Raw genomic sequence first — 72,089 nt, forward strand, 5'->3', positions numbered from 1 at the left:
ATGTATGTATTTATGTTAGGAGACTGTGTGGTCCATTGGTTAAAGAAAAGGAGCTTGTAACCAGGAGGTCCCCTGTTCAAATCCCACCTCAGCCACTGACTCATTGTGTGACCCTGAGCAAGTCACTTAACCTCCTTGTGCTCTTTCTTTCGGGAGAGACGTAATTGTAAGTGACTCTGCAGCTGTTGCATAGTTCACACACCCTAGTCTCTGTAAATCGCATTGGATAAATGCGTCTGCTAAATAAACAAATAATAATAATAATGTTTATATTTATTTATACTGTTACCTGTCCTGGCTTGACTTGCAGAGGCTCAGCCCACAGGGCGGGCGATAGGCGGACCTTAGTGAAGATTGGCTTCTTTAACACAGCTAAGACGTTCTCAAATACACACAGACGTCGACAGCTTTCAAAGCAGAACATAAGTGATGTAACTTAGTAGGCTATATACTGTACAATAAATCTTTACATTTTTTTTCTTAAGGCTCTTCTGTTGCAGCTCTTAACCACCCGAAACTGGTTTCGATCAACCTGACGGAATTTTAATTTTATCTTGTGTTGGCATTTCAGTTCTGAGCAGAAAAATAATCTCAAAGCATAATATAGCCTACTCTCTAACACCTACACTTCCTTGCTTGGCAACCGGTGAGTTTCATAATCATATCACAGCAAGTTTGTCCGCACAAGTTTTTTTTTTCTTACAACAGATGTCTTTGTGATGTACAGACACGACTGTGGATATGTGAAGTGCTAACCCAGGTACTAGACAGTTTAAAACAAAACAAAAAAACAAGCTTGACGGTTTTGACTTGTGTTTTGTTTTGCCGCGTCGTAATAACGCGAGTCGAGTTAAATCACCGATGCAGACCGCCTTTTGATTTGGATTTATTTGGAAGACGGATTTATAGAAACGGAGTTCAGCAGACTAGTATTAATGTATTACTTTTATGATTGTAGTTATTTACAAAGTGTTCTGCTCTTTGGTCGTCTATACAGGTAAGTGCACTTTGCCAGTATGCTGCAAACATTAGGCTATATATATATATATATATATATATATATATATATATATATATATATATATATATATATATATATATATATATATAATTTACGTTCTAGCGGTAATAAATATTACCGCTAGAACGTAAATTATTTAGGAAATATTTTTGAATTGTACCTTTTATATATTTGGTGATTACACCGTAGCCTAAATTCAATGTCATTTGGAAACATGAATGAAGAGTCCAGGCTGCACATATAAAAATGCAATCATTTTATTAAAAAAAAAAAAAACACTGTGATTTGCAAATTTGTATTCAGTTACTTTGTCTTAATATCAAGTAAGTCACCGTTTAACATGCAGCAGCAACAAATGCCGAACTCACATGTTCAGCGTAGTTTAGTTCAGTCACTGCGGTGTCGGCGTCACACGTACGCGGAGTGTAAGAAGTTGTTAAATATAGTACAAAAGAGAGGTTGAGGTTTGATGGAATTTGGTAGCCTATCCACTTGGAAATCTTACATTTTTTAAAAGTATTTCCTTTTTTATTTTTATTTATTTATGTTTTTACTTTAGTGGGACACACCAGTTGGGTCATGCAGTCTGAAAAAGTGTAACACTATGCAGTAATTTAAGTGCTAAATTAATGTGTTGTTATGACAGACCACAAAATCCTCATATGATTTCTATCTGACTGTTGAATTAGCTGATTATACTTAGTTTCATAATAGCAATTCCTTTTTGTAAAACACGAGTTTAACCTCTGGGTGGCAGTGGTGGGCTTTTGGTTTAGCAACTGTGGTTTACCCTATTGGTTCCCTTTGTGTCAATCACATGCTTAGTTTAATCCAATAATGTAGCGTCTTACATTTTCACGGCATGCCTCTCTTGAGCGCTGTAAATTTATTTGACTCAAAATAAGCTTGTCATAACAGAAACAAGACGGCAAATAGGTACTATGACTGAGGTTAATTTTATTTTAAGGTATTTTGTACAGTTACCGGTGTTCTGTTTTTGGTTAGCATTTAGACATGCCAATGAGGAACTGTTATTATACATTGCTTTTTTTGTGAAATGTAAGTATACATTAATTTGGAACAGGTTTAAGGAAGTAGACTTAGTTGTCAATAAACTTGTGTTTGAAGAATACAAATGGCAGTCCAGAATGTTGCTTGAATACCTTCTGAAAAAAAACAAAACATTGATGATCATTATATTTTGTGACTCCTAGCTGTATGATTGGGAATTTGAAGAACTGTGTGTAGCGATTGTGTATATGCGGGGAGATGCCTGAACGTAGAATACAAAACTATTGCACAAATTGTAAGTTATTGTTGACTTTATAAAACGACTTCGTAATCTATTGTTTGACGTATTTTGGTTTAACTCGCGGTTGTTGCATTTCTTCAGTTGAAATCGGCAACTAAAACAGTACACTAAAGTATGAATAACAAATGTGTGGCTTTGTTGGTACCATATTATGTGATGTTACAATTTTTTATAATACGTTAAAATGCATGTAGCTTTTTTCTTTATTATTTAGCGAACACGTAATTGGGAAGTTGTCTCAAACTAGAGTTTATTGTGACGCAGTTACTACAACTCGCTGCTGCCAGGAGTTTTTCCCCTTCTTTGTTGAACGCTGTGATAAGCACTTCTTAGTCGAACAATGGGACTGTAATAAGGAACTTTGGCCAGAAGTAACTTAAATAAATAAATAAATAAATAATAGTAGTAATAATAATAATAATAATGATAATAATAATAATAATAATATTGATGAAATCACTTACTAGGCCTAGTCATGACCCGTACATTTAATCATATCTTACTCCTTGCTTTAATGGCTTGTTGTATTGGAATTTTTTTTTTTTTTGCAGACGCATTTTATTTCTTATATATTTAAATGGGAGTAGTTTGAGTCTTTTCAAATTACGTTTAAACACTTAATGTGCCAAAACATGATATTCATCCTCAGTTACAGGCTGCAGAGAAATTGAAAGATTAAATGCTAATCCCAGGTTTATTTGTTCTGCAGAGGAAAAAGACAGAGTGAATGACACCACCCTCAGATGTAAATTCTGAACGTGGCAGAAGGGAAGGTGGACAGTTGCAGCCCACCCAGGGAGCAGGTCATCCTCAGAACAGAGCAGGGTCTTCAGCCTCCTTACCAACCCAGTCTGAAGGTGCTCACACTGGTGACGGGGACCAGCCTGTGCCCACCAGCCTGCAGGGAGGATTTCCAATGTCCCGTAGTCCCAATCATTATGCTTCACGGTGCCCATTGTTTAGATCCTTGTCCAGATCGTCCAGTGGATATTTTTCCTTTGACTCTGAGTCCATTTCAAGTCCGCCACCTATGAGCCATAACAAGTCCACACAGACTCCGAGCCCAGCTAGTCAAATTATTTCACACGCCCAGCATTGCTTAGCCCAACAACATGAAAACGCGCAAGGCCATGGTAAGAACTCCTTGCCATACATTTGTGCATGTATTTCTTTAAGTATCAATTTCTCTACTGATTAGCATACCCTGCCTGGAGTGAATAAATTGTGGTTTTCTGAAAAAAAATGTTTTATAACATCTACTACGTATAAAACATTTATTAAAAAAAAAAAAAACACTAACTCTTTATAATTTCGTGTTCCTCTTGTGTTGCTGTAAAATTATTTTTCTTTATTAAATCAGTTACTGGTAGTAGAGTACAGTTTTAAATGTTGTATGATGGAAATGCTTCTACTTTCATTACATTTGAAAGATTTGAAGTGTTATAACTAGTTCATTATCTTTGTATTGGAGTGTTTTAATGTAACTGCAACTCCTTAAGTCTATTGTTAAGCTTACAGTTCTTGACCTTTGGTTTTTAGTTAAAAAATTCCACTATGAGTGACTTCAACAGAATCAAGTTGTTTGACAACAAGTTTCCGTGCTATACTGTTCGTGGATGTCTTTGTGACATACCATTGTATAAAAAGTAAACAGTGTTCTGTATATGGCATATACTGATTTCAAATCCCAATGAAAGTCAATGGCAAAGAGATTCCATTTGCCATATAGTAAAAGATATTTGAAAAAAAATCATGCGGCTCAAGCTCACAATGCGAAAGTTGTCTGAGAAATTAAAAACATGTATTGGTGGTTGCAAAGTCTGCTATGTATTTGACTCATGAATCGGTTTTATAATAAACTGTATTTATGTGTGTTATTTGCAAATACCTTTTAATTTTAGGAAATCAGGTAGCAACCCATGGTTGCGCAACTGCACTTGGAACATTTGTAGGTAAGAGAAGTCTTGTTCCATGAGGAGTTGTTGGCCTTAAATGAAAATGCTTAATATTACAAATTGATTACTCACAAATTATGGGGGACATGTATCAAGATCCACTGATGCGGAGCTAAATTTGTGGAGTTTAAGCAGCGCTCTGCCGCGGCACACATTGTACCCCATCCCGAATGTATTAACTGTCCGAAAATGAATGAAGCACGGCGTAAACTGGCACATTTAAATGCAAAACTTCCACTGCGCCGGTGTTCTTAAACCCTAAAAATGGGCTACGGTAGCACAGACTTACCTAAAAAGTAGCACCGAGACGATAGTCTTTTAATTTCTCTTCTTTTTTTGAATAGTATCTTGTTGCCATCAAATAAATGTTTGTTTACATCCAAACATATTTTCAAATGCATCGCTGAAATCATCCATCACTCTCTTCTACAAAAAGCATTGAGGTGAATAGCCTGGAAATATTGATATTAATTCTAACATAACTGACATGGTTGATTCGCATGGGACTAAAAAAACACATGACGACTGAGTTTGAAATTTGAAAAGCTGATTGCCCTGTAAAACACGCAGAGGACCACTGGTAAAATTATCTGTGGAAAAATGAAATGGACGCTTTGCACAGGACTAAATTTCACTGATGTCAGTGAAAATTCCGAAGTCAACTGAAAATCTGGTGATTTTTAGTCCTGTGCGAATAGTAGTTAAGTGTCTTGACTTTATATTACATTATATTATATTATTATTATACGACGGATAAAACCAAGTATACATAACGAAAAGGATATAATGAACCAAGTTTAAAATACAACCAATACAAACAATTGTACATAATGAAGTAGCCGGTATTGAACTATAATTTCATCCTCAGGGAGATCAGAAAGGGTAATGCAGACCCTAAATACTCTCCCTTAAATACTCTCCCTTCTCAGTACTCTCCCTCTGTTACTGGGTTGTTCAGGAAGGTTAGGAGCCTGAACTCTCCATTATAAGAAGTGCCCCTGAACATTCACAGTATCACTAATTTCATGGAAATCGTGTATTAGACTGCCTACCATGAAAAATATGCATTTTATTTTCTTCTTTACAGTATTTTCCATTACTCTTCACCTCCTCTGTTCATGTCATGCTTTCATCAAGTAGAAGCAGCGCTACAGTAGCTGTACATGATCCGGTGTCAATGCTGTGCATTTGGTTACTACGGCAACGGGGTCAAACAAACACCGGCTTCATGATTGGTGAATTCCTCATACTGTATAATGGCATTTCTACATACAGTACTATTAATGTACAGTGTATGTTATTTCAGATTTGCAGTTAACATTTCTCCTGTGTTTAATATTTTGGGATTTGAGGCAGCAATAATAGGCTATGGGAATTACACCATTTTAATTGATGTGCCAACATAAGTTTTAAAGGTTTACATTCACGGTTGTTTTTAATCAAAATCGGTCTTATTTGTGGACCCTTTTAGAGCCGGCGCTTCTGTTCTGCCGCTTCCTATCTCATTTTAATATCGCAGACTTAATTTACAAACGAGCCCCACCTACAATTTGCACATGCATATAATTAAGACTTGACACACCTTAAAATGCATTTGCATGGCGCATTTTGGTGATGCTAACACGGCCTTGCCAAAAGTATCATGATAAATGCGTGGCAATTTTAAGGCCGGCGTAAACTCGGCGTTATGGCCTTAATCCCGTCAAACGCTTGATACATGTCCCCCTTGAGAGTTGTTACTAACCCCCATAACATCTTTTTATAACATAAGTAAAGTACATTCAGAATGCAATGTGTCCCATAAAGTTTCTTCTAGCCTAACCCCATAAATACTTTTGTCTAAACATGATAGTCAGATTTACAAATACTAGTATCCAGACTTCTTAACAGTGCTGAAATTGATTTCTTTATGTCTTGACTTTTATTCAGCTGTAAATGGAATTCCTTTTTGCTGCTTCTGGTTGCTTGAGAAAGAAGTTTTATTTTACAATGTATTTCTGTAGCTTATACTAATTCAGTTCTTAGTACAGCTGATTGTTTTTATTATTTATTTCCCTTTCACTGAAGAAGATACAGACCCCTTCTTTGAGGAAATAGACCCCACCTTGTCACGCATTACATAGATTTTGTAATATGCTCCAGTGAGTGCATACAAAGTGGGTCCAAACTAAATTATTTACCTTATTTAAGTTTCTGAATGCTGCCACAGGATTAAAAAAGTGTCTGTGCACAACAGTGAATTAATGTCTGTACAGGAGCTGCTCTTCCTTGATATGTAAATAAAGCTTAAATGTAAGGGTGTTCAGGAGCCTATGGTTTGGTTACAGTTCAGCCAACAAAAGTATTATCCCTGAAGCAAACCACACACTTGACAGATCTAATAAACCATGAAGCACAGGGGAAAGCATTATTTCTTCTATCAAGCTTGTGATTTATTTTCAAAGTACCACACATTTGCAAGCTGTGTATTTGTATGCGAACTGTATATACCACATGTTGTGTGGGAAATGTTCAGTTTCTATGGTTAAATTAACAATAACAAGATTTTTCTTAAGTGTTTACAGCAAACTGTTGCATGACAAAGGTTTTATATTAAAGCTATCAAATTCCTGATATTGCATAATGGCACAACGTTTTTTTTCTTTATAAAAGAGTACTTGTGTAAGCTTCACAGACAGTGGTCTCTCTCTGACTCATACACACTGTATTTACCACCTATTTACCAAAAGGGTTGTTGTGGTGAATACGGTTTCTTCTACAGTGGTCAGGGTACTGTATAGTAAACTCGCATTCCCCTGGAAAGCACCATGTTGTATGTGTATACCATTTGTACTTCTATCCTTTGGCACCAAGTACCACCGAATGATTGGCAGATCTAGCTATATTAAAATTAAAATAACACAATTTTGTTTTTCTCTTTTGAGGCAGAGCAGAAACAATTCATGACAGGGGTGCTAAGGTAAATTAGCTCCAAATTAACAAAAATAAGTTTAGCAAAACAGCAATTCTACTACAGACAAGTGCACGTGGTATGAAAGTACCTGCATGGAAGAAAATAATGCCGGATGTTTACTCTTAGGCCTCTTAATAGACCTGATGATGTAGACTGATTTATTTCCTTTTATATGCAGCAAACACTGCAAAGGTCAAGAGGAAAGCCTATGCTGAAGTCAAAATACAGACAAGCCTTTTGTGAACTGTAGACAGGAACACAATGCTCTAGAACAGAACCGTCTTCACTGTGGTTTGTTTTTCTTCTTTCCTTTTGGACCATCAGATTTAGAGAGCTGATAAAATTGTTTTCCAGGTATTACCTGGAGACGCATAATAAATAATGATCAGATTTGAGTTTGAGGCAATGATAACAGTTCCACACAAGCCTATGTGTAATTAAAGGTGCTTTTATACTGTTGTAAACAAAGCATTGGTTTGAAGTTTTGCTAAGTCTGGTAAATGCTATCCTGATTGGCGATGAATGTATCTGTATTTTATGCTCTGGTGGTTGCACAGTTTTTGCAGTTCTACAATGGATTTAATCAGAATGGGTTGTAAGTGATCCATACTAGTTTCATGTGATTAATGTAGAATTGGGGTAAGTGACTTTACAAAGCAGCTACATGTGTGTGATATCAGATCCTATCGTACTGCAAGGAGCATAAAACACAATACTTGAACCTCTATCACTTTGACAGAAACATACAATTTTATCTTTCACAGACTTGAGTTTTTGATCAAGACAGAAGCCTGCCAAAGGATCACTTCCTACAGTCTCGAGTAGCAAATCTTACAGCTGTATAGATATTATTACAACAATGGCAAAACGGCTGTGAATGGTGTTAATCCATAAATCAGAACAAAATATTTCATACTGGGCAGCAGCAATCATTTCTTTTATGAATTGCCTCAGTAATAACAAAGCATGCTGCATTTTTCTGTGCTACAGTTGTGCAAATCCAATTCTAAAATCAAGGATATATTTAAATTGTTAGGTTTTAGTGTGCGATATACAGCAATAACATACCACAAGCTGTGCAGTACGACAGATTGAGTTACATTACAGGTCTGTAGACCCAAACCATTTTATAAGTGTATATTTATAATTACTGTAATTTCTGATGGTTTGTATGTACTGTATCTGATGGGATTAAACACTGCTTGTTTTTCTTTCATATGTGTGTGTTTGTGTATACCGCATTATAGCGAGAGAAAGAGAAAAGTTGATAGATTTAAGCATCGTTATACTGATGTTGCAGCTGTGGTTGTAGTAAAATAAGCAGAATTGTAAGAAGCTACTGGCTGTGCATTGGTTTTGCTGCATGTGGTCAGATAAGGATTTGGACAGTTAATAATGGCAAAGTTTAAACATGTTGGCTGCACTTTGCAAGTTATTACTGTTGGTGCTCCAAGCCAACAGCTGTTTTCAGGCATTGTCCTTAATAATGAGATTGCCTAAGCTTGTCACGCACACGTGCAGAAAGCAGAAGGAACTCTACAGTCTTGACTGACCTACGAATACCAGAGAGAAAAAATAAACACACATTTCCATGATCCTCCCTCCAGCAGCTTGTGTACAAAATAGGAAGGATGGCATCGGTAATGTTGCCTAATGGAAATATTGGTTAGAGTAATTCAGAAGTATTTAAACATTTCATGTTGTCCTTTTGATCCAAGCAACTTATAATTCTTATATAAATATCTGTTCTGTTTTGATCTGACGGAGTAAACTTGTAACAATAATAGGCTGCACTGTAACCAGTGTCCCAATAATCTTTTTACTTCTGTCAGAAAACCTCTCTTGGTACTTCACCATTGTTTCTTAGCTTTAGCAAATGTCTGTTAGTTCTGTGGGTGCAGTAGTTTCAAGTAGGGGAGAATGGTTTCTGTAGATACCTGAAAATAATAATAAAGTGTTGAAAAAAACAATGTTGATTGCATTCTTTATTTTATTAAAAGCTGTGTAAGGCCAGGCTGTAATGGGATTAGAAAATAGTCAGTCAAAGTGTGTCTGGTTTTTTTAAGCCCACATTCTGATTGAGAGAAGTATATTTTTGTGAGTCAATGAGATGCCAAAGAGTATTTTAAAGATAATCTGTAATGCAGGGTGTACTGCTTTTCTCATTATGACCTGCAAGCCGTAAGCAATTTTATCTTTTCGTGTCTTTTGGCAGCCCCACAGAAACCCCTTTCTGAAAGCCTGGGCTGTATTTCACTATCAGCCACTTAACCACAGTATTAATTTCCTGAATTGCCGTATTATGTGATATGATGTCAGCATCGGGAGGGAAAGGGTTAGTGCTGCATTGCATGAACTGTATAACAATGTTACATGCTAAGCTGTAAGCTCTGTACTTTGGCACCTGGTGGAGCAAGAAAATTAATTTGTCTTCATTTTAGTTTATCATAACACCAAACCAATATTATTTTGTTACATTAAATACAATTAGTTATTTAATATTTTAGTAAGGCTTGCATAAGAATATCAAAGTATATTCTACAGCAACTGACTTCTATCCTGCCATCCAGTATATGACTGTACAGCTGTTGATGTGCAGTTACATGCAGTTTTTTGCTTTTTGCTTCCAGACCTATTTCTTAGACATAATGCAAATAAGAATTAACAAAAGACTTGTCTGTGAACCTCTACCACCACCTATGTTTCTTGCAAATGTCTTTTTAAACACAATTCCCGATTGACATTGATATCCACGACTTCTTGGTTATTAATGAGCTGAGAAATGCTACAAATGTCATTCACACCACTCACATATTTTAAAACTGAAACAGCTCTGTAAAAACATGTAAGAGTATGAAATATGGCATTCAGAGTATTTATGTGCATAAAACATATAGAAACAATTGCAATTGTGTTTTTTAAAAAAAAAAAAAATCTGGAAACAATAGGTGGAACACAGAACACAATAGTGAAAATGTTATAAAAATCCAGGAAAATGTTGTAAGCTGTTACCGCTGCCTATACCTTTACTGTCAATTCTGAGATATGTTTCGGTGCTTTCTCTGCAGACATACCACAAGCCCCTCCTGGGCCTTATAGACCACGGTCATTATCAATGCCTACAGATATGCGGCCAGAGGTTTGGGTTGCCCAGGAGCTGCGTCGCATTGGAGATGAGTTCAACTGTTTGTATCAGAGGGTAAGTGTCCATAAGCATACTTAAATTACTAATTTTTATGCCTTACTTTTATTTCATATGTTGCATTAGATTTTCAGTATCTATAGTATAGCATATATATCCTGTAGTGGGGTTGAAGGTGGTGAGAGGGTAAACCCTAATGCCAGCTACAGATATTTAACTAGCAGAGCCCCAGGTTGTTGTAATTGGCCTACTTCTTGCAAGTGAAGTGCCTGGGCCAGTTCAATTAGCAATTGTCTTATTGACTCGGAGATAACATTACTACCTCCCAAAAGCACAGATAATAAAAAATATCACCAGTTTATTATTATTATTTATTTAGTTTATTTAGCAGATGCCTTTATCCAAGGCGACTTACAGAGACTAGGGTATGTGAACTATGCATCAGCTGCAGAGTCACTTACAACTACATCTCACCCGAAAGACGGAGCACAAGGAGGTTAAGTGACTTGCTCAGGGTCACACAATGAATCAGTGGCAGGATTTGAACCTTTTCTTTAACCACTGGACCACACAGCAGTTTAATGTGATATTGGGGTATTTACAAAAGACTTTTTCTATTGGGATGTTGTAATTCATTTGCGTTATCTCTTTAAAATCAGAATCAAGACAATTTGTGCTATTTCGTCCTTTCAACCCAAACTTACCATTAAAAAGGTTGTAGGTACAAGTCATCATCACTTCTTTTCTTACATGCCGGTGGTAGCCTGAAGAATAAAAGCATGCTGGCATATAATGGAGATTTCAATTTAGACAACTTGGAGGTCTTCAAAGAAAAGTTAATTTAATCCAGTACATTATATCTTATGTCATTTCTAGGCAGCCAGAAAGCAAAAACATATACTGTACTTGTTACCCCATAAATCTATAGCAGCAACATCTAATCCATTCAAAAACACAGTTTTCAATAAATGTTAAGGTACAGTGTGTCTCCATTTCAAGGAGTGTCTCAGTAAAAAAAAAAAGATTCCAAATTAATCCCCCCCCCCCCCCCCCCCCAAAAAAAAAAGTAGCTGAAATAAATTGTGGGGGAAAAAGCCTGAGACATTTTTCTCTCTTATGTTTGGTTTAATAATAATAATGTATAGGTTGTGCAGTTTTATAGATGAATACAACAGCTCCTAAGCCCATTTCATAAACGTAGGGTGAACTATAGCCCCCTACACTTTACAACTTCAAGATAGAGTCTGCTGGTATTGTTTGTTTACAGTATGTGGCTTATTAGCAGTTAATCATTAACTGTTATATATGAAGTTTGCCAACAATACAGTATGGCTTAGTACTGTAATTGATGTCTTCTTAGACACCCACCCCTTTTTATAATTTTGTGTTTAAATTAGAGATTATATGAGGCCCTTTTTCTTTAAGAAAATAAAAAGACAAAAATGCCAGAAAATATTTTATTTACATCTGTTCAAAAGCTGTGATTTTTATTAGAGGACACATACGACATGTATCATTCACCCAGCTGTGAAGCTCCAAAATCGAAACCAGAAGTCATAAACTGTAATAATAATGTTGCTTTGATGACATTTTTTCTAAGGCACAGTGAAAAAGAGACACTTTAAGTTATTGTATGCAATAAACTCCTCTGTTGTTGAATTTCAGGGTAATTTGATATCCTGCATGTCACATCACCGCCTTTCTAATAATAACCGTGCTAGTTTGTTGACATATTGCCAGATAATAATGGGTGTAATCATTGTTAAGAAGCATGGCCTGATGGCTTCCCTGCTTTTTAAGATACAGGTTTTGTAATCCCTTTCTGAAACCTGTGGATTTACTTTCTATTTAAAGGGTGTACATATTGCTGAGAGCATACCAGATCATTCTGTGACCAAGTAAATGTATGTTGATTATGAAATCCAAAGTATGTTTAAGTAGTATTTAATTAAATCCTAGAAAAGTCAACTGCTTTAAAATCCATTGAAATACTTTACCAAATACTTTCACAGAGCTGTTTACCGTTGACTGTTGTGCCAATCACACAGTTGTAGAAATGTTAGCCTTTTAACTGGGAGTTTGAGATCAGACAATGTTTAGTAGGTCTATATGCAAGCTTAAAAGATGTAATTGGGATAGTCTGTTCAGTTAGTGAGGTAATGTGAATCAATTCTGTCCAGGAAGTATGGTTTGCTCCCATACATCCTGTTAGAAAATAGCAGTGTCATACAGCTACAGGAGTAGATATTAGATAATGGAGCTACTGTAATTACTGTAAAGCAGAGGTTTATGTTTGCTCCTGAGAAAAGGTTTGATTTGTATTTGTGGTTCAGTTCTAGGAAAAGGGATTCAAGCTACAGGATCATATGGAGAAGATCAAAATTATTTCAATCTTCTGATTCTGTTTTATATTCTAACCTGCCTTAGTATTTGATTTTTTGTACCCTTGTGTGTGTGTATAATTATATATAACTGAGAGGAACGGTAGTTCCTCGCCCCAAGTTACAGCGAAGCGCGAGAACTGCCAGTGACTATCTATATAGCACAGATAGTTTACATGTTTTCAGGGTATTGGCGCAGTGAAAGTAAATCGGCCAAAAGCGCCATTTCAAATGTCCATCTCCTCCTCCTTCCGTTTTTTGCAGACCAAGGCACTTTTATCCACGCATATGTATATTACAGGACATGCTAGTTTAATGACAATTAACATATTTTGTCAACAGGGAAATATACTAGGGAACGCGCTTATTGTGACAGCTATATCATTTATATTAAATTACTTATTTCTGTTTTAAAATGGAACATTTGCCTGCAAAAACCCCCCCAAAAATGTACTTTTATATAAATAAAAAAGGTCTGGTATATGTGGGATTTGAATCCGTACAACCTTCAGTTTGCAAGTGTCTTGTGTTAACTGTCAGTGCTACACGATTAGTTGAGACGAGCAGTATTTTGAAAGATGAAGTCAGCCAGCTGAGAATTCTCCGAACTTTGTTATATTTTTTAGATTTTTCTAGCCATAATCCGTCTTCGTCATTCTCATTCTGAGATTTTGATGAGATTTTGAGCTAGAGCGCTGGAAATGGTCCCTATTGGCACAAGGAGGTACGGTTTCCTGTCTGTATACTCGTCGATGAGAGTAACGGTATTTGTGTTCCCCGCTGGACAAAAAAGGAACATCATTTCTGAGAATTAACTATGCTGAAGGATAGCCTATATATTTGGTAAAAGTATAACATAAATAAATAAATACATTAATATAAATATTTAAATAAATGAGTATATAAATGAATACATAGACATTTATGTATTTATTTATTTATATTGATATTTATTTATTTTTCACTATCATATAAATAATGACATTTTTAATACTGTATGAAACGAAAATAAATATTCAACAGTTCTTGTTCAATTGTATATTAGTGAAGATTATTTACACAAAGGTCGTCATGCATTCATATATTTTTGCTTTCAAATTTAAAAATATATTGTAATGACCCAGACAATTGCTTTGTTGCAGGACTTGTGGTCTGTTCAGTTTGTCTCGTCTGTCAATGTTACATGTATTGTAAGGGGAACGGGATGGGTTCTCGCTGTTAGTGAATGGGGAGAATGTGTGTGTGTGTGTGTGTGTGTGTGTGTGTGTGTGTGTGTTTTTTTTTTTACAGGGGTTGCAAAGCATTTGAGAATTCAACACCGTCTCCATATCTTTGACATGCATTAGTTGCTTAAACGAGTTCCACTATCTTATTTAGAAAAATGTACTGTTTAGTACTGATCTGTACATTCTACTTTGTCCCCAGCATTTGAATAATGCTGAAGGGAACGAACATAACCACGTGATGTAAACAATCCAAGTTGCAGTCACGTGACCCAGGCAGGCTACATACTGTCAATATTTTGAGTATTTTTCTTTTACCTCCCGTCACAGGAATTAGAAAGATATCATTTATGATGTGCCAGATACTTGGGATCTGTGACCCCTATTGTGCACCACCGGTGAGCGCACACTTTGGCATGATTTGACCAAGATTATTTTTTCCTTTTAAGGAAACGTACTTACCGGTGCATGTTGTTAAGAAAAAATACATTTTTAACAGCTTGTTACAAAATACAGTACTAATATGAATTATATGCAGTATTTCAGTGTTGTTCGTATATAAACGTGTAACATCAATAGCTAGAATCTGTATATTTCCTGTAAAATCGGCTTCAGTGAGTGACAGCTAAACAGTTAAGCTAAGCCAAGGAGACTTCTGTTCAGTTTTCAAGTTGCCTAAAATTACAGGTAGATAGATGCTGTTTGCAATTATTGTACTTTTAAATATGTTATAAATTATGTTTCCGTGATTTCATATTAGTTCAGCAAAATAATACATATAATAAGTATAATGTATTCTGACTGAGTCTGGGTTTGTTCTGTGGAAAAAATGGCAGCCCTACCCTACTTCTTAAATATGAACATGTTACAATATACTAAAATAACAGATCAAGCTTATTATGATAGTTTGCAAAATTTAGATGAAAACGTTCAATACAATCGGGATAATACATAATCATTATTTACTAAATCGTGTTCATCTCGTTATTTGCACACACAACTTTAACATGCATATATATTGTTGATAGTTTCTATTGTATACTGTTGATGAAATAATATGAAACCATGATTGAATTTGGATATGTCAGTTGCATTATGCTGAATCAATCATTATATTTATTAAAAAAAAATTGATGTGGCAGATTGCTGCTGAACATATGTAGCACCTGGGAGGGGCACTCGTTATTTCTGATCAGGGTGGGATCAGCCAGGCAGAATACCAGAAAGATAATATAAGCTAGACAGCACTACTATGTCAGGCAATGAACATTGTTTTATTAAATACAGGTGGTAAACTATACTTAACAAACAGGGCAGATCTAGAATACACAGTCACAGCAAGCAGTTTGCACTGCCTGTTAATTAAAACAATAACTAAACACAGAATTACAGTTTAAAACTAAATGGCAGTGCGGCTCACTATCTGCACAGAGACAGGGCTTGCGAAAAAAAAAAAAAAAAAACAGCAATAAAACCAATATAGCCCGTCTCCAGCACTCCTGTAAAACCCCAATGCCTTTTAAAATAGTAGTTTAAAAACATATACATGACAAAATGGAGACCAAAAGCGCAGGCAGGGAGATATGCCTTTAAATTCGACGGCTCTTTCTTTCCTATTTGTCTTCCTGCCACCCGCCGAATCAGAGCCCTGCACTGGATGAGTAGGAGAGAGCACAGCTGGGGGAGTGGCATCAGGAGAAGCCGTGTCGCTCAGAGAGGGAGTGGGATGAGGTCATCCAGGTGGCTGTCGAGTCACTGCTGGAGAGAGTGCAGCTGCTGGTAGAGAGTCCCGCGGCGCCAGAGGGAGAGTACCCTGTGCCGCCAAGGAGGGAGTGTCCTATCCTGTCAGTGCCAGAGCCCCAGAGAGAGAGCTCTGCGCCACCAGAGCCCCAGAGAAAGAGAGCCCTGCACCGCCAGAGTCCCAGAGAGAGAGAGCCCCGCGCCGCCAGAGCCCCAGAGAGAGAACCCCGCGCCGCCAGAGCCCCAGAGAGAGAGAGCCCCACACAGCCATAGCCCCAGAGAGGGAGCCCAGCGTCGCCAGAGGCCCAGAGAGAGAGCCCAGCATCGCCGCCCTAGACCGAGTGCAGCCATGGCATGGGGCAGCGCCCAGCCCTCGCCAAGCTGGGTTCCGAGGTTGCTGTTGGGGCTGTGCTAACTAGCCTCTGCCCTGCTGTGTGGAGGTGGGCAGCAGTCCCGGGAAGCCCGGATCCAGGAGGGACTGCCGTCCTGGACTGGCACGGGGGTCTGGAATTGGTGGCTGCCCTAGAGCCCCGTGATGCGGCCCAGCCCTGAAGTGGTCGTCACGTTGCGTTGCTGTCCTCCTCTCTGGCATCCACACAGGCTGCCACACAGGGACCAGGTCAGTGCTTCCAGAAGCGTTTGTGTGGGGGCCAGTGTAGCGGCTGGTCAATTTGGGACTGCTTGGGACTGGACGCTGGGGGTGGGGTGCAGGAATGTTAGTGTCAGTGTGATGTTTTAAGTAGAAGCGCGTTTTGTGTTTAGGCAGTGTTGGCGCGCTGCCTGGGGGGGGTGGATCACTATTTTATGCGTGCAGCTCGGGGTCATGTTGTGATTTTCATGTGGCTGTGTGTCCTGGAGCTGTCTGTCTGAGCTAAACCATTTAATAAGAGAGCGTTCATTTGCCTGCTGTTGCAACGCTTCAATAAAAATAGCAGTTTTCACTGTATCCTGTGCCGTCTCCATTTCTTCCTGCTGTGGACCAGATACACCGCCGCTACAATATATAGCAGATTGTTAAGTATCCAGAATGTGAATTGAATGCATTGATTGCTAGATTACTTTTTCTAGTAATCGGATAAGGTATTAAATAACAATGAGTACCGGGTGCATTTAATAGATGTAACGAGTCCTACTTTCAATACGCTCTGATGAAGACAACATGTCGAAACATGTCAGCGTACCTGTTTTTACCTTGTTTTAATGAATACAGTTTGAATAATTGACACACTTTTGGGATGTAGACTTTTATTTAGCTGAAGTTGCTGTCTTTTCTCTTTGACGGTGGCAACATCTAAGAAGTGTTTCCTATTTAACATTTCCTGGGACAAAGCACCTTGTGTCTGATTAAATGGACTGAAACATCTCTGTAGTGCCAGTATCTATATCTATATATATTTTTTCATTTATATATATATATATATATATATATATATATATATATATATATATAAATTGATGCACAAAAGAAATGTAACTTAGGTCTGATGGATTTAGTCAAATATTTTAAACAGAGATATCAAATAAAATCACAGAAAATGTGAACAAAAATACAGATCAAAGAATCATGATAAGTTTTCAGTATGAAATGTGACACACTGTCAAAATGAAAACATTACAAAGTTAATATTGGGTATGACCTGCCTAAGCATTAACACAGTCCTGGCAGTATTGACACATAGACCTGATCAGCCTCTGGATAGACTGCTGTGGGATGTTCCGCCACTCTTCCTGTGCAGCTGCAGCCAGCTGGCGAAGGTTGGCTGGTCGCGGTTGCCCCACTGGTTGGCTTCAATAACGCAACAGTCAGCATAACGGTTCTGGGCTGTTGTGGTGACCCTCTGCCTTCCAGGACGTGGCCTGTCCCTCACAGAGCCAGTTTCCTGGTTTCTCGGGACTAGTCTGCTGATTTTTGAAGCAGAACATCTCATTCTCCAGGCAACTTCTCTCAGACAGGCTGCCTTCAGTCATGCCCATAGCAACCAGGCGATCTTCATTACTCAAGCGGGGTGCGGTCATAACTTTCACTGTTCTTGCGTCAATTAAAGTCATATCTTTTTGAATGGATATTTATACAGATTCTTAATCAACTCATTTTGGCAGTTTTATCTCAACTCAAATAACAAACACTTGAGCACCTTGCATTTCTATGAAATCACATGACTTGAGCTCAGTATTTGTTATCCCAAGGAACAATACTATTCAAACAATCAAAAAACCTATCTGCTCACTATTTAAAATGCAAATAACATTATGTATGTGTTCAATGAGCTATTGATGTAAAACTTAGACTGTTGCGTTTTCATTGTGCATCGGTATAGAGTATATAGGTTGAACAATTTTGCTATTCCCGTAGTGTGAGTGTGTGTGTTATAAAGTAAAAAAAGAAGTGATATCTGAAACAAAAACACATTGGAAATGTGAAAAAACGGCAAGTTATCAAAAGTGCCCAGCCATTTAAAGTGGAGATATCAAAAACACAAGCCAAGTTTCAAGAAACCATTGGGGCAACCTTGCCCAGCATAAAGCAAATAGGCACAACTAAAACCAATGGGGGCCAAGGTTGCCCCAACTGTTTCTTCTAACTTGCATCAAAAACACAAACTAAATTAGAAGAAACAATTGGGGCAACCTTGGCCAGCACCAAGCAAATAGGTACAACTGTCAAAGCCCAAGGTTGCCCCAATGGTTTCTTGAAACTTGGCTTTCCAATGTGTTTTTGTTTCAGAGATTATATATATATATATATATATATATATATATGTACAGTCACCTCCAAAATTATTGTTACCCTTGATAAAGATGAGCAAAAAAGGCTGTATAAAATAAATAATACCAGTACTGATATATATTGTAATTTTCCAACATGTGGAATATATTTGACTTTAATAATGATTCAATGGAATCAACCAAAATTACACATTTCTTAAATTATACATTTATTTCCAAAAAAATGAAGTGTCACAATTATTGGCACCCTTGTTTTCAGTACTTTGTGCACTCTCCCCTTGCAAGGATAATGGCACTGAGTATTTTTCTATAATGTTTAATGAGATTGGAGAACACATTGGGAGGGATCTTAGACCATTCCTCCATACAGAATCTTTCCAGATCCTTGATATCCTACAGGTTTTCAATGGGGTTCAAGTCCGGACACTGAGATGGCCATTGCAAAATGTTGATTTTCCATTTCTTTGTGGATTTTGATGTGTGCTTGGGGTCACTGTCTTGCTGGAAGATCCACTTGCGGCCAAGTTTCAGCCTCCTGGCAGAGGCAACCAGGTTTTTGGCTAAAATGTCCTGGTACTGGGTAGAGTTCATGATGCCGTTGACCTTAACAAGGGCCCCAGGACCAGTGGAAGCAAAACAGCCCCATAATATCAAAGATCCACCACCATATTTTACAGTAGGTATGAGGTTCTTTTCTGCACACGCATCCTTCTTTCGATGCCAAACCCACCGCTGGTGTGCGTGGCCAAAGAACTATTTTCGTCTCATCTGACCATAGCACCCGGTTCCAATCGAAGTGCCAATTTTTTTCTGGCAACCCTTCGAAATAGCCTATTGGCATGGAGGTGGCGTCTAATTGTAGATTTGGAGACTTGGTGACCCCAAGATGCAACCAAGTTATGAAATTCTCTAACTGTGGCCCTTGGATTTCCCTTTCCCTCCCGAAACATCTGCCTCACTGTGCGTGGGGGCAAAATACACTTGCGTCCTCTACCAGGCAAGTTTACCACTGTTCCAGTGGTTTTGAACTTCTTAATTATTGCCCTAATAGTGGTAAGTGGTATATTTAGTTTTTTAGCTGTTGTTTTGTACCCATTGCCTGATTTATGAAGGTCAACAACCATTTGTCTCTTTTCATTTGCGAGTTATTTGCCTTTCCCCATGGTGATGGATGACAAATGGATTTCATATGTGTGTTACCTAATTTTTATACCCCAGTGAAACAGGAAGTATTTATAAGAATCTTTAGGGGTGCCAATAATTCCTGACACCTATCATTTTGAGAAATTTTTTAATTACTTGTTAATAAAAAAAACTTTCTCTGAGCAATTGTATTAGAATAAAAGAATATGGTTTTCCCATATATTTGAGCATAAAATACAGCTCATTACCTGTGTTGTTTATTTTATACAGCCTTTTTTGCTCATCTTTGTAATATATATATATATATATATATATACACACACACACACACACACAGAGTCAAACCTGTATTATGAAACCACTCAAGGGTCAGTCTAATAGTGGCCTCTTAACACAGGTTGTCTCTTAAAAGAGGGCCCATAACTTGTGAATTTTCTATTTGTCTCTGACATGCTTTCCTGTAATTATGTATGTCTTACATACACTGTAAAAGCCAGCAGATGTAATATGAACAAAAGGAAGTATGTAATTTAATAACATTCATTTAGATAATGCATTTTCAAAACAAATTATTTTGTGAAAGTAACGAATGCTTGCCTGTCTCAGGTCACACAAAATGTTTTAAGTCCTTTGCAAATTTCAATGCCTGTGTCTGCCTTTCAGGTTCGTGTTGATTCATAGCATCCTGAAACCAACGCCAGCATAAGCATAAGATCTTTTTCGATTACCGCGCACATTGTTTTCATACTCTTTATAAGTATGGCTTGAATTTTTCTGTGTTTATTTTCATTTTAACGGTTTGCCTTTAAGGTTTACCGCTACATCCTAATTATGAGAACATTCTGTTAAATTAGCGGGAAAGAACAACACAACACGAAACGGACACATTGGAAGCTACCTAGTTCCCAGGCAAGTGCGAGAATGAAATGCAAGTTAAAGTAGCATCTGGGGAAGTGGTTAATGTCATTGCTTGCTCTTGTGTTCGAATAATGAAGACGGTGAAACAGAATCAGCAAGTCAATCAGGACATCAGGGTAAAAAGAAGCGACTTTGTTTAGTAATTAACAGTTTGATTTAAGATATTGAATCGGCTCAAAACATGGTCACGTGAACAAAAATAAAAACCTAAAACTTCAGGCCCTATTTCTTTCAGTTTCAAAATGCTGTATCTGCATCTTTCTAGTGCTGAATTTCAGCAGTTTTTCTGGCACTTACTGTCTTTACAAGTTTAATAACTTTAATTCTGTCATCTAAGAAGGACCTTTTGTTTCTCCACGTTTTAGCTCTTCCTTTACAAGAGAGCGCTGTTGTTTTATTGATTAAGGATAAAAGACCGCTAAAATGGTTACCGTATTCCTTTGAATTTAGGACGTACCACTTAAAAGACATTTTTCTTATAACAAAAGCCCTGTGTAAGGGTGCTTAATACAGGTTTGAGTCTGTTGTTGGGTAAGAGAATTGTGGTCGCTGATTGCGTTAGACAGGTGGTCGCTTAATCTTAATACAGTTTAATAAAAGCACAAATATCATTGGTAGGAATTTAAAGTGGTCACTTAGACCAGATGGTCGCAAAATAAAGGTGGTCGCATGAGCAGGTTTGAATCTGTGTGTGTGTGTGTGTGTGTATATATATATATATAAATTATGATTTCCATTACACGAGAGTAAATGTTAAAACTTCATGCTGATTTGAACTCGGCTCTCGCCAAGATAAGCACTAACTAAGACGTAGCTTTACAGTAAACTAATGTGATCCATCTGTGTCTCCATCCATTTGCGTTTCCTTCCATAAGATGATGTAGATATCCTTTTGCCTGGTGTTGATGGCTGAAGTGTAATGCTGGCTCCAGGGATCAGCCTCCCTAGTGCATCAGCACACACAACAGCTACGATGCTGGCTCCGGGGATCAACCACAGTGCTCAGCATGACAACCGTCTGGATTGTGCTAAGTAGGGTACATCTCTGGGGTCTTCAAGTTGGCACCTTCAATCCTCATTGTTTCATCGACTAGCCCACGACACCTCAAGAGGGCTTAACGGTGATTCTGGCGTCCCAGCATCATCTCCCTCCGTACCCCACTCAACTCAGCCCAGCTTACTTACCTGTACATCAGCGTTTCTTTCTTTCTATTGTGCTTGAGATCCCCAGCCAGAATCTTTCCATCTCAACCACAGCCAGTTGCTGCTCCTCTCTGCTGCTTCAGATAAGTTCTTCACTGTGCGACGCAACTCTTGACCACTGAATCCAACGTCTCTGAGAAACCGGCTTGTAGAGTGTGCCACACATCCTCGACAACCCACTTCCACTGGGTAAACCCGAACTCTCCATCCTCGCTGTTCCGCTTCAGTGGCTAGTTGAGCATACCGCAGTTTCTTCCTCTCATACGCCTCATCTACAGCATCCTCCCATGGCACTGTTAACTCTACCAGGTGAACAAGGCATGCTGATCCAGACCACAAGACAATATCTGGTCGAAGGTTAGTGGTGGCAATCTCAGGTGGAAAAATAAGCCGTTGACCAACATCTGCCAGCATTTTCCAGTCTCTAGCAGCTTCCAGTTGTCCTGGGCGAGGATTGGTTTTAACACCTTTTCTTGGTGGTTGCTCTCCTGGGCGGAGGAATGTTGTCTTTTGTGTGTAATGTTTTGGTGGAACAGGTGGCAACTTATTGGTCATGTTACACTTGTCTTCCAATGCTAAGGCCAAACACCTGGTCATGGCGCCAAGTAAACCGTCCTTGGCTAAGAGCCACCTCACATCCTGTCAAAATGTGCCTTAATGTTGCAGGTGATGAACACAAAGGACATGAGGGATCATCTCCTACCCAGAGGTTTAGGTTCTGTGGTGATGGGAGAACATCGTATGTTGACCTGATTAGGAAACTGATCCTGTTCTGTTCCATTGACCATAGGTCTTGCCAGCCAATCTTGCGTTGTTCCACACTCTCCCATCATCCATTCTCCCTGCTTGGCCTAGGAAATGGCCTTTATACACCTCATCCTCTCCTCCTGCTTTTGCACCTCGTTGACTACCATCTTCCTCCGTTGAGTTGGGGCTGCCTTGTGCAATGTAGGAGGAGCTGAATTGATCAAGACCCCCTCTTCCATGCTGAACTTGCCCCATGATATCACCAATTCGAAGGGCAGCCTTTGCATCTTACACAGCTTTCTTTGCCGCCCATTTTCTTCCAGTTTTCAACACAGGTGCTGCCTCCCTTACGCATTTGTCGCGTGGCTCTACTAATGTAATTTCCAGTCGGACCTTTGCGCATTTAAACTCCTCGGTTAGAGCGGAGACTGGTAGCTGCAGTATTCCTTTACCATAAAGTCCCACTCTGCTGAGGCAGCGTGGAACTCCCAACCATTTCCTGATGTATGAACTGATTAAAGCTTCCAGCTTCTCTACTGTTGTCAAAGAAACATTGTACACAGTTATATATACCCCAAGCTAAATTCAGGCTTATATAAATTGTATTGAACTACTGCATCTGAACCCAAGCCACTTACAATTGCCACTAATTTGCATCACGGGTCTATTATTATTATTATTATTATTGCATAGTAAAGAGGCTATGACCATATACCAATCTTTTGTTCCTAATCTGGCAGAATTTCAGAAAGCTTGATATACATCCAGTTAAATTAATCATTATGTAATTGTAAAGGTACAGTTCTTACAGTACCATTGGGAGTCTCCCTATTTTAATAAAAAATATAAAGTGAGAAGTCTGCAAAAAAAAAAGTTAACATATTTTTATTATCTTGTCCTTAAATGGTGTTTGCCCAGCTAAAGTAGAACAATAACTCTTTTCAAACTCAGTATGACTTGCAGATCGCGTTAAGCTTTGAAGTCTGAAGCAAGTACAGAAACACAGCTTTAGAAGCAGCTGGCTTTAGAATGATTGTTTCAGTTATTTGATGTGGTCAGTTTAGCTGTTTTTTTCCTTTTCTTCCATCCAAGTCTGAATTACAGTGAAAAAGATGACTAAAGTTGTTTCATGCTCTCTCCATTATAGGTTGTTTTTTTTTTTTTTTTTTTTTACTATCAATTGGGTTAGATGAACAGCGTTGCTATTTGCTACAAAGATACCCATTAATCCAGCAACACATTATTATTATTATTATTATTATTATTATTATTATTATTATTATTATTAATAATTTATTTCTTACAGTTGTTACAAAATATCACATTATAACATATCACATTATAACATATCACATTACAGAATATCACCTTACAGATAAGAGCAGTTATAAAGTACAGTAAAATCAGTAGAAAATAAGATCAAATTAAAATAATAACAAAATAAAGAATTAACTAAGAGCAGTTAAGTTATGGTAAAAATATTTGCTTGTACGAGTTAAGTCCATTAGCACATAGTAAGTACAATAAATGGATGAGAACGATTACAAAAAATGTGAGAGTAAAATCAAGTACTAGATACAGGAAGTCATTATACTTAAGAGCAGTGGCAGAATACGGCAGGGTATGGAGACAGTGAGTTTCGAACTGTCGGAATTAATTTTTGATATTCAAGGCCATTATTGCATGGTAATATATTCTGACCTATTATTCTCTATATATTTAATTATTAATGGTCACTTTTGCACTGTAGAAAAATATATATATCTTACAGCTGGCAACCGACAGAGAATATCACAAAACATAATCCATGTTTCAGCGTTTAGCATCTTATGAATCAGACACGTTTTAAATAGGCCTAAGTTACATATTTACGTATTGTCATTTTACTAACTGTTAAAAAACTGCGTCTCGAGTAATTAGAGTACCTTTGTGCCGTGTCTGCAAAATAACACATTACCATAGATAGTATGATAAGCATTACAGATTACAATATGCAAACCATTGTGTCGTCAGTGCATTTTATCTCACTTTCTCTGTGTGGGAAAAGCTAGCCTAGGGTTTAACCTGTTGTAGAAAGACAGGTCCCATTAACTGACATCAATATACAGAATAAAATATGTACTTTTTTTAATTGGTATCATTCAGAAGCCTAATGAAGAAATATTTTGCATTACATTTTATAGGGAACAGTATTTTAGCATTTTATCTGACAATTAGGGCTGTAACGAAGGGTACATTTTGACCTTCGAAGGTTTGGAACACATTAATACAATAATTTGCATAATTGGACCTTCACCATAGCTACTATATTTGATTGTCATATAGGTAATCCATAGAAATGGAATAAAACATCCCCATGTAGTTTAAAAATACGTTATATTTAAGCGGTAGTGGCTGTCGATGAAGGCTCTACCATGTGTTAGTTGACCACGACTGGAGTTATGCATCCTAACGAAAGTCAAGGCCAGCTAACACACGGTAGAGGCTTCATCGAGAGGTTGCAGGTACAGGATTGGTTGCTTTCGTCGGTGCAAAGTATTGATTGGCTGGTTTTGGTGGATAATAAAATTAATTTGGACCAGTTGTGTCTTTGTTTAGTATTTACTGTCCAATAGATGTGAACTACACTTAAATACAGCAAGTCAAAAAGAAAAAGACAGTACTTGCATGGATTGATTTTCAGTTTGATTCACAGGTGATGCAGTGATGTTCCAGCAGGCATTTACTGTGTATTAATGCCCGCTATAGCTGGAAGCTGATTGGATGTTGATACTGAATTGTTTTCTTAATAACAGTAATCATGTTTTTATAATTTAAATAAAAATACACGTTGTTTATGTACACATAATTGATACTGCTTGCAATACTCATACATACAGTGGCTCTCAAAAGTATTCACACCCCTTGGACTTTTCCACATTTTATTGTGTTACAACATGGAATCAAAATGGATTTAATTAGGAGTTTTTGCCACTGATCAACACAAAAAAAAGTCCATAATGTCAAAGTGAAAAATAAAATCTACAAATTGTTCTAAATTAATTACAAATACAAAACAGAAAATAATAAAATGGTTTCACATAGTGCTGGGACAAACACAGGATTTTCATGTTCAGATATTTGCTCATAATTTAAATATTTGTTGGGATATTCATTTGTTTTTCAAAAAGTAATACATTATATTGCTCTGAACGCAGGCAGAGACAACATAGCAGCAGCACTAAGTTGTGTAAGACTTGCTTTTCCCCAGTGAATTAACTACAAAACAAAGGATGCCAAATAACAGTTCAAGTTAAACGTTGTTTTGTTTATTCCCGAATTTTTTTTTTTTTTTTTTTTTTTTTTCATTCCTTGCCATTGATACTCCCATTTGAGTGCAGTGACTTCTAAATTATTCGCTTGCGTCCAGTGTGGATGCAGCTTTAGCCATGTGTGTATATATAACATTTTGTGTTAAGCACACGTTTCACCAGTTAAACAGGAGAAGTATGCAAGTATGCAGTGATAATCTATTATAAAAAGAAAACAGAGATACATTTTATGCACTTCAAGATTGTATTTCATTATTCATACTGATAAAACAAGGAAGAAGTTACTTGGATCATGGTACCGTTATAGCTATTTGCTCCTGTTTTTTTTTTTTTGTTCGTAGTCAGAATTTTGATAAAGTAATAATTATCTACCTATTATGTGTTCATTTTTAGAGTTGGTGAAACTAGGGTTAACATTATAACAAAATAATCTCCACGTCAGATCAAATTATCATTTTATAGACACTGAATAAACTTAATATCCTGTTAGGTCATTGCCTCTTATCTTATAAATCATAATGTTATTTAATTTTACTTTTGGTCTATAAAATAGACTTCATACCTTTAATTTGTATCCACTTTGTTCTGTACTGTAGGTATTTGTACTCCCCTGTCCAATACAATTTGCATTGTGGGCCTCGCGCGTATCTACATGGGGCGGTACAAACCTCAGTCATCTATCGGGAAGCTCTATTAGCAATGGCTTCATGAAAGATTCTAATAATGTACGTGTTAAAAAAATAAAAACCTAATGCCAGTAATTATGTACGTGTTCACTCAGGGTCGGTCATATACTGCAGCATAAGGTATCAGAAAAATGCTACTGCATAAAAAAACTAGTAGCAAATTAAGAGTTTTGGGTAGCAAAATGCTACCAAATATATGTTAAACTACCTATAGTCTCTATACATAGCAATGCAGTCTAACACGTTTGCCTAGAGTCTAGATATATTTTGCATGATATTGGTATAGAACTTCTAACAGACATATCTGTGACATTAGTCAGTGTTATATATATATATATATATATATATATATATATATATATATATATACAACCTGTTGGTTCATTGGTAATTCTCATAACTGCTGCAACTACATTTTCAACCTCCGCCATTTTTAATGACCGAGGTCGCTTAACCCGGTTCTGTTGCGGTCGAAATGTGAAAACGCACCCCTGATTCCACACAGCACTGTAATTAAACTAACGCCATGCTTTTAGAATACTTGCACAAGTCCCAATTGTCTTTTTTCTTAAGGATAAGCACGTAGACTATAACATGAAGGAAGCAAACACAGTCTGTATGCAGGAAATACACAAAAATGGAGTACAGTACTTCACAAGTTTATAATTAGTGGGGCTTGTGAAGCAAGAGTCCCCACTTTAAATCTTTGACATACTTCTTCTTATTCTTTGGCACGCTACTCCTCTTACACCATTTAATCTAGAAACGCTGTTCAAACTTTAAAACGTGTAGACCCGTCTAGAATAGTGTGCTTGTATACAGCTTTTTGATATATTTTATACTTTTTAAACTATTAAGCTTTTTGTCCTTTTTTTGTCCATCTTCATTCACTTTAATGGGACTTTTTTCAACATTCTAAAGCTCCCCATTGTTTAAAAACTCCCAGACTTCCAACTTTCTATTTATTGTAAACTATGTAACTTTTGACACAAATCAGCTACTTTGACCACTTTCTCAACAAGTAAGACAAAAAGTTAGAGCATATGGAAAAGGGTAGAGGGTAAGACATCTTCATCTACTTCTCTGCTATTCAAATATGAAATCAAAACAGAAATAACTTTTACCAATCAAGAGGTACACCTATTTTAGTAACCGCACCAACTGTTTTCTGTGAGCTTTTAGAAATAACTGCCGTTTTGACCACTTTCCCAACAAGTTAGACAAATACTTGGAGCAAATGAAATCTTCCTCTACTTCTCAGCTATTCAGATATGAAATAGGAATGGCGTCTACCAATCAAGAGGTACAGCTGTTTTAGTAACCGCATCAACTTCTTTCAGTAGGCTACTTCCCACTGTTGAATTAACTGTCATAGAACTTTGAAAAATTTCAAATTATAGCACATTCTAAGCATGAGACAATTAGTAAACAATGTGGCTTTGACACAAATCAGCTACTTTGACCACTTTCCCAATAAAGCAAGCCCCACAACTTTACTTGTAATGTTACCATCTAGTTATTATTATTATTATTAATGCATTTCTCAGTTATAATTGACATACACTAATGGCTTATCAGGGATCAATTGAATAACCCTGCACACCAGTCTATTTACAGGTTAGTACTGTTGCCAGTGTCATGTGATAGGCAAAATTCTGATTTGTATTATTGTATCAATTTGATTTGGGACTTCAGAGATCGGAATTAAACACATGTTATTATCATTGGTATTTACTGTCAAAATACCGTAAATTCCCATAAGTTTAAATTATTAACTTACCTAATTGTTGTTCTGACGGCGAAAATCAATGTCTTTCTAGTGGCTTACTTCTTGAAACTTCAGGTCTCCATAGAGCAATTTTCTCTACAGAACGGCATAATAGATGGAACCAACTCAATTTACTATCAATCACCCATACCATGGATAGGATTCTTTGGTGTGATGGCAGTTACCCTGGTGCTAAACATCACCGGAGCGGTGCTTTGCACATAATGCTGATTCCTTGTTGTCACTTTTTGGTTTTTTGCTCCCCCCTAAATTTACCACCCCAGACGGCTGCCTAGTTTGCCTTGGCCTTCCTCTGGGCCTGGAAATAACCATTTACAAAATGGATTCATTTTGAATATGATAATAAAACAGTTGTTTGCCACATTGATGTATATTTTTCATAAATATATTGGTTAAATAAGTACATTTATGCCTGACGCGTAGAGAAATAGGAATACAGCGTATTTTAGAGAATGCCCTTCTTTCAGAGTGGGGAGATGAGACAGTGCTTTTTTTTTTTCTTACAGTGTCTTCAGTACACATTTTATTGAACTAATACAGCCACTATAGGTACCGCTCCAGTGCTTTAATACAACAACTTTTGTGTGATAGGCATTATACAAGTCAAAAGATCGAAGTTTACATGTGAGTGACATTTAATGTGTGATATATGATACGCACACATTGTCAAACGGTTTTTGTTAACAGAGAGAAAAAAAAGAAAAACATCTGACAGAGTGTAAATGCCGCCTTACGAACCTTTGAACGTTTAAAGCTACCTTTGAATTCCTTGCTAGTGAACAAACCTTCGAACCTTTGAACAGCCCTACTGACAATACATTTCTATGCCAAACTGGTGCTGCCATAGATATAAAAATATAACTCACAGGGGCTCCATTTGGCATAAGATGTGGCATAATGCGAAATGGTTCGTATTTCCATGTGTATATATATGGCTGTGTGGGTTATTATTTAATGTGATACATCATCATAACTTGCTGTTATTCCTGTTGTGTGATTTGTTTTTCTGCACAAGGTAAAAGTGTGCTGTATATTAACAATCACATTTAAATAAATCATTAGGAAAAAAAAACTGTAGTCTTAACTATGTGTTAGTCTTTTCAACTTTGAGCTCAGGAAAAAAAGCCAGGATAAAGAAAAAAACAGTGAAAAAGAGCAGTGTAAACCTAGTGCCAGTGGTAATCCTGCCACTGCCAATTTTTATCTGAAATTTCATGAAAAAAATATGTATTAATCACTAATTGATTGATTGTGTTCACTGTTAAATAAAAGTAAAATATATATATTCTACTTTTTTGTGCGTGTTTAGTGTGACGGGGAGGGGGCAAGGAAATTTTTAAGGACAAGTAGATATTTCTAGCAATTTGTCCCTCTCATAGGACAAAGATTCCACACCCCTGAAGTGCAAATTAAACAGTCTTTGGTACACTGAAAAATAGAGATTACCGACATATTATTAGTTTCAGAAACAGCACTGTCACATAAGGATTCCGTTACAAATAGGTAAACCCAGACCTTTTTTGTGCAAAATATCACTAACATGTTGAGGTATTTTGACATTGGTACATTGGAAGACCCTATTAAAAGACAAGGGCTCTCTCTAAAGGATTAAATCTGTAAAGCATGGCATTGCAGATGACAGTGAATTTATTGTATTTTTTTAAATCTCCAAAACATGTTTATATACAATATCTGACAAATAAATATTTATTATTTTCTTCCTAAACTGCCAAATACATTGGGTGCCAAAGGTTTTGGGTGCAATCCCCACTCTTGAAAAACCCTGAAATGTGTGCTATTGACTCCAGCAGTGAGGATACCAAAATAGCAACTTTTTTTCTCTGGGTCTAGTAATAACCAGTGTTCCAGACACACACATATGATCCTGTGATGACAAAATAATTATAGATTTTGTAGAACACACAGGCAAGAGTTTTAGGTTGACAATATAAAAAGTGTGCCAACATTTTAGAGTGCAATGCTTTAAAAGGGATGAAGGAAATTTCCTGAAGTGTGGCTTTAAGTAATTGCTAAAAATGTAATGCAAATTGTAAAGATCATTATTAAAATACTTGCCGGGTTTGTGCAGTGGTACAGGCTCAAGATCTAACCCTTCATGAATGGGGTAGAGGTGTTTTTTGTGTTTTTGATAATGTTCTTCCTTTGGGGAGAAAAAAAGGACTGTGGTATACAGTACCAGCACAAGCTGCAGAGCAAGGATAAACAGCCAGCAGCTTTGGGTAAACTGTTTTAGCACTGCCTTTACCATTAGCCAGTGTTTGTCAACCTTTTTAAACCAGGGACAGCAGTGCCTTCCTAAAACCTGGTGGACCACTGTAATGTAAACTGTATAAGGACTGTTTTTTAAACTTTTATCCCAGTGCAAAACTAGCAAAAAACACTATTCTCATTTTGAAAAACTAATAAACACCCATGAAAGTTAATTTAGGTTACCAAAGTAGTTTCTTGTTGGCTTTGTAATATTAGTGCCCCTCTTTAGATGGTTAAAACACACCTCACAGTGTACACTTTAGACTTTGGCATCTGCTGTAGCTCATGTGTCAACAAAGCCTAGAATGACTCAAAGTCCTGTACAAAGGGATTCTTTTTTCTATCCCTGAAAAAGACTTCTTCATAATATAGTACATTTTCAGATCAACCATTTGTACAAATTACAGCTGTGTTCGGAGGTTTGAAGGTTCGTTCACTAGCCAGGAATTCAGAGGTAGTTTTAAACCTTCGAAGGTTCGTCAGGTGGCATTTTGTTTTCTATGTTAACAGAAACCATTTGACAGTGTGTGAATACTATAAATCACACATTAAATGTTACTCACATGCAAAAATGGGATCTTTGGATTTGTATAATGCATATTACGTAAACAAAAGTTGTTGTATTAAAATCCACTATCAAATCGTTATACGTAACAACTCTATATGGTGCCGCTGCTGTCTATGGAGCAGGGTATTAGTATCCAAAGCACTGGGGTGGTACCTGTGGCGGTTGTAGTGCTTCAGTAAAATATGTACTAAATACCTAGTCTACAAGACCGTGTAAGAGAAGTGCTATGAAAGAATATGTTTGAAATGTATAAAATATCCCCCCTCCAGCTCGTGTTATCCAGAGGCAAACCTAATTTCTTCATTCGTTATCTCGACAGCAAAGCATTGTATAGCGTAAACTGTACTGAAAGAAATGTCTCGAAATCCCTCTGCTGTTTAGGATTTTTTTGTTAAATGCACAGACGACCAAAAAAAAAGTTGAATGCAAACTGTATAAGCGACTGTTGATGTATCATGGGGGCACAACCAATCTCGGGGGTCACTTGACAAGCGTAAGTTCATATTATTAATATTTTTATTCGTAGTAAAATGTGACTGATAACTTGCTTGGAACGGTGACTGTTAAATAAAGCTTTGTCTGCTGCAGTTGGTGCTGCTGCAATGCAAGCTTACTGTATAGATCGCAAGCAGCATTAATTACGTGTAAATAATTGTACGTGTATTTTTATTTTTATTTAAATTATAAAAAAATGATTACTGTTCTATATAACATATTTTTAAACTACATGTGAATGTTTTATTCTATTTATATGGATTACCTTTAAAATAATAGGATTTTTAATCAAATATAAACAAGTAGCTATTGTGATGTCACCAGTAAATTATGCAAATTAGTACTATCGAAGTTATAGTATAAACCTGAAATGGTTTGGGTTATTCCAGTATTTTTCAGTTTCAGCATTTCAATTCAGTTACTTTCTATTTAGTTGGTAATATTATTATTTTGTTTCTATTTAGTTTTTGTTTTAAATTATTATTTAGTTTTAGTTTGTTAATTAAATTCAGAAAGATCTATTTCAGTTTTAGAAAAAAAAAATTAGTTTCAGTATTTTTTCATTTTCAGACTTTTTTCAGTTCACGCCAGGTTGCTGCATAGTGCATACACAAAAACAAATAACAAAAAATGTATTCATCACTTAAAATTCCAGCTCTCTTTTTTGACACTGCAAACACATACACCCATGTGATTTGGGCAACAATGCCACAGTTATTGTAAGTTAACTTCAAAAGATTGTGGTTCAGTTTCAAAAAGACCCTGGTTTCAAGGGTAGATCCTGCTGTTTCTCTGCCTTGCAGTCAAATCTCCAGAAAAAGAAAAGAAGCGCTCCATGTATGCCTGAGAGGCAGGTGCTATAAACAAATCTTGGCCTAACTTGGCCACATATTGTCTTCCTTAATTATTTTGCACATGCTTTTGTCGCTTTTAATTGAATACTCAAAATGCTTCCAGATCGAGCATTCTCTTCATCTGCCGCTTGTTGAGTTTGCAGACATTTTTAACTGCACATAACAGGATACTTGAGCGCGAAATCAAACCATGACCTGCTATCACTATTATTATTATTATTATTTATTTCTTAGAAGACGCCCTTATCCAGGGCGACTTACAATCGCAAGCAAATACAAATACATTCAAGTGTTACAATATAAGTCATACAATAAGAACAAGAAATACAATAATTCTCAAGTGTGACAAACCACAATTCAATAATACAGCAGATAATAGTGAAAGTTACATCAGGATATGATTAAGTAGTGATAGTTACATCAGGATATGATTAAGTACAAAATACTACAGATTAAACACTTGGCAGATTACAATATTCTGAGGTACAGGATTAAATGCAGTAAAATAGGGGGCAGATAAGAGCAAAATAAAGCATATTTAAATGAAGGGTGATAGTGTCCCAGGATACAACAGAGGAGTTCTACAGGTGCTGTTTGAAGAGGTGAGTCTTAAGGAGGCGCCGGAATGTGGTCAGGGACTGGGCAGTCCTGACATCTGTAGGAAGGTCGTTCCACCACTGCGGAGCAAGGGTGGAGAAGGAGTGGGCTCGGGAGGCAGGGGAGCGTAGCGGAGGTAGAGCCAATCTTCTAGTGCAGGCGGAGCGGAGAGGTCGAGTGGGGGTGTAGGGAGAGATGAGGGTCTGGAGGTAGCTGGGTGCAGTCTGATCAAGGCATCTGTAGGCTAGTACAAGAGTCTTGAACTGGATGCGAGCGGTGATCGGGAGCCAGTGGAGCGAGCGGAGTAGTGGAGTAGCGTGGGCGAAGCGAGGTAGAGAGAACACCAGGCGAGCAGCAGAGTTCTGGATGAGCTGGAGCGGACGGGTGGCGGACGCAGGGAGGCCAGCCAGGAGGGAGTTGCAGTAGTCTAGGCGGGAGAGTACCAGGGCCTGGACCAGGAGCTGGGTAGCATAGTTGGTGAGGAAGGGTCGGATTCTTCGGATGTTGCTCAGGAAGAATCTGCAAGTGCGTGCCAGAGTGGAGATGTGCTGGGAATAATGGGGGAGGGACTCAGAGCTGTGAGTTTAGTCACGTGTTCGATCAAGACTCATATTAATAACAGTGCCACAGAGCAGGAAGTCATTGCAGCTTGACTGTGCTATTTATATTTATTATTACTATAACATCTAAAAAAAGCTATGCAAATGTCTTTGATATTCTTTGAGCGCTGGATGCAGAAGCAGCTATCTTGTTTGTTTAAGTCCGTGTTATCTATGTGGTGTCGGGGCTGTCTGTATTCATGAGATACGCCACTTTTTTTCGGCTTCTCTCTGCTCCTATCGGTCTCACTCGGCCTTTGAATGGTTTTCTCGGCTTTTCCTGGAGAAAAAACGACTAGAGACCTGTTTTTTACGTCTTTTTGATGATGTCAGACAGGGTCCGACATTGGACCGGAAAGGGAAAATTGCAATGTCGGACCAGGTCCGACATAGGGCCGCAAAGGGTTAAGAAAAAAAGTCATGATGGGATATCAGCTGAGCCCTTGTCACGGTTAGGTCGGCCAGGGTGTCCTCAGCAAACAGTGTTTGAACAACACAGTACCGTCCTGGTTTTCGACCCAGTGCCACAAGCCGAGCAGCAGCCCTAGGAGTTTGCTGCCACAGGCCCAGGGCCCCTTTTCAGGGAACCATCTGGAGTATTGGCATCCATGCACCACAGACATCTCTGTGCTTACTACCGTTCAGACCGGCTATTCACTGCAGTTCAAGCACGGTCCCACTCCCTTTCGGGGCGTGACTCCAACATCAGTCACAGAACCACAAGACGTCACGGTGGTGTCTCAGGAGGTAGCAGCTCTGCTGCAAAAAGGGGTTATCGCATGATAGACCCCCTCCAGTTGGAGGAAGGGTTATACTCCAGGTACTTCCTAGTGCCCAAGCGTGATGTTGACCTCAGACCAATCCTCAACCTCAGACAGGTCAACCTGTATCTGAGCCGAAGGAGGATCAAAATGTTGATGATGCAACAGCTGTTGCAGTCAGTCAGGCCACGGTGCACCTCAAAGATGCCTATTTCCACATCACCATAAAACCAGCGCACAAGAAGTACCTGCGGTTTGACTTTCAGGGAACAGCATACAAGTTCCCTGTCTTACCATTTGGCCTCTCTCTAACTCCCTACACTTTTACCTGGCCTTGCAGAATTTTTTGCAGGAGGTTCGAGGGAGACATGTGCTTCGCCATACAGACAACACAACAGTGGTGGCTTACATCAACCACCAGGGCAGTCTCAGGTCGCCCAGTCTCCATCGTGTGGCCTGTAAGCTTTTGCTCTGGGCACACAAGCACCTCCTCTCACTACGGGCAGTGCACCGGCCCGGGGTGACAAACTGGGCGGTGCACCTCCTCTCAAGGAGAGTTTCCAGCACCTCTAAGAGTGGAGGCGTCACCCCGAAGTGGTGAGCCTAATTTGGTAGAGGTTCGGGAGAGCAAATATAGATCTCTTTGCCTCCCAGGAATCAACCCACTCTCCCCTCTGGATCTCCATAATTGGAGGTGGGGACCTGCTGGCGATAGGTGCTTTGGCACACCAGTGGCCGAGACAACTGTTCGGTTATATGCCATGCCATGCTCTCACTGTGTCTGGAGAAAATCAGGCAGGACCGGGCCAAGGTGCTCCTAGTAGCTCCTTATTGGCCCAGGAGACTTCTTATGGCACCCCGACCTGTTGAGCCTGCAGCTCTGGGTCTGGCACCTGCACAGCTGTATTTGAGCCATCTGGGACTTTCTAATAGGGTCATTGACACCCTGCAGGGTGCCAGAGCACCTTCCACGCATTCCCAGTATGGGTGTAAGCGGGGTGTTTTTCAGACCTGGTATCTGCCTCGTGGGTTTGACCCCATGACCTGTCCCATGGCAGTTGTACTGCAATTTTTGCAGGACCTATTTGACAAGGGGAAATCCCCCTCTACATTAAAAGGTCTATTTGGCCGCTCACTACTTGGCAGGGCAATTTTTGAAAGGGGTTCGGCGGCTTTGGCCACCTATGAAGGACTGTTCCTCGTTGGAGGTTAAACATGGTGCTTAATGCACTCATGAAGCCTCCATTGAGCCCATGCATTCAGCTGAGCTGAAATATTTATCGCTCAAAGCGGCGTTCTTTCTTGCTATCACCTTTGCAAAGCGGGTGAGTGAGATGCAGGCATTCTCCATTGCATTAATTTTTACACACAGGACAAAGGTTATGCTCAGTACCAATCCTGCCTTTTTGCCAAAGACAACCTCTGCATTTCATGTCAACCAATCAGCTCCTTACACTCTGCCCTGTGTGGGCCCAGGCATATTATGTTGACAGGACAAAAAGCTGGAGGCAGTCTGAACAATTTTTTCTCTCCTATGGGGCTAAATCCCAGGGTTAAGCCCTAAGCAGAGGCTGTCCAAATGGATAGCAGACACAGTCAAGACGGCCTATGAGCTGGCCAATTTATCCCCTCCCGAGAAGCACACTGCCCATTCCACCAGGGACACTGCAACTTCACGGGCTTTCACCATTTTAGTCCCTTTTTTCCAAAATGTTCCATTAGGAGAGAACCCCCCCCCTCCCCCAGTCTGCTGAATGCACCTTGATGAGATCAGTGCTCCCTACTACCTTGTAAGTGCCACGTACTTTAAAACTAATTGAAAACCCTGATAATTTGGCTGCAAAATTAAAAGGAGCACTTTTTTTGCCACACAGGTTTTCAGCTTCATCTATACACTTGCTTAGTTCAGGTTTAATTTGGGAACTACTCCACCCGGCAGTACTTCATGATTTTTGTAAAAAAAAAAAAAAAAATTGTGAATCATTCAGCTGTGATGCCTTGGAGCAATGTCTAGAGAGAGAGTCCAGTTGTATGACCTAAAGTGTCATCATTGTGCAGAACATGTGTTTCATCACTTCTCTACCAAGAAGGACTGCTTTAAAAGTAATTAGAAGTTGCGTTAAAAAACAGTGTTTGGGGGCTTCCGAGTGGCGCATCCAGTAAAAGCACTTGCCTAGAGTGCAGGATGCGCTCTATAGTCTGGACGTCGCGAGTTCGAGTCCAGGCTATTCCTTTGCTGACTGAGGACGGGAGCTTCCAGGGGGCGGCGCTCAATTGGCCGAGCGTCGCCCGGGGGGAGGGAGGGTTAGGTCGGCCAGGGTGTCCTCAGCTCACCGCGCACCAGCGACCCCTGTAGTCTGGCCGGGCGCCTGCGGGCTTGCCTGTAAGCTGCCCGAGAGCTGCGTTGTCCTCCGACGCTGTAGCTCTTGGGTGGCTGCATGGTGAGTCCGCAGTGTGAAAAAAAGCGGTTGGCTGATGGCACACGCTTCGGAGGACAGTGTGTGTTCGTCTTCACCCTCCCGAGTCAGCGCAGGGGAGGTAGCGGTGAGCTGAGCTTAATAAAATAATTGGCCATTCCAAATTGGGAGAAAATAATACAAATAATTGGCAACGACTAAATTTATAAAAACAAAAAACAAAAAAAACTTTTGAACTTTTTTGTCTTTTGTCTCTCCTTGCTGTGATTTTTGTTTTGTTTTGTTTTCTGTTAACCTGTTGTTGCCATCTTTTACAACTGTTTCAACTAAAACTGTGTAGAATGGTTGTTGAACCTATGGGGTAATTGTGTTAGGTTGCTGGTGCAACAATATGTGCTCGCAATTAAAAGCAGATGTACAGTAACTGAAATAGTATGTTGTCCTAAAGAGCTAATGACTGTATTGCTGCACACTAAAGGTAGTCATTTAACCCTTCCCAGAGGATTTGATTGAGCAGAGGTAACACATAATATTTAAAGTAATTTTAAGCACTTCTCCTGCTGTAACTGGGATACTTGAGGTCAAATACAATGCTGGTTACCCTGGAAAAGCTTAATAGTATAGACCATATTATGTTGCTCACTGCATTGCATCACAAAACATGTCCTCTCTCAAAATCACCAGTACTGTACTCGCATTTGTCTGTTTTTAGCCAAACCCTTAATTATCTAATTGAACACACCCAGGGAAAACAAATGTTTTTGAGCCTTATTGGTCAGTCAATTCTTCTCAGTTTTCTGGTCAAATAAGAATTTCGATGGGTGGGGGTACATTCCCAAACCCAATGGGATTAGAGGAGTCTACTATATACAGTAGAGTTTGTAACCTAGGCCTATTCCCAGTGCATTGGTTTTCATTAAATTGGTTAAACAGCCAAGTCATTGTGGTATGTTTGTTAAACCACCATGAAAACCATGTATCATCCTCGTTTTGGATGTAACATTGGTGGTTCTTGTGGAAATGTAATAGATTTGCTTTAGGCAAGCCTTTTTTATGTAAAAAATCACAAACCACCTTTTATACATTCAAAATAAGCCACTGTGTGGTTATTTTATATAAAAGCCAGAAACTATGAAACTGTTTTTTGTGTGTTCTAGTTTTAAGCATGAGTGGGTTGTTGTGATTTCTCCGATTGAGTTGCTGACTTTTGCAAAACAGCTGGGGACACAGACCTCAATATACTGTTTCAGTCTTAGCTCACTCGCAAACAGTGGCTTTTGATTTCCTCATTGTAGCCATGAAGGGGATTTATGTTTAGGTTGAATGGTTAGACTTTTGGCATACATATAAAGTGTGAAGTATCTCAACCATGGTTGAGCAGTGCCTTTAGTTAAAACACTGCAGAATCCTTATCAAAGACTGGTTTAGCAGTAAAGATTAGCAGATTATTAATGCAGTAGTCTGACTGATGAAGTTTTTATATTTTGTTTGAAGGTTAATGTAATTTCAAGGCTAATGGCATTAATTAAGCACCTGTTTCCCTGGATCAAATCGCTTGCTAAATGTATTGTTTCAGGGATTTTTACATTGCAATGTGGATTATTATTATTATTATTATTATTATTATTATTATTATTATTATTATTATTATTATTATTTATTTCTTAGCAGACGCCCTTATCCAGGGTGACTTACAATTGTTACAAGATATCACATTATACATTATTTCACATTATACAGATATCACATTATTTTTACATACAATTACCCATTTATACAGTTGGGTTTTTACTGGAGCAATCTAGGTAAAGTACCTTGCTCAAGGGTACAACAGCAGTGTCCCCCACTGGGGATTGAACCCACAACCCTCCGGTCAAGAGTCCAGAGCCCTAACCACTACTCCACACTGCTGCCCCACGGATAAAAACAATCCCAATTTTCTTGGTGCTTTTGTTATGATACCTGTCTGATAAACTAACTAATTCCAAAATTAAATAACTACAGTCTATGAACATGTTTAATAGATTATGTTCTTGGCTTCAGCTTTTTTTAATTAAAAAATTGTTATGAGCAATATTGTTAAGATCAGGACCTACTGTAGATGAGGGGGTCTTGATTCAACTCCCAAACCAGGTGCAGACATTGAACATCATGTTCTGTGTCATCTTAATTGGGCTAACAAAGAGGAATACACTCTAAAATGTGATGTCCTGAAGTATTATCTGTACTTGTAGACACTTTGTTGTAAGTAGCCTGATCAATTTAACCCAGAGTGCAAAATTACAACTACTATACTTAGGCACACTTTAAACCCTTTGAAATATCACATGTTTTAGCAACTATTTTTATCTAGATTGTTAGTTAAATAAAAATGATGATTGTGTATAAAGTTTGGATTTTGCAATATGGTTGCAGGCTGTATATTATTAAAGATCACAAATTAATAATATAAAACAGTATTTTTTCTCCCAGGCAAAAAAACAAACAACAAAAAAACAGGCTAAAATGACTAGTGCTGCTGCTGCTCCATCTATATGCCAGGGCTGTACATTTCATCAGAACAATATAAAACTGTGTTTTGGAAGAGAAGATAACAATCTAAGACTGTGGTTGCACAGACATTTTTGACAGGAATCATGTTCATGTAGTGTATTTCCTTGCATATTGCACTAGAGAAACCAAAGAGGAAATGCCCGGACCTTATCACAATTCCATTATGCCAAACAAGTGAACCTGAGCCAACACTGCAAGCCAAAAACACCACCTGTTTTCAGTCTGGAGAGGTAACTGTCTGTGAGTGTTCTACTTAACCTTTAGAAATCCAGGGACGACGGAGTACTGAAGGCAAACTCTGAAATGATGGTCTCATATTGAACACATTAATATTAACATAGTATCCCTAGAGCTAAACAATAGAACATAGTCGTTTCCAACTCTGCTGTCAGAACTTTTTTTTTTTCCTAAAATTTAGTCGTTGCCAATTATGTTTTATTATTTTCTCCCCAATTTGGAATGGCCAATTATTTTTAGGCTCAGCTCACCGCAACCACCCCTGTGCTGACTCGGGAGGGCGAAGATGAACACACGCTGTCCTCCGAAGCGTGTGCCATCAGCCGACCGCTTTTTTTCACACTGCGGACTCACCATGCAGCCACCTAAGAGCTATAGTGTCGGAGGACAATGCAGCTCTCGGGCAGCTTACAGGCAAGCCCGCAGGCGCCCGGCCAGACTACAGGGGTCGCTGGTGCACGGTGAGCCAAGGACACCCTGGCCGACCTAACCCTCCCTCCCCCCGGGCGACGCTCGGCCAATTGAGCGCCGCCCCCTGGAAGCTCCCGTCCTCGGTCGGCAAAGGAATAGCCTGGACTCAAATTCGCGACGTCCAGACTATAGGGCACATCCTGCACTCCACGCGGAGCGCCTTTACTGAATGTGCCACTCAGGAGCCCCCTGCTGTCAGCACTTTTGATTCATCACCTGGCCTTCATTCCTATCCCTTGGCCTGTCTGCAGTTTAATAAATACTTTTACTACTACTAACTGTGCACATCTATTAACAAGATGCTGCAGCTAAGTGAGCCTTATCTGTATAAATATTGAAATACATTTTACAGCTGAGGCATGTGTTTGGTAGCGAATACCTTGAAACCAATATAGTAGCAGCAGCAACTTTTCCCTCCAGCTTGACTTCAGTTGAAATCAGTCAAAAGGGTGGGAGGCATGTAAAGTAATGTTAACCATCCAGCAAAAGAAATCCAGTATCCACAGTAAAATATGCTGTAATACCATGGATATGCTGTGGAATGTATTAGAATATGCATTGACATACTGATTACATGTGTGACAGTGCCAGCCAAAAAGTTCAAATTTATTCGGACGCCAGGTAGGAATTGTCCTACCAGAATAATGTTATTCGAGTAGCATAACTCTAAAACGATTTCTTAAAGGATTTAAAAATAAAGTTGATGCACCACCACCAGAACACAGATACTATTAACGAAAAACTAGCCACCAGACCTCCGCCCTGTTACTGAATGGTCAGAATATTAAGGGCCAAACTAATCTTAATTAGTGCAAATAAAAATAAATAGGACAGTGAGACTAGAGCAAAGATGTTTGAACAAATAATAGATTGCCTATAGAACAATAGAAAACCAAACATTAGCATGAAAAAAAGCAATAATAGTAATAATTTAATACAGCTTTACATTTTCAAGAATTTCAAATTCACAAAAATAAAGCAGATGAAATCTGGTCAGGGAATTAAAGTATAATTAAAATCTCTTGGGTTTTAAAATAAATTTTAAAAAAATAAATCAAATAACAAAAGAAACTAACTGATTTCACCAAAACAAATCAATCACATTGGCATGTGCACAGTCTTAATTTCTTTCCCCCACAATACTTAAATCAAATATAAAATCAAAGAGGAATAGAGGGAGGGGAAAAGCAGAAAAAAAAAAATCCTTGGCTGGTTTATCACTTTTCTCCTAGCAATATCCTACCTGGAATTCTTAGTCAATTGCAATTAATAAAACTATTTAATAGTTATTATACACTATCTCAATTTGCTTAAATCCTGTTGAAGTTGTAGCTAGAATAAACTTACTATAAACCCAATCCAAGGTAACAAAACAAACAACCTTAAAGAAAACTAACATATTCCAAGAGCCATTTAGACAGCACAGAGCACAGATGAATCCGCCAATGAAACAACGAGGAAAAGACAACAACAAAGCACACACACAGTCCAGCGATAAATACAAGAGCAGAGAGAAAAAATGTCTTTAGTACTACTGGCATTTGTTAATGCGCTCAACTGGGGAACAGACAACGTCGAAATCTAGGGGGAGTTTAAATATCAATGCAAGCTAGCATTTTCTTCATCCAGAGCGATAAGAAAAAAATAAAATCAAACCAGTTCCCGGTCCTGGGTTCGCCTCCAACTAGTAAGTGATTTACTTCAACCCCTACGAAAGTCTGGATGCTGCTCTGTCCTGGTTCCTGCTTCCTTTATCGGCAAATTAATCTCCACCATTTAATCCCGTTCAGAACAACATGGCCAGGTTTCCACTAAAAGTTGTCTGCGTTTTTTCTGTCATTTTCCACCCACGTACTGTATCATTGTTTTTAGTCCTTTAATTTTCTGACATTTAATATTCTTCAAGTCACCAAGGAATAACATTAGAAAATTATGTAAAGGAAAAAACAACTACTAAAGAAACAGAGCTTTTGCTCCCGGCTGGCTTCTCTGTTGTTTCCAATCTGGCTTTTTCTTTGGTTTTTCCCCCACTGGTGGACGTATTTATAATTCCTGGCATTACCACTGACCTCAACATCAGTCTACTCTTAAAGGGACAGGGGCACGGGACAGCATGAATCGTAACTCGTCACACATTCCACTCCAACACGATACTTGACCACTGTGCTGTGTTGTTTTGTATCAGTGTTCTGTTTTGTTCAAACCTTGTCTTTTGTTAATAAACGTGTGCATCAGCGCTTTTACTCGCATCAGACTGTGTTCTCTAATTCCTGATCTGACATTTCCATACCAGCTATCCTGGTACAGCACCCTACACTTTAATATAAGATCATTTAACCCTTTGCAGATCACCCATATAATTTCAATCGATATTTTAATTTCATTTTGTAGCAATGTTTTGTTTTTGTTTTCCTGCCGTGCAATTCAGCGACTACAATGTGTTCTACAAGTACAAATAATTGCCTGACAGCATACTAAATCGCCCAAAATGTTTACAAACAAACAAAACATTTACTGTAGTGAAATACCTGTGTGACAAACTTAAGGCATGACAAACCAATCAAAATGTAAAGCCCCTACAATAGAGTTGAGTTTTTGGACGCAGTGCAGCATTTCAGTATCTATGGTTGCAGTGTTCACTTGAGATTAACGTAGACCATGGCATCAAAGCGCAATTCTTTACCAGAGGGGTTTCTAAATCATTTTGCTAGACTTTCTGATCCAAAAGAAATACGGTAGAAGATATTTTTATAGGAGATGTTTTGCTTGTTTAGTTTTCAATAGATGTTAGTCATGTGAAATAAGCCCTGTTTATAAATAGACTAATGTGTATAAGGATAGTACATTGTGCAATTGTTGTGTGTAGGCCAATGTGTTACGCTTACAATATTGCATCAGACTTTGCTGTTGTTAGTATTACCCTTTATTTTTTATTTATTTTACATTATTGTTTCCTTTTTCATTTTGCCATTGATGAATTTGGTCCAATGTAGTATATTACTTGTATAGCTATTAGTTAATTAATTATATTGATTTTACAGACAAAGTGCACTTTAAATATTTTTCTGAAACAAAAGTTGTTCAAATCAGAAATATATATATATATATATATATATATATATATATATTATGTTTGTTTTTGCTCAGACATTGTTCATATTCTAACATATGTATGTGCGTAAGTATACAGACGATGTTTGTTATGAATTAAAAATATGTTTAAAGCAATTAAAAAATAAAACCCATTGAAATGTAGCTAGCAGTTCTGTACTTGAATTTCCAAGGAGAGTGAGTCTCACTACACACTGGCCAGATAAAAAAGCATGTGGAATGAAGATTTGCTGCACTCACATTCTCTAGCGTTTCCATAAATCACTAAGTTGTTTATTTTTTTTATTTTTTTTAAGCAATTTTACTAAAGAGGTTGATTTAGCAAGCCTTCATAACTGTAGTGATTATACTAAAAGCAGCTGTGACATACTTGGCCTCTGGCATCTGGGACAATAAAGTACCAGTGCTGGCTGGCAAAAACTGAAACTGCAGTGAAACCACATCTGACTGCTCTATTGTTATAGCCCTTGAATGTCAGGTCAGCGTAATACATATATAGAAATAACTTATCCCCTGGAGTATCCACTGTATACACTAATAACCTCTACTGTACATTTGTTAAAGGGTAGAAGCAAAACAAAAGAGAAGCTTGGTTTCCCAAGCCTAACAGTTTGAATGATTAATCCCCACACACCCACTCTTTCTGTCCCGACTGTATGCTAATGGTCTTTGTGTATAGTTTGCCTTGCAGAGTCTGTTTGGATGATTTGCTGATTTAACATTATGTCGAAGATCTTTTTTTTCTATTCATAGTCAGTTACCTACTCATGATTCCCAAAATTGGCAGAAAGAGGATTTGTTTTATAAGTGGCACTTACAGATGAAGTAATTTAAAACTATATTATGTCTAGCTTGTTTCTTGTGAATGTCAGCTGTGCAAATATCTTAGTCTTGAAGAGGTCCTGCAACTTTATTGTGTGCGTTCACAAATATAATTCCTTGGTATCTGTTTATTATATCCTTCCATTGGTTTTTGTGTGTGTGTGTTTATGGCAATATCTGTGTTTACTTGCTTTTTATTATTTCATAATGTTTACATTTTAAACAAAAAAAAACAGAATTAATTTTTAGACATATCATAAGCAATGACATCCCATACTTCCATAAAGTACATGCTTTCCTGCTAAATATCTTTGTACTGATAAAAAAAGAGGGCTGATTAAGTCAGACCAGGTACTTTACAGGCAGGAAATGGGCAGATTAAATATGCCTATGGCTTGGTTAGTGTGAAAATGTAAACACCCTTTTCAGATAGGTTGTGTAATCTGCAGAAACATTTTTAGCACAATTGTTTCCTATTGTAATGTAGTATAGTAATGTAACCCTTGGTAGTTCCTGAAACCGCAATGCAGAAGCTCATGGTGGTTGTGCTTCTCAAGCACCTGTTCTACTGGGGTAGCCAAAACCAGCTATAAAAATGTTGAAATATGGCACAGTACTGTCTGCGATAAAACTGAAGTCAATATGATACGCAGTTTAGTTAACCTGCCCTCCTGCATCTTCTGCATGCTAGAGGGCGTTATCTGGCTAGAAACTGGTCTTTCACATATTACTACTGAAATACAAGGTTTCACCAGCGGGTGTCACATGCTGAAGCTTGCGAATACATAAAGCGCAAAGCTTACAGTGAGCTAAAGTAATTTTTATACTGGACAATAATTTTGCGGTAACAGCTCAAATACGCTGAAGCCTACGATATATCAAGAAGTTAAGCAATGCTTTTGCTGAAGAGATGGATAAAGCCAGCATACTACAGCCCAAATGAAAATAGTTATGGTTATTATTCTAATTATTTTCACTGTGTGCACGTTTAAGACAGAGAAGTAATAAACTACACAGAACTAGAATTGACCCTGCCCCCTCCCATTAAAAAAAGTATGAAATGTATTTTTCCTAGAATTATTGTTGTAGTGTACTGAATCAGATGACACAAAAACTGCAGGCTTTTTCATCTAAATGGTTTCAGGAAATATGGAACATTTTAGCTGAAAATTTCAAAATAAGCGAGATTGTCAGTGCTTATTTGTCGGTCATGATTGGGAATTTGATTTCAACTGTGCGGTATCAGGACTGGACCAACAATGTCAATTACGATGGATCCAGAGACAAAAAAAGGCTGACTAGAAATCGGAAGGACATTCTTAGATAGAGATACTTCACAGTGGAACCACAGCACTACAAACTCGTAAGGGACAGAATAAATAAACAGCTCAGGATGGCAAGGAAAACAGAAACTATGGTTTCGGCAGGGTTTTTTTCATAGTTATCACAGATTTCAAATTTCCATGAAATTAACCCATTGCAGTGTAATATGTGGTTCCCTGTGAAAGTTCACATTTCTGAAAGACAAATGTAAATACAGTAGTCTCTGCATATAGGAACACCTCCTATGAGAGCAGTTCAGCTAAAAGTACACCCTTTTGGTGAAACAGATTTTTCCCATTGTAAATGCTCTGCCTAAAGGAACAGGGACTTCGCTTAACCCTTTGCGGTCCATTTATTCAGCGCCTGTCAGCCGTGTCAGATCTAATTTATTTTCACACGTGCTGTTTAAAAGTAATTTTATTCATAGTAAAACGGGTTTAAAAGGCATTGCATATCAACAGGATACTCAGTACTGCATCTCCAGCCCTGCCCCACTCCTTGTTTGCTGTATTTATCACATACCTCTTCATAGTAGTGCATACTGATAAATCATCTCCTGATCACTCGTTTTATCACCAAACTCCTCAATAATGCTATCCAAGTCTTATTTTATTATTATAACATCTCAAAAAGCTTGGCAAATGTCAGTGATATTCTTTGAGAGCTGGATGCAGCTACCTTGTTTGTTTATGTCTGTGGTGAAGGGACTATGCGTATTGCTCAGATCTGCCTCTTTTTTTTTTGGCTTCTCTCAGCTTCTATCGGTCTCACTCGGCTATTGAAAGGTTTTCTCAGCTTTTTCCGGAGAAAAAATGACTAGAGACCTGTGCTTGACGTCTTTTTGATGATGTCGGACAGGAAAGGAATAATTGTAATGTCGGACCAACATAGGATCGCAAAGGGTTAAAAGAGCACCTTTTTGGCACAGACAGTGATTCTTTCACAATTGATACAGTACTCTTTTGTAGCCTGATCTCATCATCATCAAAATTGAAATGGTTTATTCAGTATTTTCAAATGTGACTTGTCATTGCGAGAGTGTCTTGAGGCACACTGATTGGTTCATTGACTTGTTTTGTATTCTGATTTCCACAAATGAATCTCATCGCTGCAAAATGACATGTAAACAAATGGCGAAATGTGCCGCTGTTTCTCTTGCTACAAAAGTTGGAAATTTTTTGAGCTCTTGAAAAAAAACCTGAATCAGGCACAAGTCAATGAGCAATTTGGTGTTTACTGTTTTAGTGAGTTGCTTCACCATTCTGTTGTGCATGTCTTGATTATTGTATTGTATTGAAGTGAAAATAGTAATTTATTAATGGCCAAAAGCAGTTAAAGTGCAGGACTTTTGAACGGGCAGTTTAGTTTAAAAAAACTTCCCAATCGGTCTTTCGATAAAAAGAAAGTTACTTGCAACTACTGTCAGGCGGAATTCCAGTACCATCGTAGTACGTCAAGTCTCCAGTACCACATTCGTGCCAAGCATGCTTTTACTGGCAACCAGACGGACAGCGACAGTTCTTCCAAAACTGGTCCATTTAGAATACAAGAGTCGCTGCAAACCCATGAATACCGCAAAATACGACAATTTAACTTTGGCTATTGCTAAGTGGATAGCTACCGATTGCAGGCCACTCAACATTGTGAACGACCCAGATTTAAGAGATGTTATTCAAATAGCATCATCCTCTCAGACATATACCTTACCTTCCCGAGGCACAATTGCATCACGAATACACGACCTTCATGAAAGCGAGAAGACCGTGAAAATGGAAGAACTGAAAAAAGCAACAGCGGTTGCCCTTACTGGGGATTACTGGACATCGGTGAGCAACCATAGCTCTCTTGGAGTCACTGCGCATTAAGTCATTTGCTTTAACCGTGACGCACACTGAAGAAAGGCACTTCGCTGAAAATTGTGCCAAGCTTTTCTTGGATGTCACAAAGGAGTGGGGAATACATGACAAGGTTACAACAATTGGAACAGACAGTGCACGTAATATGATAGCAGCAGCCAGACTTATGCCATTTGAACACCTGCCGTGCTCTGCCCACAGCCTGCAATGATCAGTTTCGGTGACATTAAATGGCAGCGGATTTGACGTAGCACTAGCAAAATACAGAAAAATAGTTGGCCATTTCAAACACAGTCCGGCAAACAGCGCAGAACTGAAAAAAGAACAAGCCTCGAGAGAGCAAAAACAAGAACCTCCTAGTGCAAGATGTTTCTACAAGATGGAACTCCACATTAGAAATGGTTCGGCGACTGCTGAGAAACCACACCGCCATCAGTGCCGCATTAACTCTTCAAAAACACAATCTGGGGGGCTCCCGAGTGGTGCATCCAGTAAAAGCACTCGCTAGAGTGCAGGATGCGCTCTATAGCCTGGACGTCGCGAGTTCGAGTCCAGGCTATTCCACAGCCGACAGTGGACGGGAGCTTCCAGGGGGCGGCGCTCAATTGGCCGAGCGTCGCCCGGGGGGAGGGAGGGTTAGGTCGGCCAGGGTGTCCTCGGCTCACCGCGCACCAGCGACCCCTGTAGTCTGGCCGGGCGCCTGCAGGCTTGCCTGTAAGCTGCCCAGAGCTGTGTTGTCCTCCGACGCTGTAGCTCTGAGGCGGCTGCACGGTGAGTTCGCAGTGTGTAAAGAAGCGGGCAGCTGACGGCACACACTTCGGAGGACAGCGTGTGTTCATCTTCGCCCCTCCCGAGTCAGCGCAGGGGTGGTAGCGGTGAGCTGAGCCTAAAAAATAATTGGGCATTTCAAATTGGGGAGAAAATAATAAAAAAAAACAACTAATTGGCAACGACTAAATTTAAAAAAAAAAAAAAAAAAAAAAAAAAACACAATCTGGCAATGCTAACTGCTGGTGAACTGGACAAACTTCAGTATCTTGAGGCACTAGAACCCTGCAGGTAGGACAATATTCAGCTAACGCTACGTTTCTAGCAAATGAGGATCGGACAGAAATTGTCCTATTTTGTTGTGTTAATGTACAAGCAATAACAGATTAAATACATGATCGCAATCAACTGTACGTTCGATTTATATTAGTATCGGTCTAACTTGTATTAAAGAACTAATGTTTTGCTCTATATGGTACCTTGCAGGTATGTGACTGAGCTTTTGGGAGGAGAACATTATGTGTCTTGTTCTGTGGTTCTGCCTGCGTTGTGTCATTTATGTCACCTTATGTAAGTCTTGGATGACGACCCAGCATATGTTGCACGGTTCAAGACGTCATTCACTGCAGACCTAAATAAACGCAAGGAAAGTGGAAATGTCGCATGGCTAAAATTGGCTACAGCACTCGACCCAAGGTTCAAGGACCTAAAGTGCCTTCCAAAATCTGAAAGGGGTGAGATGTGGGAGACAGTTGGTGCAGTTTTGTCAATAATCACAGAGCAGCCTGTTACACAAACCACAGAACGTGAGCCACCGAAGAAGATGCATCTACTTCTAATAACATCTGACTCTGATGATGACGATGACAACTCTTCAATCAGTACTGCTTTGGATCGTTACAAAGCTGAACCCAGTATAAGCATTGAAAAATGCCCATTGAAGTGTCTAAACTGGCTCGAAAATACTTGGCAACACCAGCAACCACGTTACACTGCGAAAGGCTTTTCTCACTCTCAGGCAATGTTGTACAGAAGAAAAGAGTAGAATTATCACCTGAAAACGTCAATAGGCTGGTCTGCCTCAGCAACAGACTCGGTAGGAAGAAAGCCGATTCAACAGATTGCCTATAAGGTTTTTTTAGTATTTTGTTTATTTAAATATTGCAGAAAAGCCAAAACTTCCAACAAATTAAACAATTTAACACATTTTGAATATAACAATTTAATTTGGGCTCTTTTAATTTTGTATTTCAAAAATATATCTAGCTTTGATTTTCACTGCAAGTGAAGGAACATGTTTAAAAATGTACTGTACAATTTTAAGTTAAGCTTATGAAAATTGAAGTTCCAATAAAAGGGGTTTACAAACTCATTAATAAACAAATATGGATTGACCTGATTGCTCTGTCTTTTTGAAACAAATCTTAATTTGAGACAGTGTTGCTGCTTATCTTTGAATATTCTGAAATTAAGTTTTATTCTAGTTGTTTTAAAAATGCAATTAACCACGCGATTAAATTATTTAATCTTGAGATTAATCACGATAATTTTTTTTTAATCGTTTGACAGCCCTAGTTAATTTCATATGCATCATGACAAGTAATATATATTTATTTATTTATTGATTCATATTGTGTCTGGTGGTCAACTTAATCTTAGAGAACACTTTGGTTTAGAGAACACTTTGGCTAAGAGAACACTTCGTCTTACAGAACACTTTGTTGCTTCCCAAGGGGTGTTCTCTTATCCAGAGACTAGTGTTTACATATTTTTTATCACTTAAATATAAATACAGCAAACGTTTGCCTTATTGACTCCCTGCCTGTTACTCTAGGGTGGGCGAACAGAGCATGATCGGGTTCATGCCCTATGAGAAGGACTGTGTGTGCTGTAGCAGCTTTGAAATAGAAGTAAGATTATCCCAGTAATTAATCGGAAAACATATACATATAATAGAATGTTTTGTCTGCTACAATATTATAATAAGTCTGCTTAATATTATAATAAGGATACTGCAGATAATTTCACATTCTTGCTGGTGAACATCTCCTGTATGTTTAAAAAAGGGTGAGTGTTTTGTGGGGTATTTGTACTTGCAAGCACTTTTTATGCAGCCTGCTATATTGATTTTAGTTCAATAACTATAAATCCTTCTGTTTGAACGAGCGTGAACAATCAGTTGACGCCAGAGCATGGCCCATATGCATAAAAGTAAGTCTCCTTTATCGTGCCAGTAATAGTGTTTAACATGACAGTATTTCATCATGTGATTCATAAAAGCCATTTACCATCAAATATTACTCATCGCGACATCAGAATATCGTGCCCTTGAAGACCAATTTTTTAATTAACATGTTATTCATCTAGTTCATAAAGCTGTATGGTGCCGTTAATTGACCCTTACCAGCATCATAATTACTACGTGCCTCAGAGTAGGCAGAGAATGAGATGTGTCTTAACGGTAACATTTCTCTAGCATAATTTCTGTGTTTAGGGACATGTATTTAAGCCAATAGCATTATTTATTTTTGTTATCCAATAATTAGGTCATTTAAGTATTTTGTTATTTGTAACGCATACATTAAATTGCATTGTTAATTCATCTGAACAGGATAGGCTACTTACTGTCTGGAAAACATACAAATTATTGCTCTGTGGAGAAAATGGCAGGTTTCGGTGTGCTTGTTTGGGCTGTACATCAAGGAGGGAGATATCTTGGAAGGCGTGACCATGCACACCTGAAGCGACACAGAGGCGATGCGACAGATTTGAAAGCTGCAAGATCTATAAAACTATTAAAAACTTGCTATTGACAAAACTATGATCAAGACTGGTACATATTCGTCAACATGATGTAGAAATTATGAGTGTCTTCTCTGATGGTATTTCAACACATATGGCAATAAATCATACATACCAGGCTTCTCCAGTCCTTCGAAGTGGACTACCATATATTACCTTTCAAATCTGTATCTTTATAATTGCGTTAATATTTGTCATAAAGCTCTGAGTATTTTTCCACAGCAAGTATTTTTTCCACCTTTATTTTGGATACTGCGTCACCCTGGTGGACCACATGCATTGAAGCTGTTCTCTGATTGGTCAATTCCCTAGTTGTCGCATAACATAATCAGTTCTATTTATTTTGCGTCACCTGTGGTGTGAAAGATGCTTAGTAAAAGTATTGTTGTATTAATTTTGTCGCATCGCTGCACATTTTCACTTGTCACATTGGTGTGTAGCAGCCTTAAGGTGTACTGTGTAAAAAACAGAGTTCAGATAAATATATATATATATATATATATATATATATATATATATATATATATATATATATATATATATAATTGTATTTGAATGAATTGTGCAGGTATTTACAACCTGAGGGAATACAGTAACAAATAAAAGCATAAGCTTTTTTTTCAGCCATTTAACAATTAATTGTATTTTAATGTAAATGTGCAGTGCTGTCTTTCTGTGCCGTTTGTCATTCAAACCAAAGTTGTATTATTATTATTAATTAGTAATATAGCAGAATTTTAAACATATGAGAAAAATAACCGGAGCTTGCTGACGCTCCAGTGCCTTCTATACTTTCTTGTATGATGGAAAAGAAGCGCATGCTAACATTAGATGATCCTTTTTTCATTTTTCAAAAGTCAAATATCATAAACTGTGACAAAAATTTCTCATGGTTACAGTTATTTTTCAGGAAGGCATGTGTATACAAGCTATATAAAAATGTAATCATTTTTTATATCAAAAAGAGTACACTGCCCCTAACCTAATCTCTCACTCGCATCCAGCACCTGTGTGCAAATTATTTTTTTTTTCAAACTTGACATTTCAATATTTTGGACAAGCTGTCTGTCCGGTAGCCATAACGTGATGATGTAAACAAACAGTGTATGCCATTGACGTTTTAAGTAGAGGACACAGCTCATTTGCATACCTCTGACAGTTGGTAAGATAACCAATCAGTGATGGTAAATCACATCTAAACCCATTACTAACCAGTAAAATAATCAGGCAGTAGTTTTATAAATCAAGTGTTAAATACTGCCCAGTCATTTTTTTTTAATGGCCGGAAATTTTGGCTACCACTGTAACTTATTTTCTGCTTTGATTTCAGGATATCGGAGGCAGGAATGGCAGAGCAGCGCAGAACAATCACAATGAAGTCCAAAACGAGCAGAATTTCATGCGCTGGCTTGCCATCGTGGTTCGAAGACTCTTTCAGATCTACATGAGATGGCATTGAATGACATGGATTTACTTTATCTGTACGCCACACTGCAGACAGGTTTACTTGGACTTTAAACCCAGCAAATAAGTAGCAAACATACTGTATATATGTATAAAACATTTTCAAGGACTATGATTTTTTTTTTAATGCAAAAATATGTTAGGCACTTTTCTCCCAGATTAACTATGAGACATCCGTTCACTGGTTGCGTCTATCAGTAGGATCTTTGTCTGGCTAGTGGCTACCATGTCGAAGATGCATCCAGAATGATTTTTTTTATTTTTATTGATCAATTGCTCTGAGCTTTGCATCTCAGACATTGTAACGTTTCCTGCTATTTACTGAAACTGAGCCAGCTACTATGCAATCTGCCTGACATTGGGGGAGGGGAGCCTGTGTCATTTCACATCAGATCATTCAAAATCTGATTTTTTTTGACCAACTCCAATCTTGATGAAATTTGGCACCGTTGTAGGTACAATAGAGATGATACAATTCTAATTTGGAGGTCAGTGGGTCAAATGGCTTCCAAATTATGGGTCATTGAAGATTTTAGGTTTTTCAGGTGCCCGAGGGGTCAAGTTCAACATTATAAGCCATAACTCCCTTATTTGTGGAGTTACAGAGAAAACTAAGACATCATTGGAAAGCTATCTTTCAGCCCTTTCCAACCGTGTTCCCATAAAAAGTTAATGATTATTCTGACCAAATGACCCAACTTGGATTTTCACAAACTATGTGGGAATAGATTCACCAGACCCTGGGCAACATGGCTAGAAAAAACCAAGCTGTGCACTTCATGGTCACCAAAGATAGCCAAAATGTATGGAATTAGATATGAAAGAAAACTTTCTTTTTTTGTGTGCATTTTGTGCAAGTTTTATTTGGGCACGCATTTTTTACAAGCAGTAAACAATATTTTTTTACTTTTATTTTTATTAAGTCATCCTGCTTATTCCTAAACTAAAGCCCCTTTCACACTAGCTGCTCAGGACCTGGTGCCATGTGGGTCAGCTACGCGATTTCACACTGCTTTGATAAAGCACGGTTGACCTGAGTGAAGCAGCTTGTTACGGACGCTTCCATCCAAGCTTCTCTGGATTGATCTGTCTGCCCAAATGTTGATTAGATCAAATGCTTCTCCATCCCTGCTGATGGTTTGTCTCAATTAACAAAAATATGGCTAAACAGAAATGTTCCTTGCGGAAGTGAAACCTTCACGCAGGTGTGGCTGTTTGTTATTTTGTCGGCTTACGAACGGCCGTCATGCATTTTGTCTCGCTCAACCTGGGTCAAAGCGTGTCGACCCACATCCTGAGGTGGGTCGCTGTGAGTATGCGTTTTATATATATATATATATATATATATATATATATATATATATATATATATATACACACAGTCACCTCCAAAATTATTGGCACCCTTGATAAAGATGAATAAAAAAGGTTGCATAAAATAAACAACACGGGTAATGAGCTATATTATATGCTCAAATATATGGAAAAACCATATTCTTTTATTCTGATACAATTGCTCAGAGAAAAAGTTTTTTTATTAACAAGTAATACAATTTTTTCTCAAAAAGATAGGTGTCAGAATTATTGGCACTCCTAAAGATTCTTATAAATAAAATCAAACAAAATTAAATCTGCATTACATTCTACTTCTTTAACTTCATCTCAGTTTTAAGGAACTGTATTGTGGCCTTCCATGGCTTCCTGTTTCACTGGGGTATAAAAATGAGGTAACACGCATATGAAATCCATTTGTCATCCATCACCATGGGGAAAGGCAAAGAACTCACAAATGAAAAGAGACAAATTGTTGTTGACCTTCATAAATCAGGCAATGGGTACAAAACAATAGCTAAAAAACTAAATATACCACTTACCACTATTAGGGCAATAATTAAGAAGTTCAAAACCAAAACCACTGGAACAGTGGTAAACTTGCCTGGTAGAGGACTCAAATGTATCTTGTCCCCACGCACACTGAGGCAGATAGTTCGGGAGGCAAAGGGAAATCCAAGGGCCATAGTTGGAGAATTACAGAACTTGGTTGCATCTTGGGGTCACCAAGTCTCCAAATCTACAATTAGACGCCACCTCCATGCAAATAGGCTATTTGGATGGGTTGCCAGAAAAAAGCCTTTATGAGAGCAACCAACAAACGTAAGCGCCTGGAGTTTGCTAAACGGCACTTCGATTGGAACCGGGTGCTACGGTCAGATGAGATGAAAATAGAGCTCTTTGGCCACGCACACCAGCGGTGGGTTTGGCGTCGAAAGAAGGATGCGTGTGCAGAAAAGAACCTCATACCTACTGTAAAATATGGTGGTGGATCTTTGATGTTATTGGGCTGTTTTGCTTCCACTGGTCCTGGGGCCCTTGTTAAGGTCAACGGCATTATGAACTCTACCCAGCACCAGGACATTTAGCCAAAAACCTGGTTGCCTCTGCCAGGAGGCTGAAACTTGGCCGCAAGTGGATCTTCCAGCAAGACAATGACCCCAAGCACACATCAAAATCCACAAAGAAATGGTTAATTGACCACAAAATCAACATTTTGCAATGGCCATCTCAGTCTCCGGACTTGAACCCCATTGAAAACCTGTGGTTTCATTTGAAGAGGGCAGTCCATAAGCGCAGACCAAAGGATATCAAGGATCTGGAAAAATTCTGTATGGAGGAATGGTCTAAGATCCCTCCCAATGTGTTCTCCAATCTCATTAATCATCATAGAAAAAGACTCAGTGCCATTATCCTTGCAAGGGGAGGGTGCACAAAGTACTGAAAACAAGGGTGCCAATAATTGTGACACCATTTTTTTTGGAAATAAATTTATAATTTGAGAAATGTGTAATTTGGATTGATTCCATTGAACCATTAATAAAGTCAAATATATTCCACATGTTGGAAAATTACAATATAGCTCAGTACTGGTATTATTTATTTTATGCAGTCTTTTTTGCTCATCTTTATCAAGGGTGCCAGTAATTTTGGAGGTGACTGTGTGTGTGTGTGTGTATATATATATCGGAACATGCTATCTGGAAGCAGTTTTTTGCAGCTGATGACTTCCATTCTTCTTTCCGATTCCTGTGGAATACATTAGATGTCCAAGCATGTTCGTGGCAATTCAATGTGCCTGGCATTATTTGAACCCATTATAATTGATGACTATTGATGTCATTTGTCCAGTGAAACCAATGGGCTGCATCCTGGACAATGAAGCTGTGATTTTCTGCAAAATCACCAATGGCCACTACTTCTCTGTCTTTCAGGTCTGCTTTTTGCTCCCTCAGGAAGGCAGCTTACTGCTTCGCAATAAAGTCATGCTTTCACAGTGCTGCCAGACATCCTGGCAGGGCATCGACAAAGTCCTCCGTCTTCTTTGTCAAGGTCTCCAAGGCTGTGTGGGCGACCGAAACCCATGCTTTGTATGATATTTCTTCAACTTTCTTCCTCATCATAGATGCACATAATGTCCTTCTTCAAATTTGGCACCTTCCTCCGATCAACTTTCATTGACACACAATCTTTCTTTCCAGGCATAAGTCGGCTGATGGAGTCACTTTCATAAAACTCCTTGCCTAACTTCATGGTTTCTTCAGCCAGGGTCTAGCCCAGCCAGGAGTTGGGGTGGCCAAGATTCCTTTAGCAGCGGCCAACTTTTTGGCCGACCTGGCCATATGTTTGGTGCGCCAAATTCCTTTTCAGTCCTCTTAATACTCCATGACTTGGGCAGGACAGTAGAACTTGCAACTTCTCACTTTTTATCTCACTCTCATTGAACTTCCCTTTTTAGTTGTTCTAACATTTCCTGGTACTCTTGTTCCTATTTTGATAATTGATGTTTTTGTTCTGGTTCACCAAATTTTAGCCTTTTCCGAATGGTCCCTTCCCTTTTTTTGTCCAAATCTTCCTCACTACCAGTCAAGGTGCATTCTCCACAAGGGACACCCTCAGTACTGCTGATGGATGAGTGCTGCTTAGTTTGAACTGGCAACATCATCACCTTCTTCCTGCACTGTGTGCAAAGTTTCTTCCCCGAGACAAGATCCACCTCGTTACTGCTCTGTTATCGAGCCATATACAGAGATGTGTACTTACCATTTTCCTTCATATCTAATGCTGTACATTATCTCTAATATCTCTGGAGCCCATTAAATGTCCAGCTTGAGTTTTTCTTAGCCATGATCCAAGTTGGGTCATTTGGTCAGTGTCAAGGTCACCAAACTAGCTGCAAAATAATCATTCACTTGTTATGGGAGTCTCTTCTGTACATGGTTGGAAAGGGCTGATTGAGAGCTTTCCAATAATGCCTTAGTTTTCTCTCTAGCTCCACAAATAAGGGCTTGTAATGTTGAACTTGACCCCTGGAGCACCCAAAAAAGGTCAAATCTTCAATGACACTTAACTTAGAAGCCGTTTGACCCACTGACCTCCAATTTGGAATTTTATCATGTCTATATGGTACATATAAATGTGCATCAGGATTGGAGGTGGTCAGATTTTGAGCCTGAGTGATTTGACATGAAATGACCCACCTGTTTTGTACATGCTGTCTTGTATTAGATCATGCCTTTTCTCAGTCAGTTAAATATGTATATACTGTATTTGTAAATTAATGGTGTAATATTTATTAGATGTAGAGCTTTTTTCTAATGTGGGGGAGGGGGATTTGGATGGAAAAGAATGTGAAAATACATATACATACTTATACATATTTTAAACTGTGAGATTTCCAAGGTATTACAGTAGGTGGGGTTGCTAAATTGTGTTACCAGTTGTATGTATTTGCACAACCATTGCTATAGTGGTATTTAGCTCAGTGTTTCTCTAACTGTGTTCTACCCAAAAACAGTGTTTAGTGTTTTGTAAGGAAATCTGTCATACTGAATATAAAGCTTGCAAGGCTTTCAGGCAGGACATCTATTGTACATCTATTGTTAATACAAGTGCCTATTACATTCATTGGTCAATCTACAAGACAATTATTGGCAAGTTCCCATCACTAAACCTACTTCGCAAACAGTCCTGCCATGCTTTCGAATTACCACATCCTCCCCAACCACCACCACCTCACTTAAAGCCTTGTTCAGGGGGGGGGGGCAGGTATACGATGCTTCTCTGCCTAATATTTTTGTTCACCAGGATGGTTTTTTTTAGCAGGCGGCACCAGGATGCGCCGAAGGATGAGACGTTGCTCCAACTATTTTTACTTTACTTATTTTTCATCACCCATTGTTTGGGTTCAATGTTTTTGCAAATCTGTAAGATTTTGTATTCAAATAAAGGTGGTTATTTAATGCAAGACTGTTCTGACTGAAATACTGTAACAGGTGGTTTCCAAATCTTGAACAATGAAATCTTCCACATTAATTACTGACCATTTCTAATCCACCCTAAATTGCAGGTATTTAAAAGCAGGTTTTAAATAATGGTGCTAAATTGTGAATTTAAATAATTGGATATCAATTAAAAAAAAACATGCTTAAATAAATTGGCAGTTTGGCATGTAATGGCCAAAGAAGATGACATAGTTTAAAAGTCCTTCAAATTGCACTAATTACTGTATAAATTATACTCAGCTGTTACCAACATGCATAGCACTGGCCTGCATTATTTTCTGATTAACCACGCTGAAGGACCCAGTACATTTGTAGCAAGTGTTTTTACATTATGTTTTTGCACTGATCCTAATTATTGTTTTTAAACATTGCAGTTTTTAATTGTGCAATACTGCTGTACATACTGCTTTTGGATGTCTGTAATTATATTTACTTGTAATAAAAATTCTAAGAATTAACCTTGTTTGGAGTCTTGTATGTTATGTACAGTTGATTTATTTCTGCTTAGTTGTAAATTAAATGCAGTTTTTTAAGTAACCCTGTGAGTAGAGCTTGTATAAATGTGCCAGCACTATCACCGCAGCTGCTAAAACCTCATACACCCTTTCACCATATTGGCGTCACGTAACCTTTTGGTTTCCAGACGATAAAGACATACCATACCACAAGATATTTACCAGCTCAACAGTCCATGTATAAAATAACTAAGGAGATGGTAGTAAAATATATCTTTTACTTGCATCCATGATCACTGTCTGGCAACAATTCACAATACAAAATAATGTGTTACCGTCAAAATGACGGAGCATACTACGTATGATTCTTACTGTAATGCAAAACCATAACTTAGTTCAACTGAATAATACTAAATCACACTTAGCAGAGGCATGAGTTTTACTGAAGAGATGTCATTATTACCATACCTCATGTTTGATGGTAAATTTTTACATAAAGCGAAAGACAACAGGGATAAAATCGTTAGAAATAAAACCAGAAATCTGTCTCTAATCATGTCTGTATACAGGACAAAACATTGATACATGGTCTCTGCTAAATACAGTACATACAATATTATTAAATTTATTATTATTCATACTACGACTACGACTACTAATAATAACAATAATATTGGAAGAAGGGGATGCAGTGAAGTTAAGAAAGATTAATCAAATAATCAAAAAAAAAATCCTAATGCTAGAGTTAAATAAATAATAAATGAGTTCATTAAATAACAAACTTGTTAATTTGCCCAAGTACATAACAGATCTTACAGAAATATTTATTTTATTTGTTTGCCATTAAACTCCCTGATATTACTTTATTCCCGAATTCACCTCAAATGCTGTACCTTTAACTATCATCTCCTTAGTTATTTTATACATTGACCGCTGAGCTGGTAAATCTACACATTTACCAGTTAATCGCTAGCTTTACCAATTTTACACATGAACCATAACCTATGATACCTAATATCGGGGTAAAATAAAATTATCAAAGTATCGCAATGTTTTTATACAGATGTGTTTTTATTTTTTTTTTAGCTTTTAAAATAAAACTCTGTAATTGTGTACTTTAAAAACAATTAAGCTTACTCATTTCCGCTTAGCAGATGTGACCAACTACCCTGCGCGTTCTGGGAAAATTTAATTACTGCAGCAGTCATGGTGAATGCTGGAGAAAGAAGATTGATGTGGAACTATTTTGGATTTCAGCCAGATGACAACAGCAGTTAGGTGGACAGCCAAAATGTTGAACATGTTTTAAAGCAGTGAAAAACAAGCAAGGAAGCCCACCAATTTATTGAAACATCTTTCAGATCGCCACCCCGATCTCTTTGCCGAAGTTAACTTTTTTCTTTGATTAGTTTCTTCAGTTGTTTAGTTTAAGTGACTCCCCAGTGCATATTACTTATAAAAAAAGGTATAGCAAAGATAATAAATGTAACAGGAATGCGCTAGAAGCTGATCAAAAGAGAGTTAATTGATGCTTGTTTATTTTGTCATTACAGTGCATCTGCTGTAAGCTGCAAAAATATACTTTGCAGACATGTCATTAAAACTCTACCGTATGTCAAAAATGTCAGCAATGTTTTCATATTCTTTGGATTTTGTGGTGTATGTGTATGTAATGTGATAGCTATAACACTCCTGTGTTTTGAATTGTATGCATTAGCAGTGGAAAGACTAGGATGAATACAGACTTCATTGCTAGCATATCAGTTTCCCTACAGATAACAGCATCAATGTGATGTTTCACCTGCAGAGGAAAGCACAAGATCTAGAAGTTTCCGAGTCACACTGCAAAAGTCCGCCAATGCAGACGGCTACAGGTTCTACATGAAAGCAATAAAAAGCACTTACAGTTTATTACAGTACCCAGAGTGTTTGTCATTTGTCTAATTTACTTTCTTTGCAAGATTTTTAACAACCAAACGAGCATGATGGGCCGAATGGCCTACTCTCACTAGTAAAATGTCTTATGTTCTTATTTAAGGTGCACTGGGATGTTGTTTTGACGGAGACATTTGGCTTGAATACACTTAAACAGAATTCTGTTCTTCTAGCACGTAAGAGGAAGGCATCTACATTAGTGGCCCGTTTGGTTTAGAAATGTAGCATTAAATATAATGCTTAACTTTGAATATTTTGCAATTGAATTGTCAATGTAAAAAAACAAGTTAGAAAAACGCAACAGTCGTTTAAAGTGGTGATATCAAACACAAAAGCCCAAGTTAGGAGAAGCAATTGGGGCAACCTGGTCAAGCATCAAGCAAATAGGCACAATTGGAAAGGTGCTGGGGCCCAACATTCACACAATTGTTGCTTTTAACTTGGCTTCTTTTTTTCATCGCTCCACTTTACATTGAAATGCTCATTTCCTTATCAGTTGGGTTTACCCAGAATAAAGATGCTAAGACACATGTGCCAAGGAAAGTGCTCATCACAGACTGAAGTGTTCTTGGTTATCCTTACAAGCACTACTACAGAGAGAAAGACAGACAGGGAATGGGAGAGGCGTCATCACAGGCGCAGACAAGTATGCTTTTGGATGAAACACGGACAACATGCAGGTAAGGCACAGGTAGATGAGGGCACACATGGACAGACATTTAGCCCATTGTGACAGGGTGACTGAGTGATCTGACGTCAGGCAGAAGCAGGAAGGAAAACTGACACCAGGGAAGTACTGCAGGTAAAGGCTGTGCCGTTTTTATTCCAGCACAACAAACATAAATAAAATATTTAAACAAAAAAGCACACTTGAAAATAAAAGATTTGAACATAACAAAATCATAAACAAAGGTCAGGCTGGGCAAATAGCTGTCACTGATCCTTTGTGTTTTTACTCTTTATGTTTCTCTCCTCTCTCGCTCTCTCCGCTCCTCAAACACCCACCCCGAGCTGGAGAGCTTCAGGCTTTTTATAACAGGTGACCATCTCTCGATTAGCAACAAATTAAATCACCTAATTAATTTGGGAGATGGCCACCTTCTGCACAAGTTTACTAATTGTGTTGTGGATGGGGCTACCCATCCACGCTACTAAATGATAACAAAATAAACAAACTGCTACGCCGTCATATAAATACAATACAATAAACAAAACAAATACAAAATACACTGCACAGGGCGGAGGGGGAGACCCCAATCTAAAAGTAAACAAACAAAACAATGTACAGGGCACCTCGCCCTGTTACACCCATACATACAAGAGATGCAGATGTGACTTTTGAGCTGATAAGGGAATGGTCACAATGTCCTTGAAGTTGTACAAAGAGCATTTCAATGCAAAATGTTACAGATATCACTTATTTTTTTACTTCATCGAATAATGAATAAAGCGAGGGAAAGATATTCGAGAATGTGTGTGGTAAATAGACAGACAGACAAGACAAGATAGTAATATAAGAGAAATGAGAAAAGATTTGAAAGTAAAATAATGGTAGAAGGGACTTTTGGACAGTATTGAAAGTGTAAACATTGTATTCTTTTAGTTGCAAATGTACATCCATCAGTGGTGAAAACAATATGTCTATTTTGGTAGGTATTAATATATTGATATTTACGTAGGTACAAAACTACAATGTTATGAATGGTTAAAAAGGTACGTATGCATGTCAGTGCTAAAGGGTAGTATACTAACACATTTTAATGCTGAAAAAAACATTATTCTCCTTGTTATAGAGGTGTTATGAACTTAGGCCAATGTAAGGCATTTGTAAAGCATTCGATCTCTTCATAAAAGACCATATCCATGTCCTTTGCCTTTCTTGGCCATGATTTGACTTCAATGAGTGCATCATTTGCTATACCCATTTTCCAGTAGCACCCTCAGCAAGAAGACACACACACACAAAGAACACGCTGTCCAGTGGCCATGCCCCCCTGCTCATGCCACAGTTCTGACTGAGGTATTGGCTGTCAGTCTCACGTGCAGCAACACCCAGAGTGTGAGCGTAGCGTAGCGAGCCAATTGTATATGGAGCGGGGGAGCGGAGCGGTGTAGTTCCTTGAGCGGACGTTTCCGGCCGGCTCCTTTACAGCACTGAGAAGAACTGAGCACGGTTTTATTTTTCTTAAATATATGTTCGGTTATGGATTTTGGACATAAGACGTGACAAACACAGATGCAGTCACTTTACAGTATTTTCCATCATGCCTTTGCATGGTAACCACTCATTTTCCAGTTTCAAACCACAATTAGGCACTTTTATGTTTTGCAGACTTGAGAATTGCATTTTTTTAAAAAAAAGCTTTTATTTTTCTTTATATTCAATGTGATTGATGTGGCACTTTATTAATTATGATTGATATATATGATTGATGTATCTACTATAGATACTAATGAGAGCAAAACAAATACAAAAGAAAAACAAGGGAACCGCAGATCTTTTCAAGAAAACTGGGAGACTTTGTATAAATGGATTTTATATTTTTAAACGCTGCAATAACAGTTCTGCTTGTGAAGCATCCACACTATAATTTGACAGAACAGGTGATTTATTTGCACTGTGCAGAACCTTAGTTTCCCATTGGTGCTTGAGCCCCGGAGCACTCACGGAATCACCATCTGTGCACCTATCAGTGATTAAAGCCTGGTTTTCAAACGAACTGATGATCGCTCACCAATACTGTATCGGTATAAGAAAAATGTGTTTTTAAAAAATTAATTTCAGGTTTTCAATCACTTAAAATATGCTGACGATAATGTAAACAACACCAATCTACAGAGAGCGAGTCTCAAGCTTTAAACGTGTTACTGTTTATAGATAAGAACTCAACTTTATTATGAATATATTGTGTTCTTATGTTTTAAGCAACATACTACGGTAGTGTTCATTATGGTAATTGTTTGTTTATCACTTTAAAATGTTTAGTAAAATGTGACCTATTGTTTGACCTCATTATTATTATGAGCGATGAGCAGAATTGTCACCGCTCACATTCTCTGAACACAACATAGATGTTCGCCGTTAAAACATATTGTCTATAACACAGGATTTGCACATCACAGGAGAGTAGAAGTGAGTAAACTCTGTATCCCTTATATGAGAAGTGGGTAAACAATATATTGCCCAAATTCAAAGTGAGTAAACGCCGTTTACCTGCATATACCCTCGACTACACCACTGAGTAAAACTCCAAAGAAAAGTTTAAAGTACCTGGTATTGCCAAGCAGTCTCCCATCCAAGTACCAACCAGGCCTGAAAAAATATTATTTTATTTCTTAGCAGACACCCTTATCCAGGCCAATTTACAATTATGACATTATTATTATTTTTTTTACATACAATTACTCATTTATACAGTTGGGTTTTTTACTGGACCAATCTAGGTAAAGCAGTATGTGACTCCTACCTGGGATGAAACTCGCAACCTTCCAGTCAAGAGCACAGTGCTCTAACCACTACTCCACATATGCTACAAGTGAAGAAGCACTAATGTCTCGTTGTATAACTTTTTTTTTTTTTTTACATGAAACAGAGATCAGAGATTTAAACAAGGAAGCTACATGCCACTCTTGTGTAAAATTCCATTCTATGGTATCTACCAAACAGGAAACTAGATATTTTCAAACAGGAAATAGAGCATTTCTAGAATCGAGCAGAACCTTCAGGTTTTCAGCAAAAGCTGGTCAGGCATGGATGTAAGCTTAAAAAATTAAGTTATTTCAACAACTGCACAGTGGCGCAGCGGGCTAAGGCCTTGTGCTTCTCAAGGACATCATGTTGCAAGTTCAAACCATGGTCATTTTTTTTTCCTGTGATATGTGCTGTTTTAAAACATAAATAAATTGTTTAATATAAATGGTGTGGATATCAAACTGCTTGCATACCCTGGTTTATTCTGACGTTGACCAACATGTGGAATCACATGATTGGTTGATGTCCAGTTATTTAGCTTTTCTGTTTGAAAAGTCGCTACACACTCTTAAAAAAGTAAACGGACAAGGAAAAAGAAGGAGAAGGAGGAGAATAACAAAATTTTACCTTAGTTTGATGACTTATATCTCATTGTGTATAAGAGGTATATACATTTTTTTCACATTTGATGTAAGAAAGTTTCAGACTTTTGGTACTGGTACAGATGGTAATTCTAAGTGATTTAGTTTTGCCGCTGCAATATGGTGAAAACAGCAAAACTCTTGGAGCTGTATAGAGACTATATACTGTATATCGGTAGTTTCAAACAAGTTTTTCTAACTTGTACGAGGAACTACCGTTCCTCTCAATCTCAATCAGCGTTTTTAGTACTATCAGAAGCAGTTCTTTCCCAAAATATCTAACACTATAAAATTGCGAAATTTGAGTATTTGGAACTGCCCGAAACATCAAAGTTTTCTTTTTATATGTAAGAAATAAAGAAAATAGTGTATTTTACACTAAGGCCCAGATTTATAAAAGGATTGCGCATGCTTTACGAACGTAAAACGGGCACTGAGTGTTTTGATTTCCTGGATGGGATTTATAAAACACACGCAATGGCATAAACACGCAATTAAGACGTGATTTGCAGGGGCAACGTCTCTGTGCACTTTAGCCTTTGATGCATATGTAATTCTATATATGCATATGTATTTCTGGGGCGTTTCTGAACGAAACCGCTAACATTGGGAGGGGATTTTGCAAATGAGGTCTATTAAATATTCCGTCTAATTTATTAAAGCTGCCGGAATTCCTGGCGTCGTAGTTGCTTGATTATTTTAAGAACTCTGAAAAGTAGGCGTTAATTTGCCGCAGTCAGACAGTAGGCTATATAAAAGGCAAGGTGATGTGGGAGACTTGTCTGTAGTAAGAAGGAGACACCGTTTTCAAGGACAAAGAAACATTTAATAACATTTTGCAAAGAGCTAATTTTTTAACCCTTTTGATCAAGTTAGTTTGTAAATTGCGGTTTATAATATTGTATTGTTTTGCAAACTCCAATTTTCAATATGTGTTTCATAGCTTACATGACAAAAAAGAAAGTCTGCAAATAGAGAATATAGAATCCAGGTAAAAAAAAGGGGGTTCTTAGAAGCACCTAAAAAGGTCTCCCCAGAGTGTAGGCATTATTATAAGAATGTTGGAGGAGAGTAAGAAAAGATGGAACGATATTCAGAGGCACACTAAAGAAAAAGTCTCATATACAATGAGAGGCTTATTTTAGTAATGCCTACAGAATGCATGTTTTGTAATATGGCATTCTGGTATTTAACAATACTGGTTCAGGCAGTATTGTCAAATTCGATATTGAAAGAAAACAGTAAAAAAAAAATAAAAAAAAAAGGACAGAGGGACAGATGACGCAGTTAGTTTGTAGCTAGAGCAAATACAGTACAGCTGGTTGTAGGCACATCTGAATAATGTAGTGTAGCAGGGCGGTATTAAGCCCTGCTTATTGATATGTGTTTGTTTGTTTTATTTTCAGAACGAGGGTTCCCCCTCCGCCCCTGTGTTATTTTGTGTTTGTTTATTTTGATGATTTATTGTATATATGACGGCGAGCGCCGTATGTTTTGTTATTGTTTGTATTTTGACGGCGTAGCCGATTTGTTTTGTAGTGTGGATGGGTAGTCCCATCCACAGAAGTAATAATAAAACTCATGCAGAAGGTGGCCATCTCCCGAATTAATTAAGTGATTTAATTTGTTGCTAATCGGGAGATGGTCACCTGTTATAAAAAGCCTGCAGCTCTCTAGCTCCGGGGGTGGGTGTTAGTGAGGAGCGAGAGTGGAGGGAAACGAAACATGATTTAAAAAAATTCCAGGAACAGTGACAGCAACTGCCCAGCCTGACCTGGGATCGGATTATTTATTTTGTGTCAGAGATTTGTTTTTGTTTACCCTTTTATTTTGCTCGGTGAGCACAGTGTTTTGTGTTTGAATATTTTATTTATTTTTGTTTGTTAATAAAAACGGCGGCGCAAGCCTTTTTGAACTGCAGTACTTCCCTGGGGTCAGTTTTATTTTCCCTTCCTGCTTCTGCCTGACGTCACCACTCGTCATTCCTGTCACATGTAGCTATATTATAGAACATACAGATATGCTTTAAAATCATACATAGAGTCAGAAATACAGACATACATAAGAAATAGGAGATATGTAACTGCATAAGAATTTATCCAGATATACGTCGTAGTTAAACTGAAGACTGTTCGTATGAAACAGTTTGGAGTTATTTTTGTTGAACATATTGCTGTACAATGGAAGGATTTTCCACCCGTTTGACTGCCATGGATGTAAGTAAATAAAACGTGTTGTTTCTGAAGTTTGCAAAGTCTATACGCCTGTGTGACAGGGAACCAGGTCGCTGGTTCCTGCGCAAGTGTGTGCCTGTGAAAAATCAGCTGTGACGCGCAGTTGGAGACGCGTTGCTAATCAACCAGGTGAGTGGCAGGCTCGCCCTGAGCTAAGATGATTGGGGGGTCTGGATTGGCTGGAGGGCCTGCCTGGGGATGCTGAACAGAGCTCAAAAAGCGGCTGCGCTACAGCTCGGGGTTGCTGCGAGGCCATTGCTGTACAGACGGGTGCTTAGTTCCCTTTCAAGTCGAAAATAACCATCAAGGTATGGGATATTGCCGTCAGGCAGTAGCGATTGGCTGAGCTTTATAGCAAAGCTGCCGATAGGCCACTGCGCGAGCTGCCACGTAAGCCCGCCCCCCTGGGAGCTTACTACACGCAGCGCGCAGAGACTCTCTTCCTCTTTTGTCTTCAGCATTGGTAGCGGTAGGTCATTAGAGCTTGTCGACTGACTGTACTCATTAAGCTTAGGCTTGAGAAGCTGGTTTTTGCCCCTTCTCCGAGTTTATTTCAGTTGTACTCATTATTATTAGTATTTTCGGTTTATATAATTGTGTATATAATTTACATTACATTAAATATATTCCTTAATGCTTTGCTTCGGCATCGCGTTTTTGTTTATTCTTGTGGTCTTCGTCTTTCCTTCTTACTATAATTATTTCATAATTGTTATTGTGTGTTTTGGGGTTTTTGTAATATATTATATATTTGTTATATATATTTGTTTAGGACGCGCGTTGCGTTGGCCTTTGGCCACGCGCGCATTGCAGCCTCGGTCTTGCCTCTGGCTAGACCGCGTGTGTGTGGAGCCTGCTCTGCAGCCTCTATATATTAATCCACAGCGGTGTGTTCCATCCCTACCACGTGGTAGCTGTACGGCCTGCCCTTACAGTCACTAAGCACTATATAGTGTTACTGCAGCGTCACACAAAAAAATAAATAAATAAATAAAAAAAAACCTTTTTTCACCATTAGGAAGACGACTACCAAACACATACTCCCTTAAGCACCTAGGTAAGTATTAATCAGCATCAAACACTGTACCAGCACTAACGTCTCTGCTCTGCGGGTCAGCTGACACTTAGGCGTCTCGTGCTAGCGTCTCTACGCTTGGTACTCGCACTCCGCATGGTGTCAGCGCCTCGGCGCTTGGTGCAGCGCTTCGGTGCTTGGTGCAGCGCTTCCGCGCTTGGGACTCGGTGCTCAATGCTCAACGCTTCGGCGCTCGACGCTTCGGCGCTCGGTGCTCGACGCCCGCACCTCGGTGCTCGACGCATCACTGCTCGACACTTCGGCGCTCGACGCAAGGACCTCCGAAGCTCGATGTGTCGGTGCTCGGCGCTCGACGCACGCACCTTAGGTGCTTAGTGCTCGACGCTTAGGTGCTCGATGCTCGGTGCTCGATGCTCGGTGCTCGGCGCTCGACGCTCGGTGATCGGTGCTTCGACGCTCGGTGCTCGACGCTCGGTGCTCGACGCTCGGTGCTCGACGCTTCGGCGCTCGGCGTTCGACGCTCGGTGCTCGACGCTTCGGTGCTCGACGCTTCTGCGCTCGGTGCTCGACGCTTCGGTGCTCGACGCTTCGGTGCTCGATGCTCGGTGCTCGACGCTCGGTGCTCGACGCACTTTCGGTGTTCGTTGAGCCACGCTCGACGGAGATGTCAGGCTTTCATTGCTGCTTGACCTGTCAGGCAAAGCTGCCTGCCAGCGATCCGCATGATGATTGTGTGACGTGTCTGGGGCCAGAGCACGCCGCATCCGCGCTGGCTTCCAGGCACGCACCCTCCGCCAAAGGGCGAAGAAAGCAGAGGGTGGGCACTCTCCTTCCTCGGGATCATCCCACACCATTTCTGCCCCGCCGTCGTCTCCAGGAGCCCGTCCTCCCAGCTAGCAGCTGGTCAGAGGTCCCCCACCAGACGCGCTCGGGAACGCAGCCCCTCCACTTGTAGGGTACGCCCCCGTCGGGAGTCTAGGTCGCACTCCAGATCGCCTCGACGAAGAGGACGCTCTCGCTCCCCTCGTCGGGACAGGCGATACAGAGACAGGTCGGGGGTGGCGGAGCTAACCTCCAAAATGTCTCAATTTATGGAGGTTATGATGGGGCAGCAGTCCATCCTCATGTCCCTAGCAAATGTGGTGCCCCCAGTCCCAGAACAACCGACTGGGCCCACTGCTAGCCAGCCAGTGGCCCCTCCACAACCTGCACCGGTCGTCGCCCTTCCAGTGCAACCTCAAAGGGAGTGGGATATCTATGCAGTTTCCAGAGATGCATCTGACATCCTAGAAGGGGAGAGTATAGAGGCTGAGGTAGCCTCCCAGCACTCTGAGCAGGACATCGAGCTCCAGGTGCTGGATACCGATGACCCGACGTGGTCTGTGGTGGAGAGAGCAACCCGCCACTTGGGCATCGAGTGGCCTATGGCGGAACTACCACGGCGATCCTTGTTTGAGTCGCCTTCAGCCCAGCCCCATCAGTCTAGGATGCTTCCGGCATTCCCAGACTTTATTAAGGAGGTGCAGTCCACCTGGGGGGCTCCGGCCTCTGCCCCTGCGACTTCTCGCAAAGCCTCGGCCTTTAACATGCAAGGGGCAAGTGAAGCTGGGTTGGCCTCCTTGCCACCGGTGGACGCTGCGTTCGCCGCGTTGGTGAAGACGCCAACATTATCGGGGCTGACAAAGGATCCTGCATGCCCCAATAAGCAGTGCTGGACCACAGAGGTACACCTAAAAAAGGGGTACGCTGCGGCTACGGAGGCGGTCAAACTGTCAAATGTGGCCAGCTTGCTGACAGCCTACCAAGCGGCACTCATTAGAGACCTGCCTGAGTGCCCTTCTGCTGCCTTCAGAAGCGAGTTGGGGACGGTCAGTCAGCTGCTGGTGAAGCTGGCCCAGCTCAACGCGCGGGCTCAGGGCAGGAGCATCGCGTCTCTGGTGGTGGCCAGAAGGCAGCTCTGGCTCTCGCAAGCGAGAGTGCAGGAACCTGACAAGGCCCCGTTGCTGGATGCTCCAATTACACCAGGACACACATTTGGTCCAGCGGTGGAGGAGATGCTGCAGCGCTCCGTCAAGGCGCGGGAGGCGTCGCAGCAAATGGCGAAAATGTGGCCAAATAAGCCGTTCCAGCCGAAGCAGCCTCAAGAACATCAATGGCGCAGGACACTGCCACAGCAGCAGGCGCAACCACGGGGTAGTAAGACCTCCCCTTCAGGTCCATCAGCGCGCGGCCAACCCGCATTTGTAAGCCCGCAGCGCGGAGGGTGGCGCCCTAGAGGAGGTGACAGGCCACGCCCTCGTGGTTCTGGCCAGGCCCCTCGTGAACGAGCGCAGCCAAAACAGCCCTGAAAACTTCAGGCAACAGTTAACCCACCCCTACACTGTCCCACAGCTCCAGTTCTGGCAACAATGCACCAACGACATCTTGGTGCGCAAAACTATATTCACCGGGTACACCCTTCAGTTCCAGTTAAAACCTCCCCCCTTCCGGGGAGTGGTGGTAACTGCAGTGAAGGACTCGGTTCAGTCCTCAGCTCTGAATGTGGAAATACAGGCATTGCTCAGGAAGCATGCCATTCAACAAGTAGACCCTGCTCTGATCGACCAGGGGTTCTATTCCAAATACTTCCTGGTGCCCAAAAAGGACGGCGGGCTCCGCCCTATTTTAGATCTGTGAGTACTGAACAAATACCTGCGGGTGTTATCGTTCAGGATGCTTACGCACAGGCACATCATCCAGTCAGTCCGACACGGCGACTGGTTCACCACCGTGGACCTGACAGATGCGTACTTTCACGTTCCCATCTGCCCGGGTCACAGGAAGTATCTGCGTTTCGCATTCCAGAGCAGGGTATACGAGTTTTGTGTCCTTCCATTCGGCCTGTCACTAGCTCCTCGAACCTTTTCGAAATGTATGGATGCCATTCTAGCTCCCTTGCGGGCTCAAGGCGTCCGACTGCTGAACTATCTGGACGACTGGCTCGTCTGCGCGCAGTCGAAGGAGCAGTTGGCACAGCACACAGTGATGGTTACAGACCATCTTCAGCGGCTAGGTCTGAAGGTCAATTCAGAAAAGAGCCGCCTCGTGCCGAGCCAACAGACCAAATTCTTGGGTCTGCATCTGGACTCAGTGTCCATGGAAGCGACCCTGTCGACACAAAGAGTTGCCTCGATGGAGCGGTGTCTCTCCCTATTCAGGTTGAGAGAAACAGTCAACATGGAGCTGTGTCAGCGCATGCTGGGGTTGATGGCTGCCGCCTCGCAAGCCCTTCCCTTGGGCTTATTACACCAGAGACCTCTGCAGGCCTTGTTCAATGCCTTCGCGTTGCATCCGCGGAGAGACAAACACCGCAGGTTGACGGTATCCCGAACCTGCTGGGAAGCGCTGCGCTGGTGGAAAGTTCCGTCGAACATCCGCCAGGGCGTACGCTTGGGTCCCATCTTCCGAAGGGAGGTTATCACAACCGACGCTTCCAACCAAGGTTGGGGAGCAGTCTGGAACGGCTCAGGAACCCGCGGAGTGTGGTCAGGACCCTGGAGGTCAGCCCACATCAATGCTCTGGAACTCAGGGCGGTGGACCTCGCCCTTCGGCACTTCTTGCCAGTGCTTCTAGGCAAGCACGTGTTAGTGCGGTCAGACAACACCACAGTTGTGGCGTATATCAACCGCCAGGGCGGCCTACGGTCCCCTCGCCTTCACCGGATGGTAACACGGATGTTGCAATGGGCACAACCGCGTTTGACCTCTCTGCGTGCGGTTCACCTACCGGGCAGAGTCAATTATGCAGCGGATCTCCTATCCAGAGGAGGTCCTCTTGCGGGGGAATGGCGTCTCCACCCTCAGGTGGTAGAGCGCATTTGGGAATGGTTCGGCATAGCGCAAGTAGATCTCTTCACTTCGCGAGAGACCACGCACTGCCCCCTATGGTTCTCGGTGAGGGACCTCGACAGCCCCCTAGGAGTCGACGCACTGGCTCACAAATGGCCGCCAGGGCTCCTATATGCGTTTCCGCTTTCCGATGCTCCCCGCCTTCTTAGAGAAGGTCAGGGTAGAGCAAGCGACAGTGATCCTGATTGCTCCTCGGTGGCCTCGGAGGATATGGTTTCCGAGCCTGGTGCAGTTGCTGCACGGTTACCCGAGGGAGCTTCCCCTGCGAAAAAACCTATTGTCCCAGGCCCAAGGAGGGCTTTGGCACCCAAACCCCAAGCTCATGCAGCTATGGGCTTGGCCCCTGAACAGGAATGCCTGTCAGCCTTAGGGCTCTCGACGGCGGTGATTTCGACCATTCAGAGTGCTAGAGCACCCTCTACTAGGTCGCAGTACATGTACAAGTGGCAGTTGTTTCAAGATTGGTGTCTGGCGGAGAGCCATGACCCAATATCCTGCCCTATGGCAGTGATATTACAGTTTCTACAGAAACTGTTAGATGAAGGGAAATCTCCCTCTACACTTAAAGTGTATTTAGCCGCCATATCGGCTTGCCATGTACGCATTGACGGTTTATCACCAGGTTGCCATTTTCTGGCATCGCAGTTCCTGAAAGGTGCAAGACATTTGTGGCCTCCAAGGACGACCAGTTTACCATCATGGAGCCTTGACGTGGTATTAGAAGCCCTTACCAAGGCACCGTTCGAGCCTCTCCACAGCGTGGATATGAAGCTCGTGTCTATAAAAACTGCGTTTTTGCTGTCAGTGGTATCAGCCAAACGCGTGAGCGAGTTACATGCACTGTCAGTGCATTCATCATGTACTCGTTTCGC

General features: G+C 39.5%; 1 protein-coding gene across 5 annotated transcripts; it reads left to right on the forward strand.

Moving 5' to 3' along the window:
* The first annotated feature begins 351 nt into the window (after positions 1 to 351).
* Positions 352 to 53,578, forward strand: bcl2l11 (BCL2 like 11). Of its 5 annotated transcripts, none has more exons than XM_059025378.1 (5): positions 352 to 646; positions 3,043 to 3,466; positions 4,235 to 4,285; positions 10,310 to 10,440; positions 52,087 to 53,578. In XM_059025378.1, exons 2-5 carry the CDS (start codon positions 3,061 to 3,063, stop codon positions 52,213 to 52,215), a joined length of 717 nt encoding a protein of 238 aa, XP_058881361.1. In that variant the 5' UTR covers positions 352 to 646; positions 3,043 to 3,060; the 3' UTR covers positions 52,216 to 53,578. The 5 variants fall into 5 exon arrangements, with proteins under 5 accessions (XP_058881361.1, XP_033872915.3, XP_033872916.3 ...); XM_034017024.3 differs by lacking the exon at positions 352 to 646 and adding an exon at positions 1,855 to 2,080 and having other exon boundaries at positions 52,087 to 53,577; XM_034017025.3 differs by lacking the exon at positions 352 to 646 and adding an exon at positions 1,856 to 1,957.
* Positions 53,579 to 72,089: the final 18,511 nt, after the last annotated feature.

Source organism: Acipenser ruthenus, chromosome 6 (assembly GCF_902713425.1).
Source record: "Acipenser ruthenus chromosome 6, fAciRut3.2 maternal haplotype, whole genome shotgun sequence".
Taxonomy (NCBI): Eukaryota; Metazoa; Chordata; class Actinopteri; order Acipenseriformes; family Acipenseridae; genus Acipenser; species Acipenser ruthenus.

Excerpts from the sequence above, each read along its gene's own strand:
- bcl2l11 (XM_059025378.1), top strand. The coding sequence starts at position 3,061 with ATGACACCACCCTCAGATGTAAATTCTGAACGTGGCAGAAGGGAAGGT. Across the intron at positions 3,467-4,234 it reads TGAAAACGCGCAAGGCCATG|GAAATCAGGTAGCAACCCAT; the intron begins GTAAGAACTCCT and ends TTTTAATTTTAG. Across the intron at positions 4,286-10,309 it reads TGCACTTGGAACATTTGTAG|ACATACCACAAGCCCCTCCT; the intron begins GTAAGAGAAGTC and ends CTTTCTCTGCAG.